The 72,089-nt window shown below is 40.0% G+C and overlaps 3 protein-coding genes across 3 annotated transcripts in view; 1 reads left to right on the plus strand and 2 right to left on the minus strand.

The window, feature by feature from the left end:
• LOC142377704 (uncharacterized) overlaps positions 1 to 5,501 on the minus strand; it is a 15,431-nt gene extending 9,930 nt beyond the window's left edge. The window contains exons 1-7 of the mRNA XM_075462011.1: positions 5,389 to 5,501; positions 3,877 to 4,066; positions 3,699 to 3,790; positions 3,364 to 3,596; positions 2,205 to 2,441; positions 2,044 to 2,118; positions 1,742 to 1,958 (exon numbers count right to left, since the gene is read on the minus strand). Of these exons, the coding sequence (XP_075318126.1) occupies positions 1,742 to 1,958; positions 2,044 to 2,118; positions 2,205 to 2,441; positions 3,364 to 3,596; positions 3,699 to 3,790; positions 3,877 to 4,066; positions 5,389 to 5,404 (1,060 nt within the window). The 5' untranslated portion in view covers positions 5,405 to 5,501. The remainder of the gene's footprint in view (positions 1 to 1,741; positions 1,959 to 2,043; positions 2,119 to 2,204; positions 2,442 to 3,363; positions 3,597 to 3,698; positions 3,791 to 3,876; positions 4,067 to 5,388) is intronic.
• Positions 5,502 to 10,585: 5,084 nt separating this feature from the next.
• On the plus strand, positions 10,586 to 17,349 carry eevs (2-epi-5-epi-valiolone synthase). Its single transcript, XM_075462012.1, has 5 exons — positions 10,586 to 11,278; positions 13,528 to 14,161; positions 14,325 to 14,564; positions 14,703 to 14,955; positions 16,485 to 17,349. The coding sequence occupies exons 1-5, from the start codon at positions 11,136 to 11,138 to the stop codon at positions 16,580 to 16,582; spliced, it is 1,368 nt and encodes a 455-aa protein (XP_075318127.1). The 5' UTR covers positions 10,586 to 11,135; the 3' UTR covers positions 16,583 to 17,349.
• Positions 17,350 to 33,531: 16,182 nt separating this feature from the next.
• mitfa (melanocyte inducing transcription factor a) lies at positions 33,532 to 40,619 on the minus strand. The gene is made up of 9 exons (XM_075462013.1): positions 40,587 to 40,619; positions 39,407 to 39,619; positions 39,220 to 39,315; positions 39,005 to 39,113; positions 38,518 to 38,601; positions 38,190 to 38,246; positions 37,945 to 38,020; positions 37,061 to 37,208; positions 33,532 to 34,562 (listed from the first exon to the last, which is right to left on the minus strand). Exons 1-9 carry the CDS (start codon positions 40,617 to 40,619, stop codon positions 34,161 to 34,163), a joined length of 1,218 nt encoding a protein of 405 aa, XP_075318128.1. The 3' UTR covers positions 33,532 to 34,160.
• Between the last annotated feature and the right edge of the window lie 31,470 nt (positions 40,620 to 72,089).

Genomic DNA, 72,089 nt, shown 5'->3' on the forward strand with positions numbered 1-72,089 from the left:
ATAAGAATGGCTTTTTGACAGCCACACTTGCATTAAGACCGGTCAGGTCTTTGCTGCATTCCCCCCCCATTTCTTAACTACATCCCTTTCAGATACCATTCACCTGCTATAGATGGTGTCCTGCATGTGACATCTTCTGTCCTCCAGGTTTATCACATTTTTAAAGTCACACTGCACACTATGCTAAGATAAGCCAAGATTTCAGCCAATAGGACCTTGATGGTACAAAAAAACATTTCATATCTGTCAAACTATGTTGTCAGCATGTTTTGTATAAGCAAATAGAGAAAAGGGAACAAATCATGTGTCTTTGTGATAAGCTTCTAGTAACAAAGTGCCTGAAGATACATTTTAGAATTGGGTCTTTTATGTGTAAACACACAACACTGGTTCATCTCTGAAGTTAGATACCTTATTTGTGTTTGAATCATTCATAGATTAGTGCTCAGTGGCATAACAAAATACTTAAATCTCTGAAAATGGTCAAGTACTGGACTAAAAGAAAAAAAAAGGCGTTCACCTTACCCCCTCCTTTATATAAGGATTGGCATATCCTAAATACAGAAAATAAGAGTGCGGAGGATTGCAACTTGATATTAATATGCAACAAGTCCAGAAAGCCCTTACACAGTACGGTTTGAGAAGTATAACTCGACAGACTCAGGAAGGCACAGAGGAGCACATGGCGGCTACTACAGACCCACTGCAGATAGATACTGCAGCTGAGCTAACGAGCATTAAAGCGCTGCTACAGAACATCGCTTCCAGTATCAATGGGCTAAAATCGTGCATGGATGCAGTTCAAACAGCGTTGGAGGAACTGGGAGCTCGGGTGGCTGAAGCCGAGACTTGAATTTCAGCCCTGGAAGATGAAGACAAAGCTCGGGTGTCGCGGTGGACACGGCTACCAAAACCATTGCTCAACATCAGGAAAAAAGTAACCTATAGTTGGAATAGCAGAGGGCGTCGAAGGACAAGACATGCAAAAGTTTGTACGGACATTTCTGGAAGAAGCATGGGATATCGAAATGGGTCCGGACTTCGAAATCGAGTGCGCCCATCGAGCAGGTCAGCGGGGCAACAGAGACCGACATGTCCTGGTGCGTTTCCTGAGGTTTGGAGCCAGAGAAGCAGTGCTGCGGGCGGCCCGGGAGAAGGAACATGTGGAATGGAGAGGCAAGCGGGTATCTTTTTATCAGAATCTCTCACAGGAAATCTTCCAGAGGTGCAAAAAGTTTGATGGAGTGAAGAAGCAGCTGCAGGAGAAGGGGCTTCGGTACTCCATGTTATACCCAGCCGTGCTGAGAGTTGTGGCTGAAAATATCCGACACACCTTCGCTTCTACAGAGGAGGTGAGAAGCTTTATTTCTGAGAGAGCCTCATGAAGATCGCGACACTGAGGACATTATTGATTACTGGAGATGTCGGATGAGCTGTCTTTAGGCTCCATTTAGGTGAACTATCACATGAGTCATCCTCTGTTCTCCAGGTACATATTGGGATGTAATATCAGATAAGATACAGTTATATCTATATTGTTCGGGTATGTTTGTTCCTTTTCTCTTAGAAAACAAAAAAAGAAAGAAATTTTGCTCAAGACCACTTTAAAAGAACACTAGAAAGTCTGGTTGCTTGGAAGCAAAATATAAAGAAATGAGGGGTGGCATAAGACTTTTGCACAGCACTAAATGTGTTTTAATAAGTGTTTGGTCAACTGTAAATTAATAACATGATTCTTTACCCTTTAGATAGAGCTCCTTTGCAACTGCCTCAGCTTTAGCTGGATCCAGGTCCACCACGGCCACCTTTGCACCAGCTTCCCCCAGAGCGTGAGCAAACGCTCGGCCAATCCCTTGCCCGCCGCCCGTTACGTAGGCCACCTTTCCATCAAGCCGCATCCGATCCAGGATGGAACGGCCCTTGACCCCACGGAAAACTTCATCGTCTGTTATTTCAAACTAAAGGGAAAAGATTACCACACAGGCATGGTCACACAGTCAGCGAGTGCATGCAGTCGCTGTCACGGAGTAAGGTCAACAGTACCTGAGCGAGCGAGCTCTCAGAGGTCACTGACACCCGCCGAATAAGACTGATGCCGTCACGAAGAGGGACAATTACCTTTCACACAGAAGGGGCAGCATTAACATAAAAGAGATATAGGAATCAAACTATTCATTTTAAAGTGGAAAAATTGTAAAACATACCTGCTCCACTCGTGGATCATCTGAGACAAATTGATTGAACTCTCGAAGCGCCAGTCCGTTGCTATCTGTGGTGTCTTTAAGATAAACCCTTCCTTTGAACAGTGAGTTATCTATACATATGACCCCTCTCAATCTCAGCAAATTATTGTCCATGATAAACTTGTAGTAGTTTATGTAATTATTCTTGTCAGCATCAATGAAGACCATATCAAACTGCTCGCCTGCAGCAGCCAATTCCTGAAAGGGGCAAAAGATCATTAAAAAATTGGCATGTGTACCCAAAAAAGTCAGCGTTAATCTTTAACTAGTCTGGTTATACAAAGTAACTAACAGAGCAAATAGTGGGCGCAAAGCTAAAGGATCTGTCAATATTATTCTGTGCCGGGTCACTTGACCCTTCCAGAACATGTGACAAATTTTCTCTAAGAAGAAAAAACAAACAAAATATATGGACTCGTTTATGGGAAATTTTCAAAATCAGAAGGCTCTATTTTAAATCATTTTAGGTAAGAGGTTTTTTGTGTATGAATCGCTGTTTAGATAAACAGCCTTTGGAAGTCTAAAATTCTCTTTCTAAAGCCTCATTAGTGAGGTCTTCCATAGCCACCATGGCACATGGCTCCAGTTATGTATAGGAGCCACAATTAAATAGGTCTATATGGGAAAAACTGACAAGACACAAAATCAGAAAAAAATCAAAATAAATCACTATTCTAATCTATTCAAGTTGCATTGTCAGTTTTGAGTTAATTTTTTTTTTTTTTGCATCTTTTTCTATTTCCACCTCACCAAATAAGGGTTAAATGACCCTAAAACATGTGCACGCATGGTCTGAAGAGTATGTGTGGTGAACACTTTCTCACTCCACATTTATGCATCTGGCACCAGATTTTTTTACTTTTTTTAAAATTTTATTTTACTACCAAATGATCCTCGCGTTCCATTTTTTTTATTTTTTTTATTTTTTTAAACTTGCTTTATTGCTCTCTATTTCTTGTAGTTTTCTGGATTGAAAGATTTCCCAAATTCTCATAAACTGAACACTGAAGTTTCCATGTGAACTTGCAGAAAAGATTCCACCGCATGACAGAGGATGTCACTGTGAGATGTATGGAATGAAGCCCTGCATAAATCCCCTCTGACACTGATCGTCTCTCACCTTCAGGGTTTCCATAGCAGATCCAGTCTTGACATTTATCTTCTTGCCATGTGGAGACTTGTCAAAAACGGGCTGCGCAAACTCTTTGAGATATGGCTCTAACTCACAGGCCACTATGCAGCCATCCTCAGGGAGCCCCTCCGCCATGGACAGAGCTCCGTAGCCGGTGAACATCCCAATCTCTAAGACCCTCTTGGCTTGGCTCATGTGGATCAGCATCTTAAGGGTTTGACCTGCCACAAACAACCAAAGAACCAGTCCATCACAAAACAGTTGAAGCAATGAAGACATTGTGATATTTCAGTGAGGAGAAGCTGCATGGATAAGTGTGGCACCCTCAACGTGTCCTGTGATGCACTCCTTGGGAAGCCGGAACATTGTCTTGCCCTCCTGGTACACTCGATCCCAGTCATGAGACACCGTTTTACTATCATAAAGTATGCAGGAAGTCATTAACAGAATTTTATTTCACACAGTGTGCATTTCAAGCAATGGTATAATTATATGGCATACTTATAAAGCTCTGCCAGAGGTTGGCTTTCTTGTGTGGTCATTTTCTCCAAATAGTCATCCAGTCCACTGGCAATGTCCAAAGCCTTCTGCAAGTGGCTTTTCAGGTCCTCTGGAACAGAACCACATGCTGCAGCTATGTCCTTGGCTTTTACTAACAGGTCCACAAGGACTTCCACAGGGGTGTCGGGAACTGGGGGAATAACAGATGGAGTTTGCCTTAGTGATCAACTACCACTCATTCCTGCATTTGACAATATGATTAAGGGCTCTATAATATACATATGCATACAGGCCCACCGATAGGGGGGGGGCAAATGGGTATTTTGTCCCGGACCCAGAAATGGGGGGGGTGGCCCAAAAAAAAAAAGGAATATGCGAATTAGTCCGCAAATATGTCCAAATGTTTCAGGCACGCACGCCAATCAGGCTGAATTGATTTGAGAATCATCCCTGGTCAGCTGAATGACAGCCAGTGTAACGCGGCTCTGGTTTAACCTTATTTTGTTGAAAATAAGCCAGTATAGACATGGCAACGTGTGAAATTGCCATTTAGATAGAGTTGAATGTAACGAATGGGTTATAAACGTGACGTTTTGGGGTAGCCTGTATGTTCGTTAAGACTGATTTAACTTGACACTCGCCAGATGAATGGGCTCCGCCTTGTTCCCCGAACATTCTCAGAAAGTTCAGCGGACATACACGCGGGTCTGGCGATAAATAAAAGTACCCTTAACATGATTCCCTTGGTCAAGTGAAAAATGGTTGATGAAATGTGCAGTTTATGAGCTCCAAATTAATAAAATAGCGTGAGTTTTATTGTGGTAGGATTTTGAAAGCCACTCAGTCCATATCCATATCCAGGCAAAGTGGTAAATAATCCTTTTGGTTTATCCGCAATAAATGAGAGACTGGGAAAGTAGAGGTGGGTGTGGGTGGCATTCAGAGAATTTTGTCCCGGGCCCAGCCAAACCTGTCAGCGGCCCTGTGTGCATATATCAAATATATATATATATTTATATATATATATATATATATGTGGTTGTTCATTTTGCTTATTGTTTTCCCAGCAGTTTTAGTGGTCTATAATAATATTAGATTATTGCTTAACACTTTATTATCACGTCAGATTTAGAAATGCAATACAACCTTTGAAATGATGAGCCTGACTATATGAATACAGTATATCATTTTTTTTTTGGCAAGGAAAACAGCATTTAACTTTACTTAATGCAAATGCTGCACGCGGTTTAAACCACCTGTCGCTTAACACACAGAGGGGGTGAGTAAAAGTCTAACTTCTGGTGTACACAAAGGACGGCACCTAAATAACTCAAAAGCGACTTCAACTCGTCCGCGTCGTGGTGTTTCGGACACGAACGGCAGGTCCCACAAACACACACTGAATGCACTCTGGACAGCCACAGTAAGGAAGACATATCTAGCCCCCATTCTGTTGCTATTTCCGCAGACCCCCTCACAAGGTTAAAAAAAAAAATGTAGTATCAATCTTACCTTTATCGGGTAACATGCTTGGCGTTTAATGGGCGTGACGGTTTCTATAACTGGCAACCACGGTCGGTATACGTGCCACGGTGGTAGAAGAGTTACGGTTATACAAGCGAACTGGCTGCGGAGGAGGAGGGGGAGGAGGAGGAGGAGGAGGAGGAGGAGGGGGGGCCTGTTTGCTTGCGAAACACGTGAAAACGACCATTATTCAACGTTCACGTGACACGTCACCGCTTCTTGCGTGCCATAACAAATTTTCACACCCCAAATGATAGACAGGAGTTATTATTTAGCGGAGTTTCGAAACCACTTTTGTGTGTGTGTATGTGTGTGTGTGTGTATGCGTGTGTGTGTGTGTGTATTGGTGGGGGGGTGAGGGCTGAAATTTCACGTGCTGCATGCGGTGCCAAATGTTTGCAGCGAGGCGTAACTTCAACGCGGCATTTTATTTGATTGCTCAGGACTTTATCTTCAACGATGACAAAAAAGAAAAAATGCTAATTTACATATTTAAATTACAAACAATATGTATTCTTCAAAGGATGGAGCTGATTATAGGAAACTAATAAAAACGTTTGAGCTGCAAGACGCCCCTTTGTATCTGTGGCTAACCCTCAGCTGTCGGTGTGATGTAAGCAAAGGTGACCTTGTTCAGCATCAGTCAGGTGAATGTTGCGAAACATTGAGGTGAATTATTCCCTAAGAATTTTATAAAACGGCTAAATATCCAACATTTCATTTTATTAACCACGCAACTGACTTGGTGTGTATTGACATAAACTTAGGAAGCTACACTTTGTCCTGAGTATGTTTAAGTCCCGCAATTGCAACTGTTGACTTAAAGACTAGTTGTTAAGTGAAGAAACTGGTTCCCTTGAACAATTTATTTTTAACTTGACTTTTAGCCTCAAGTGTGAACAATCTTTCTAATGGTGCACTATTTCACTTCACACCTGATTTTTAAGATCTGGCTTAGGTTTGTCAGATACTGATCAACTCTTTGGCTGGAGGCAGTTAACTGATGTGATCTCCCCGTCTGCCAAAAAGAGAGAAGCCCTTGAGCCCTGACATTTCACTTGTGATTAATTGACTTCAGTTGAGGTAACTCAGTGCAGTGAAAAAGATCTAAACTTTCTCCAACCTTGTATGCATCATATCATCTCCTGCTATCCATTTTTGGTGCGATTGAGTCGTTATGCATGCAAACTTGGTTCATTTAAAAAAAATATGAAGATTCGACTGACCGACTCTGTTTTAACAGAGAGTGGGCGCAACTAGGGGTGACACTGCTCTCTCTGGAGTGGTAGGAGCACACTTGGGTAACTCTAATTACCCCCAAGTTAAATGCCAATGTTTTTGTGTAACTCACAACAACGTGTTCATACAGTAACATGAATAAGTGCGCCGGGGAAAAGGTGAGGCTGATTAAAGACATTTCACACTTTACACACAGGGTTATTAACATTTGCCCGCAGAGACGATCAGGGGCTTGTTAGAAAGATCTTAAGCTGTAGTTTAACCAGCAAAAAAACAGCAAGAAACTAACTTTAACCACCGACTATGATGCTGTGAAGACGGGATAGAAATTGGGGGCACACATACTCAATGCACGTCACGGGGAATAATATTAGGACAATTACAGGAATAAAGTTACTCACCAAGAAGCCAACCATCGCGCACAGTGCCACCTTGTAGTCTGTTTCCAACAATGCTGTTACTCAGAACGTATGAATCGTGCGTTGAACCACGGCACCTCGCCACAATGTTGGTTAATTGCATTTACGCATCACATATGATCTGTACATCGATCGAATGAAAATGTTTCCTGTTGACATTTACAAATTCATCATGTGATTGCACTTTTATAGCAATGTGTGTGCAATCGATAGCTCCGATTACATTAATAAAACCGGCTCTCGCTTCAAATTGAGCTTTAATGTTGGCCTGTTTAACTTCATTGTATTGGATATACGTGGTTGAGATTTTAACATTCACATAGATAATATGACGGATGGTAATGGCAAAGAATTTTCTTCTGTGCTGGACATGTTTGGTTTGTGGCAACATGTAACAGAACCAACCCACCTTCGAGGTCACATTCTGGACCTGGTCATTTCTAAAGGTGTTGATATTTCTTCTGTTGTGGTTATTGATTTGGCCTTGTCTGACCATTTTTGTATTTTATTTGATTTACATATTACTCAGAATGTTCAAACCACCAGCTTCTCAGTTAAGAAGAGGTGCATCAATGAGAAAACAAGTGCTCAGTTTAGGGAGGCCATAGCTATGTTACCAACAATGAGTGCAGAGTTGGTTGAAGGACAGCTGGATCATTTTAACTTGAAATTTTTTTATGTAATGGAAGCTGTTGCACCGATAAGAATCAAGAGCACCTTGATCAAACAGAAAACCCCATGGAGAAACAGCACTACGGTCAAAAACCTGAAAAGAGAATGCAGGAAAGCTGAACGTAAATGGAGGAAAACAAAGCTTCAGATTCACTATGACTTGTACAAACACAGCCTGCGTAGTTATAACAATGAGCTGTGCAAGGCCAGACAGCTGCATTTATCTGAAATGATTAATAAGAATGTCAACAATTCTCAAACTCTGTTTGCTTTGGTTGAAAAACTCACAAACCCTCCTAAACAGTCAAACCCAGACCTCTCCACAGAGAAATGCAACGAATTTGCCAACCTTTTTTGCCAAAAAATCAAAACGATTAGACAAAACATTCACGCAACACAGACAAACAAGAAAACTAATCTGTGTCTAAAACCTAGAAATAACTCTGACGTTATGTCACAATTTAATATTGTTAATTTAAAAATCCTAGAGGAAACAGTTGGGCATCTGAAATCAACAACTTGTTCTCTGGACATAATACCATCCGACTTTTTAAAAACTGTTTTTACCTCAGTAGAAAGTGATCTCCTACGAATAGTTAACAGCTCACTGGCATCAGGCATTTTTCCCAAGTCACTAAAGACTGCTGCCATTAAGCCACTCCTAAAGAAGAGAACTCTAGACGCCTCTATGATGAACAACTACAGACCTGTTTCTAATCTCTCTTTTATATCCAAGATTATTGAGAAAGTTTTATTTAACCAGCTCAACGACTTTCTGAATGAAAGTGGAAGTCTTGATAAGTTTCAATCAGGCTTCAGACGTCATCACAGCACTGAAACAGCTCTGGTCAAAGTGTTAAACAACATCAGGTTGAATATTGATTCTGGTAATGTTTAACTCCTGGTTCTGTTGGACCTCAGCGCTGCGTTTGATACTGTAGATCACAGAATCCTGTTGCACAGGCTGGAAAACTGGGTTGGACTTTCTGGAGCGGTCCTTAACTGGTTCAGGTCCTACTTAGAAGGCTGGAATTATTTTGTTACAATTGGCAGCTATGAATCCGAGCGAAAACTGAGATCATTCTGTTTGGTAGCGAAGAGAAGAGGGTCAGCGTTGGTAAATATCTTGAGACTCGGGACCTTACAATCACTGACCAAGTTCGTAACCTCGGAGTGTTGATAGACAGATCTGACTTTCAGCAGCCACATCAAAGCTGTCACCAAGGCAGCTTTTTACCATCTCAGAAACATTAACAGAATTAAAGGTTTCCTCTCCCAAAAAGACCAGGAGAAACTCATCCATGCATTCATCTCCAGCAGACTCGATTACTGTAATGCTCTTTTAACTGGACTTCCCAAAAAGAGCATTAAACATCTGCAGCTCATCCAGAACGCTGCTGCTAGAGTTTTAACCCGGACTAAGAGATCTGAACACATCACACCAGTTTTGAAATCTTTACACTGGCTTCCAGTCAGTCACAGAATAGATTTTAAAAGCCTGCTGATGGTTTACAAATCCCAGAACGGTTTGGGCCCAAAATACATCTGTGATATGTTCAGAGAATATAAACCTAGCAGAGCTCTTAGATCCAAGGACTCAGGTCAGCTGGTCCAGTCCAGAGTCCAGACTAAACATGGAGAAGCAGCATTTAGCTGTTATGCTGCAAACAAGTGGAACAAACTACCAGTGGAGATTAAACTTTCACCAAATGTAGACATTTTTAAATCCAGGTTAAATACATTTCTGTTCTCATGTGTCTATGCATGAAATATCTTTTAACTTATCTAGACTGTTGCTTGTTTTTAAATTCATTTAAATTATTTTATTTGTTTCTCTTTATATTCTTTTATGTATTTTTAATGCTTCTTACACTCCCTGCTGCAATGCTTTTATTTTATGTAAAGCACTTTGAACTGTTTGTACATGAAATGTGCTATATAAATAAATTTGATTTGATTTGATTTGATTTGATTTGATTTTGATACCTGGGCTCTTTAGTTCTCATTTGAGCTGAATAACTGTCGACTACTGCTGCTTTAGCTACTAAACATTTAACGTCTTATTTCTGCAACAACCTGAATTCAACTGATTTGTAACTTTTGTGGTGACTCTGTGGCTTTAAATTGTGGAATAATAGTACGTGTAATATGCAAGAGAGATGATAACACAAATGTCAGGAATAGAATCAATATTTTTCAGAAAAGACTCAGTTGGAGTTATTGACAACTGAAAATGTCTCAGTCTGGGCTGGAATTTGCCCTGAAGTTAGTCAAGATTCTGCAGGGGACAAATAGATTGCAGGTTTTGACAAGCTTCTTAAGCCAAACAAACTACTGTTAAAGACTAAAAGCAACAGTTTTAGACAGACATACTTTTCAGTTTGAAACAACCAGTTAAAATTTTTATACGAAAGCTATACACCAACAATGAAAATCCTCATAGTGATAACTGCTGTTGGCTTGATATCGCATCATTTTTGGCAAATTAATCCAAAGTGATGAGTGGCCCCTACAAATAGAAGGACCACCAGTCTATTCAGCTACAATGAACATTACTGTGATATACATTAAAAAGAATATTCAGAGAATTGAAACAAAAGTATTTTGATGGTATTTAATAAATTCAGTGGGAATGAACTCAAATGATAATATTCAAATGTGAAATATATGCATTTGTTATTCTAATAGGATTAACTCAGTGAACACAACAAACTTACAATTTGCATAACTGCAGGTCTGGTATTAGCTTTCATGGTGATTGTTATGCAGTAAGTTATGGGAACGCTCTAACCTCTGAACCCAGTCAAACCAGTTTTGGAAAGTTACTAAGTCAGATGGTGAAACCAGGATATGGAACTAAAAGCAGACAGCAATGACAATTCTGAAGGAAAACCTGAAGAAAACAGAGGATCTGACAAAGAGTGAATGAAACCAGGAGTTAAAACACAGAGGAGGGCGATTGGTGAGTGAAGACAGCTTAGGGAAATAACACAGGTGAAGGGAGTGGAGTGTTGAGTTATTGGAAAATTACACAAGTATATATATTAATATATATCATTTTTTATCAATGGATTTTCTCTGAATTCCAGCACAAATACATTCAGCTACCCAAAAAATTTAATAATGACTCCATATAATAGTAACTTGATAGTAACTAGTAACAACTGTCCTCATTGGTGCAAAAAAAGCAGTCACATTCAGTCAGCAAAACAGGTGTTACCTTACAATTACACAAAACACATGCAGAAGCATGTGATGGGAAATTAAAGGGAAATGCTCCTCCCTTGCCTCAGTTGCATCCTCTAAATACTGCTCTGTATATAAAGCAACTTCAGATAGGACTGTCAAGGGGAAAAAAAAACCTTCAGAATCTCATATCTGTAGCTTCCAGAACACACAGCAAGAATGGGGAAAGTTCACCAGGTTGAATGCGATTGCAACGAAACAAAGACAGAGTTCAGTTTAGTGCGGGTCAAAGGAACATGGAAGAGCAAACTGGGGAAGAAGATTAACAAGGACACAGTTGACTGTGTCTCACCAGCAAAAATGTAAGTATCACAAGGTCTTTTTTTGTCAGCTTCTCACAGTAATGTTAGAGTTTTTTAATATGGAAAGAAAACATTGAAATTTTGTTTATTCATGCCAAACAAGTTTGGTCCTGCTTCTGACTCCTCTCGGTGAATGAAAAAGAAAGGTAGCTGCTGTCTGACACATGCTCATCGACAAATTATGGTCAAATGAAATATGCAGCATTCAGAATTAAGACCTTACACTTAACTGACAGATGGTAAAATGAATTGTTTAATAAAACTAAACTCATGGAAAAATTTGATGAATTAATTATTAGAAAGAGTAGGGGCAAAAAAAAAAAATTGTTGGTTTTTGCCAGTTTGATTGCATGGATGGACATATAGGTCAAATGTAAGTCAACTAAGGGGTCACTGGCAATGAAAAAAGCAGTGAGAATCATCCTGTGGCTATTGTAGGTGGAAGTATGGGTGAGAATTTTTCTGTGAACCTTTGGGGGAGGGCACATCAAGAGGGAGCCTGTAATTCCTCCCCCCTCGGAAATCTTGGTAGTTACACGATTCATGTGACTTTTAAAATGCCACCTTGGACTTTTGCGGTTTGTTGCGCAAATGTATCTATGTAGAGGAAAACGTGAAAGTCAGGCACTAGGTGACAATTCAAAACAAAAAAAATCTCACAGGCATTCTGAAATTCTTCTAGACATGATTTGAAACGAGGTTCAACTTTTATCATTTGATATCATCCCTCTCTTTGGTGAAGTCACCTTTTGTTACAATATTCATTCCATTAATTTAAGCGATTAACTACTTAATTTTGGTCATAAACCCTTTGCACTTCAGAAGATTGTTAGACAGATGAAACATTTCTACTCATACTCAGAGTTCTATATCAATAAAATCACGCTGTTCTGTGACTTTGGGATGTTTTAATTTAGGAATGATGGAGCCCCCATTTCAGCAAAGTTTACAGATTACCCACAACAAGAACATTAAACATTATGGCTTCAGCCAAGTAAAGCACTGATTAAAGGGAAAAATACAAAGATTACTTGACAAACTGGTAAAGAAAAAATTGAAATGTAAACTTGAGAAGAATAAGCAAGTCGTTCAAAGGTTAGGTAACTTAGTTATGAAACTGAGGCTGTGCGTGGTCGAGCGTTATCAGCCAAAGAACACGTTTACATAAGGAGTTGCTCTGCCAGATCTTATTTTTTTCTGTCGATGTGTGTGTGTGCATGGATATATGCCAGAGATGATTCGACAATAGTGAAATAGTTTAACAAACTCATAATTCATGTATTATGGGGTTTAATAAGATACACTGGCTGAAACAAAAAGAAGATCCTGTCAGATGCATTGTGAAAGAAAAAGTTCTCCACTGCTTCAACATTCATACTGTGGGGAAAAAAATGTCTGCATGTGTAAACTATGAAAAAGAAGTCACCCCATATTATATTTTCAAAGGGGTTTTAGTCTATAAAAGCTGCAGGCACAAAAACGAGCAGGTTGGCATCAAAATCAACAATGAGTTTGTGCCAGAACTCTCTGACTGTGCAGCAGGTGAACTCACTTTGTAAAATCAGCTGCAGCATACCTTGGATTTTTTTTTTTCTTTGCCTTTCTTAGAATTAAGGAACACCCTTCCAGGTGTAAAAAAAAGAAAAAGAAAAAGAAAGACTTACACTAACTAATGGCTAGAGGCATGATTTGTACAGCATTTTTCTCTACTGTCATTTTCTAACCTTTAGGTCGACATACTGTTTTTCACCCATTTCACCTTTCAGAAATGGTCTCTTGCCAACAAATGAACCAGGATTCCAGGGATCTCTTATTTGGGCAAAGAATTTTCCACTGAACTTGCTGGTAAACACCTAAATTACATAAAGGCTGAATGTAGCCGATTGATAACTTGTTCAGAACCTCTGTGGCTAAGACTCACAGGTTACATCCACGAATGACAACAGAAACATGAATCAACATGCAATTGAATAAGAAGCCAAGAATACAGACAGCATTTTAAAATAAACACTCAGCCGGATTATTGACAAATGAAGGTTTGTCAACTGGGTTTAGAATTTTGCCTGAAGTTATTCATGTTTAAGGTTACCTTTGATGTTGTTTGCAGTGAACAAAGAGATTGTACAGGAATTTTTAAGCTTCTTAAGCATCATAACTGTTGTTAATCTCATGCATTCTTTATTTAAGCTCTTATTAGAAAGTATCCTTCAGATTACAATTTAAAAAAAAAATTGTTTTTTGTGCTGCAGCTATGAAAGCGTCACAGAGCAGGGCACCACTTGGACTGTGGTCAGCCCCATCACCTTCACTTACAAGGTAACCGAAACTCATGGTTTGCTGGACCCAGGCAACAGCACTCTCCTGCTGGGTCACATCACCGACCAGCAGCAGCTAGAGGACATAAAAAAGTCAAACAAGCCAATCAGAAGATTTATAGTAATTGACCAGGAAGTCTGCAAGATCTATGGTCCCAAGCTAACCGAATACTTAGAGGCTAACAATGTGCTGTACAAGATTTTGGCGCTTCCAACCACTGAGGAGAATAAATCTATGGAAACGGCCCTGAAGATCCTTGATGAGGTTAACGACTTTGCCCTTGATCGCCGCACCGAGCCCATCATCGCCATTGGCGGAGGAGTGTGCCTCGACATTGTGGGCCTGGCTGCTTCACTCTACAGGAGGCGCACCCCCTACATTAGGGTCCCGACCACACTTCTTTCTTACATTGATGCCAGCGTAGGGGCGAAGACCGGCGTTAACTTTGCCAACTGCAAGAACAAGCTGGGTGCCTACATCCCACCTGCCGCTGCCTTGCTTGACCTGTCATTCATACAAAGTGTTCCGCGAAGACACATCTCCAATGGGCTGGCAGAGATGTTAAAGGTAGGATTAAGTCCCTTCATGTTCAAGTCTGATTGTATGCTTAAAAATAGAGATAAAGGAGTGGCAAATTCTGGTATTGCATTCATTAAGATTTCCCTAATAGAGGTAGTAACTTGCGCTAACCAACTCTTATACATGGTTCTTTTTTTTGGCTTGTTTGTAGATGGCTTTGATGAAGCACAGGGGCCTCTTTGAGCTCCTGGAGGAGCATGGCTGTATGCTGTTGGATACTAAATTCCAGGCTGACAACACTTTATACGAGCACAACAGCTTAAAGGCTGCATCACAGGTCACCCGTATAGCAATTACAGCCATGCTGGAGGAGCTTGCCCCAAACCTTTGGGAGGATGACCTAAATAGACTTGTGGATTTTGGCCACCTTATAAGCCCAGCATTAGAAATGGTAAGTGCTCCTCTGTGACAGGGATAACTCCTATTTTAATTCCTTTTTTTTAACTCTTGTGGTTAAAAGAAATGTTAACATGTTCATTCATTTTTGGCTATAACCACACATAACCTCACTTTTCTCTCTCCCAAACAGAAAGTTCTCCCATCTCTGCTGCACGGCGAGGCAGTAAACATCGATATGTCTTACATGGTTTATGTGTCCCATGAGAGTGGTCTATTGACAGAAGAAAAGAAGAAAAGGATCATCAACTGCATGGTGGGCCTGGAGCTACCTGTCTGGCACGAGGAGTTTACAATGGAGCTGATACAAAAATCCCTGCAGGACAGGCTGAAACATTCTGGCGGTCTGGTCAGAATGCCTCTACCTGTTGGTCTTGGGCAAGCAGGTAAGAATAAAAACTGCAACTAACAAATCAAGAAAAAACTTTTATATATAGGATGCCTAATGCACAGAGGTGGCAAAACTACTCATATTCTGTACTTAAAGGATAAGACCGTTTTTTTGACATTGGGCCCTTGATTTCACATTATAACATGATGTTCTACTCACCCCTGCTTGTTGTTGGTCATTTGGAGCTGTTCCGAAGATATTCGAGAGGCGTCTGGCTGCTCTCTTGAGATATTCGGCCATGAAACGGTTTCCTATGGGCAAGTTTATACAGGCACAAACTATGCTGTTTATAATTTATTAATTACTGTACACTAGCACTGATAACGTGGAGGTGCGTCGCTTACTTAAAAAAATCCGGGTTACTAATTTAGAATTTTAGCCGAATGAATAAATAGGCAGCAGGTCTGTGGGCTGTCTGTGGCAGTAGCACGACGATGACGTCAGTAACACCCACTTTACGACAAAAATTCAAAATTACAGTAACCCGGATTTTTTTAAGTAAGCGACGCACCTCCACGTTATCAGTGCTAGTGTAGAGTAATTAATAAATTATAAACAGCATAGTTTGTGCCTGTATAAACTTGCCCATAGGAAACCGTTTCATGGCCGAATATCTCAAGAGAGCAGCCAGACGCCTCTCGAATATCTTCGGAACAGCTCCAAATGACCAACAACAAGCAGGGGTGAGTAGAACATCATGTTATAATGTGAAATCAAGGGCCCAATGTCAAAAAAACGGTCTTATCCTTTAAGTAGAAGTACAGATACATGTGTAAAAAAATACCATGGTAAAAGTAGAAGTACTGATTCAACTCCTTTACTCAAGTAAAAGTAAGAAAATAAAGGCTCTGAACTGTACTTTCAAAGTAAAAGTAAAAATGATTTTTTTTTTTTTTGCCGTTAATGAACCACAATACATCCTTTGATAATTTTGCTGAACGAAAAAAAGTTCAGACAAAATAATCAAGATTGAACTGACTGAGCATCTGGATAACAGCTTTGGTACTCTGAATACTATAAGTTGTTTTCTTTTCCACTGTAGCACAACCAAAGTGTAATCAGTAATAGTTATGACCAGTAACCCATATTGGATGTTTACACTCTTAATAACAAAAGACCAATGTTATTTTGTCATTTGTTGGGTCGCCAGCAGCTCGTGGTTTTTCAGTTGACACAGGACACAGCGCATCCGCCATGAGTCCTTTTTGGAGCCGACATCACTCACTCGACTTCTTCTCGCAGTTACCTGTCCCCCTCTTCTTCTCCGTCTTTCCCTCTGCAGTTCGTCACGTCTTTTACGAATGCTTTTACGTTGTATCGTCATCTGTGGAGTACAAGTAGAAAGTACATATTTTTGTGTATAAATGTAGGGAGTAAAAGTAAAAAGTCATCAGAAAAATAAGTACTCAAGTAAAGTACATATACCTGAAAAATTTACTTAAGTACATTAACAAAGTATTTGTACTTCGTTACTTGTCACCTCTGCTAATGCATGTTTTCTTTGCTCTTCTGTTTTCTCTGCAGAAATTTTTAACAGCATTTCAAATGACGTCCTACAAAGAGCACACATCAAGTGGTGTGAAGAGCTGAGCGTTTCCTCTGACAGCACCTGCGACGCTTAATATCCACATTCTTCATCTGCTTTAGTGTGATTTTAAAAGATATATGTTTTGTGTTTAGGGAACTTTATCTAGTATCAAATGGTCTGGTGTTGCATGATAGCACGGTTGGGGAAAACTGCAGTAGTTACTGGCTGAATGGGAAAATACGTGTTCAGTATTTTTACAAGTACAGCCGCTAAGGCCATAAGTAGGGCAGCTGTATTTACGTTGTTAGTATTTCTACAGAACAGCTTTAGCTCCCATCAAAAGCCTGTATCTGTGTGAAATCTGTCAGCTTGAGTTCTTACAATGATCTCTCTGTAAATGGTGTTTGAAGTGGTGCTAATGCTGGTTGTCTTTATTTAACAGGGTTGGAAAACGGATGGAATAAGAAAACTACAAAAAATTTAATAGTTCAACAGTGGTTGAACTTGTTTTTAATTACCATGTAAGTGCAGCAGCAGTGGGCTAGTAGTGTTACAAGTGGTTTGCTTGTTGTATGCATGTTGCTTCTGACTGTCAAGTATACTAAGTATAGTCCATTAAAGATGTTTATTACATATCACAAAGTGTGTGTTTTTAATAAAAAAGGTACTCACAAATGTTGTTATTGACTTATACCTCTCAGTATATTCATTGGGATGACTTTATTGACAAATTATTTAACACCATAAGCTAAAATATTTTAAACACATATGTTTAATTAAGATTCAAAGACAAACCCGATGCATAAACACTATCTGGACAACAGTTAACAGTTCCTTGTTTGTCATTGGAGGAAGTTTATGGCTTGGCTACAGGAGTACCAATAAATTGTATTGCTGGTTACTGCTGTGACTATTTTCTTGATTTATGAAGTAGTTATTAACATCCAGATAAAGATACTTGAAGAGTGTTAACAACCGTTGCCTGCCATGAACACATTATAAGATTATGGGACCTTGAGCACAAATATATACACAAATATGGGCTCCATTGATGTTGGCTTTTTAAAGATGTGGTGCACGCGCTAAACTCGAGTTGACTAAACTCACTCAAATCAGTGTTTCTGGAACCGAAAACGCAGTTTTCTATCTCAGAGTAGATCGACTCAGAGTTCAGGATAAGACTCAGAGTTTGTTCAACCTGCTTTGTGAAACGGACCCCAGGTGTATTTTAATGTCAGGAATCAGGCTCTACAGATAGTTCCAGAATGAAAAAAATGTCATAGAGCTACAATGTCTTGTACAGAACTAAAGAAAAAAAATCCAGATTTTGTGGATGCTTCAAGTAATGGAATGGTTTCATCTTTTTTTCTGTGCATTATAGTTATCTGTGCCACCCCACATCATCAACAGCTTAGATTGTATAAAAAAATGCAGAAATTTGTCTTTGATACATAATGGGACACCCTGCTATTTTGCTAGTCAAGTAAATCAGGCTCCCCATGAATGGCAATACTGCACTTAGCATTTATGAGTGGTTAGCATCCTACCTGCAGAAGACAACAATTGGAGAGCTCTCAGTTTGGAGAATCCGAAGATTTCCTGACGGTTGAGCTAAAGCTAAAAGCTACTAGGAAGTGAAAAAAAGCACATTTCTTACGACCTAAAACCACTCAAACCCCCAAAATAGGAGTGCAAGAGTGACACTGAAGATTTTTACCTCATGTCACTTCTGAATCACACATTTGTTTACTTTGTCTCTACACCAGCAACAGAGTCAGCAGTCTGTTCCAAAACACTCATGGCAGCAACAACAAGTGGTAACATGGATGCAGATCTAGTTTGTTTAAAGGCATGGTTGGTAATCCTGTTCAGAAACACATTTTGTAATACTGGGTGAAATGGTCCGTCTGTCCTGAGAGAAATCTATACAAGATGTATTTAGAAAAAGGGACGAAAATAATCAGACCTCTGTGGCAGCTGCAGGACTGAGAAAAAGCTGACCAATCCGAGATCAGCGGGACGCTGATCTCGGATTGGAGCGCCTACAAAAACCAATCAGATGCCTCTGCTTTCTGCCTACGCCCCCCTCTGTCGGCTCCCTGCTCCGTGTGCGCATGCGGTTCTACCGGCTTTGGATGACGCACTGACGGAATGGGGAGGGGGGGGTGGAGCTTAGAGGAGGGGACACTTTCGAATCTTGCTAGCTCTCTTGCTAGCTCTCTAGGATTACCTACCATAGCTTTAACTGTCTGATGCAGAAGGGACGCTGTGCCATAATCATCAACGTATCAAGCTACCAAATAGCTTTAGATTGCCCATCACAAATCCTGATTCTTCAAACTTAGAGCACTGACCACTGTCCATTCCAGGTAAGACACGAATTATTCACAGGTACTACACAAATTCTTACTCATTCACGCAAACACTCGCACGCACAAATATATATATATATATTAGTGGTGGGCCGTTATCGGCGTTAACGTGCTGCGATAATTTGAGAGTCTTATCGGGCGATATAAAAAATATCGCCGTTAATCTATTCTCAAAGTTGGGTTGGGAACTGGGTCAAAATAGGTAGCCTAAGCAAACTGTGATGACTTTTACCTTGATATTTTAGCTCGGGTGTGGGCTGATGTACTTTGTCTGCCGTTAGGTGTGATTAAAACAGAAGAACGCTACTTTGCAGAAGCCTGTGCTAGGCAGTTTATGGAGGTCGCTTATCTGTGGGGGATAGTTGACAAAATCTGCCCTGTTGGAACAGACAGCGCTCCCTAAAGGTGGTAGCATGGTTGCCGCGTCTGTCACGGCGGTGGTGGACCGTGACGTCAAAATGACGTTTCAGGCATGGCGCTTCCCTTGAAAAGACGGCGCAGCGCGTTGTCGTGCACCAGTCGATTTTTGTAACTTGGCGGCGCCAAGCACAACGAACCGGATGGACCGATGTGAGACCAGGCTCAGTGAGGAGGTGCGTTTGTACAGGCAGCTGTACGAAACTGCAGTGAAACAGCACAGGGAGCGCGTAAACTCCCAAAACTAGTGCACAGAGATGGGCAGAACTTTGGGGAAAGAGGGAGAGTTCTGTAAGAATGTGTGGAAGAAGCTACGGGGCAGATACGTGAAGGCAAAGAAGAGGGCAGAGACTCTGTTGATGCTGGGGGCTTCAAACCTTCACCTCTATTGACTGAATTAAAAAATTAAAATGATCCGAAAACTGCAGCAGTATCATTAATTACAGTATTCTTGCTTTTGACAGCGGCATTGTTTTCTTCTCCACTTTCGTGGTTGTAGAGTAGCGGTAACCTTCACGTAGCAGCGCCACCTCTGTGACGGAGAAAATTGCAACTACTGGCGCGCAACGACTTGCGCCACTATAAAGGGTCCTATGGCGGGCACGAACTCGTGACGTCATCAACACCGCTCGCGCGAGCAGACGCGGCAACCATGCTAGAGCCTTAATATGGTGGCCGCAGGGAGGATACTGCGCGTGTGGCGCAACAGAGACGCACTGCACACAACGCTATCTCAACAGCAGCACCATCTGGCCCTCCCAACAAGTGCTGAATATGAGAAGTTGGCGAAGCTAGAGAAACTGCTGGAGCCATGCATGTGAATAAACTGGTCTGCCCTAATGTTGCGACCTCCGCTACCTGGTAGCAGAGGTCGCTGACTATGGCGTGATCTTTGTGCCACCAGGTTGAGCGCGCAGTGACACTGATTTGAGGGCACAGATCTATCTGAAGGAACAATCATTTTAAGCGTGTGCGTATGAATCTCACACACGCTCGCTCGGACACGCGCTCAACTCTGACAAACTGCTCGTTCGAACGGCACTCTGCTCGCGCTCGGCTCTATCTCTCTGCTCGCTCGCGGCTCTGTCTCTGCGCTCGCAACTCTGTTAGTTGTATGTAAATGAGCCACACCACCAGCCAATCACAGACTGGTAGTTTTCACAGACTGGTATTTGTGTGATAAATAATAAAAAAATAAAGAGGAAGAATTGTAATAATCATGTTAAAACTGGTGTAGTTGGGTGCTAGCTAGTTAGCCTACTGATTATTGTTGTAGGGTGTCACAAATATTTTAGAGAAAGAAACCTAACATCAACTTTTTTATTTGTTTCTCTTTATATTCTTTTATGTATTTTAATGCTTCTTCCACTCCCTGCTGCAATGCTTTTATTTTATGTAAAGCACTTTGAATTGTTCTCTACATGAAATGTGCTACAAATAAATTTGATTTGATTTTGATTTGATCAAAATCTAAAACGGTAGAAAAATAAAACTACACCAGCTTAGGAAATTAAATGTTTGAAATATTGAAGTGGTTGTTTTTACCTAGTAAGTTATGAACTATAGCAGCTGACCCACAGTGGGTTTTTTAAACTTTTAAACTTTAAACTGATCAATTGTGTTATTGGTTTAATCTGTAATGATTACTGGTTTGACAAAAAAATATAACATCTAGTTTAATTCCTTTAGGGTGATGGTAGAAGTTCAATTGAGTCTGCAGACTCTGCACTGATTGGCTGGTGGTGTGGCTCATTTACATACAACTAACAGAGTTGCGAGCGCAGAGACAGAGCCGCGAGCGAGCAGAGAGATAGAGCCGAGCGCGAGCAGAGTGAGCCGTTCGAGCGAGCAGTTTGTCAGAGTTGAGCGCGTGTCCGAGCACCTATGAGCGAGCGTGTGTGAGATTCATACGCACACGCTTAAAATGATTGTTCCTTCAGATAGATCTGTGCCCTCAAATCAGTGTCACTGCGCGCTCAACCTGGTGGCACAAAGATCACGCCATAGCTGACTCGCTGGAGAAGCTTCGCTTGAGAATTTGCTTTGGTAGCTTTGGGAGCTCGTGACGTCACATTTAGAATGTTCAATTCTTAAAGGCCCCGCGGCTGTGCAGCACCCCCGCGGAAAAAAACATGAGGAAAGAGAGGGCAGGAACACGAATAAACATGTTGTTATTTACAATTTTTTATACAAGATATACATCACTTTTACAAATTATGTAAAACTACATTAGGTACACCTGAGAAGAGCAGGAATAGCAGAGGCAGCTGTGAAAATAAACTAAATTCGAAATAAAATCCGAAATAAATCCGAAATAAAACTTAATTGCAGTGAGAAAGGTATGCTTGGGGTTACTACACTATTGTATTGAAGCACTCGACACGACAATTGCAACAGTCTCAGGATTAAACGACTATTGTTTGGATAGGAACCAAAGTTTACACCGTGAACGCCGCGGATTGTCGGACCCCTGAATGAGCCATTTTAATCTAGATTAATCTAGATTAATTTCAAGATTTCAGTGAGATTAATCTAGATTAAAAAAATTAATCTATGCCCACCACTAATATATATATATATATATATATACAGTATATCAAATCAAATCAAATTTATTTATATAGCACATTACATTACAAACAATTCAAAGTGCTCTACATAAAATAAAAGCATTGCAGCAGGGAGTGGAAGAAGCATTAAAATACATAAAATAAAATAATTTAAATGAATTTAAAAACAAGCAACAGTCTAGATAAGTTAAAAGATATCGTGCAGATTTCATGCATAGACACATGAGAAAAGAAATGTTTTTAACCTGGATTTAAAAATGTCTACATTTGGTGAAAGTTTAATCTCCACTGGCAATTTGTTCCATATACACATATACTGTATATACATAGACATATATATACATATATACATTTATATATATATATATATATAAATGTATATATATATATATATATAAAATCGTGGCCATGTGGCCTCAAACAGTATATATAAGTACATATGTTTGTATAGAGCAAAAGAGAGAGAGAGAGCAGGGGTGTTTTTGTTTGACTTCACTATCAACTTAAATACTCAGAAAAACACAATCATTGCACTTTGTTCGGGGCCCCCTAGTTTTAAAGATTTTAAGATGTTATTCGGAGAACTATTCAATATTACACTCTCAGTTCAGAGAGGAAACATACATCCAACATTATTAAAGGAGCTGAACCTTCGACCTATGTTCTATCTCTGTACTCTGTACCTACATGGCATGATGCACATCCTGGAATATTTGAAGGAGAGATAAGAAAATCATCAATATTTTTTTGTGGTCATTTAGTGTTCATTATCTTTGAAGCTGTTTTCTGTCCATTTGGGCTCATTTGTGTCTTTGCTTTGGTTGCTTTGTGCTTCATTGTGTTTGTTTTCATTTTTATTGTCGTGCTTTTGTACACCTTTGTTTCTCTTTACAGTGGTTTAAAATTATTTTTGGCTGTTCTGTTTGCTTCTGAAATCTTTGCAGTCATTTGACTGGCTTTTTCTCATGGTTCAGGGAGCCTCAGGCTACGGCTACACGAAAACGAAACGAGGTTTTTTTTGAAAACGGGTACGAAAATTCTTGCGACCACACGGCAATGCTGCTGTAAAGACTCAGGTCCAGACGAAAACGGATGAAAACGGATGAAACGATGCAGTACACACGCCACTGTGTCACGCCACGCTGTGAGACAATAGAGAAGTCTCACAGCGTCAACGTTTGACTGACGCAAAAACGTTTTCGCTGTAACAATGGAAACGAAACGACCTCGTTTTCAAATCTTCCCACTCTGGAACCCGTTCTCAAAAACTATCGTTTTGGGGTAGTGGGAATGCCGGCTCCGTGTGGCTGCGACAGCGAAACGATAAGAAAAAGTATCGTTTACAGTGAAAAACGTTTTCGTGTAGCCGCAGCCTCAGAGTGGCTCCCTGAACCATGTGGCCTTTAACAGGACTGTTCAGAAACCCATTCATGCCATTTCCTAACTGATAGTCATTAGCATTGAGTTACGCTAAAGCGTGTTCATTGCTGGTGCATTTCATTGTGTTGGATTCTGGTTCTTGCTATTTAATAAAGTAGAAGAATGTGTAAACCTTAAAATTATGAATCTGACTTGTTTTGAAGTACACTTACATTTACTATTGACACATTCCTAGGTCCAAAACTGCCTTGCCGTGCCTGCGGGCTTAGCCACAGTTCACACCTGTGTTTGTCACTCCAGTATGAGAATTGCTTTGCTTTAGAACAGGATAACAGACAAATGCACACTTATGGTGTCACCTGTGACTGCCACTAAGTAACAACTGATTAGCTCACTTATTCTGTCTGTGTCTTTTGCTTTGCAAGTGTTGGTGGAAAGAATACTGTCATTTCCACGGCATCTTAATTTCTATGCAAAAATGTAGAGGTTATGCTGGTAAACTTGATGCTTAAGTTGCAGCATATCTGCATGGGATGGTTTGCTAAACTGGCTTCACAGTTTGCATGGGTAATCAAAGATTTATAAGGTGTATTTTGTTCCCTTTACAAATTCTAAACTTCACATGTTTTTGCCACACATTAGGCAAGGCAAGGCATCTTTATTTATATAGCGCATTTCATACCACAGGCAACTCAATGTGCTTTACATAAAGACAAGGCATTTAAAAGAACAGCATAAAGCAGCATAATAACAAGCAATTTAAAGAGAATGAAAATTAAAACACAGTTAAAAGCAATCAAAAAAGAGGGTAAAAAGAAAAATGTAAACTCAACCATAAGCACACCGAAAGAGAAATGTTTTTAACCTGGATTTAAAAGTGCTTACAGTTGTGGCTGATTTCAGTTCTGCTGGTAGTTTGTTCCAGTTGTGTGCAGCATAACAGCTAAAAGCTGCTTCACCGTGTCTAGTTTGAACTCTGGGCTCCACTATCTGACCTGAGTCAGCAGACCTCAGAGCTCTGCTGGGTTTATACTTTATTAGCATATACTCTACTAAACCATTCCGTGATTTGTAGACGAGTAGCAGAACTTTAAAATCTATTCTGTATCTGACCGGGAGCCAATGTAAAGACTTGAGAACTGGGGTGTGTCATGTTCAGGCACTAAATTGGACCCACGATGCAGACAAACTGACTCGAGAGGTTGGTGAACGGGAAAAAGTTAAATTTATTTTGTCCACACGAAAGCAGGGGGGAGCAGGAACAAAGGGACTGCCAGCAGGAGTTAAAAAGGGTATTCCAAGTTCCAGGACTGATATGATATTTTCCAGAGGGTTGGTGGCGAAGATGGTGCTTGAATCCACAAAGCAGAACAGAGCTGAGCAGGGCAGAACAGAACAGAGCTTAGTGTCTTCAGGTGAGGCGAAGATGGTTCCTGAAGCTGCAGAAGAGAACTGAGCAAAAAACAAAGTTTAGTGTTTTACAGGTACTGGGGCTAGACGTTCAATATGCACAAGGACGCTGACGATCTGGCAACAAGTGGATGAGTGAGCCAGTCTTTTATTATGAGTCCTTGATGGTTGATGGACTACAGGTGTGAGTGGCTCCAACTCCTCCCAGCTCCCCTACAGACAAACAAGACACATCCACAAGAGGGAGACACACTGGGATCCTGACAGGGTGATGTGATCTGATCTCTTTGTTCTGGTTAAAACTCGGGCTGCAGCGTTCTGAATGAGCTGCAGCTGTTTGAGACTCTTTTGGAGGAGTCCAGTCAGAAGACCGTTACAGTAGTCAAGTCTGCTGGAGATGAAAGCATGAATCAGCTTCTCCTGATCTGTTTGGGACATGAAACCCTTAATTCTGGATATGTTCTTAAGTTGATAAAAGGCTGATTTGGTGACTGATTTGATATGATTGTTGAAGGTCAGGTCTGAGTCTATCAGCACGCCGAGGTTCCGGACTTGGTCTTGACTCAAGGTGTTAACTGACAGCAAACCTCTTCTCTTTGTTGCCAAACACAGTGACCTCAGTTTTTTCTTGATTTAACTGAAGGAAATTTTGGTTCATCCACTTTTTGACTTGCTCTAAGCAGTCGCACAATGACTCTATAGGACTGCAGTCATCTGGAGACAGTGCAAGATATATGTGTGTGTCATCTTCTAGCTGTGGTAGTTGACTTTAGAGTTCTTCAGAATTTGTCCCAGAGGCAGCATGTATAGGGTGAACAGAAGGGGTCCAAGAACTGACCCCTGAGGAACTCCACATGTCATAGCCACTCGATCAGATTGATTATAATAAAAAGATAATCACAAAAAAAAAATCTTTTAAGAAAGCTAACTTTATTCCAGAAAAGCTAGACATTTTTTTGTCTGTTTCTGAGTGTGTTTGGTCATTACTGACATAGTATATAAAATATACGGTCTTAGTTCTCGTTAAGTCCTTGACATTTTTGGTGGCTTTCCCTGGTGTCTTTGTGGCCTTTTCAGCATGAGAACAAATGCATATGCAAGGCTTAAGCCTGATTTATGGTCGGTGACGCAAGACGCAACGCAAGACGCAAAGCAAGCCCTTGCGCGGTTGCAAGTGCTTGCGTGTGTCACCTCAATTTTCTAACTTCACGCAAGACGCAAGACGCGAGCGCAAGCCACTATCTACATCACATCCGGCAGCGTGTTCATCTTCCAGTTTCATCCCCTGATAAAAGACCGCTGACGCCAAGGTAGAAAGCGAAGAAGAAGAAGAAGAAGAAGAAGAAGCATGAATCCACTCGAAGAGAGACTTGCCGAAGAGGTCCTGGCCGTGAATTTCCTTTCATTGTAGTAGGCTTGTCATTGAAAAATCCCGCTGCTTCACCTACTGTCCTGGCGGTGAATCGCCACGCAGCACACGCAACCGCCGACAAAGCAAAATGAAGCATAAACGTCTCGAGCCATTAACGCAAGCGCAAGACGCAAGGGCAGTTAAATGAGGTATAAATCAGCCTTAAGACAACTTATTTTTAAAACAGTAGTTACATCCAGCGAGTGTAGGAGGAGCCCACAAGTAAAGAATTGCACCATTTCAGAGTGCTACTTTAGTTGTTGTTTAGTGCTGGTGACTGCTTTCTGACAATGTTGAGAACTGCTCAACAGCTCATGTTGACAAAGTAATACTTTAAAGCTTACTTTGTAAATAAAAGTTGTAATTTTTTTTTACTTTAATCGGGCATTTGAACAGTGGGATGTTTTGTATTATTTAGGCTTTTCTAAAAGGTTTTCTGTCATTAAAACCATCCACCACAGTTCAATATCAGAGCTATTTTCAGTTAATTAGTGCCACACTTTCATTTGTGTGTCCCACAGAAAAAGTCTCAGTGTGCTGTAATTACCTCGAGTTACTTTGCCTTTAAGGAGATTGCTGCCATCATTCTTTTCAAACAATCATCACAAACTTCATGCGGCTGTTTTTTTCCCCCTCTTTTTGTGATTTGACTCTATTTCACCAGTTTTTAAAGTCTGAGTAAAGCTTAAGTGAATATGAAGTCTGACTTCATCACGTCAAAGACATGTGTTAGCCAACAACATGATGACTAAAACACTTGCCAAGTCAATAGAATTAGTTTTTTTAATCAAGACAAAATGAGCAGTGAGAGGGGTGTGTCTGCTGAAGATGCCGACAGCCAGAACTCAGATCAGCAGAAAACCAAGAGGAGTTTGTTTTAACCGCAGCAAACTGCTTTAATGTGGAATCACAAACACATACTTCAAACATTAAAAGGTTTGGTCACATTCCAACAGTAAACATCATAATTAACTTAACTCAATTATGGAACCCACATTCCAATGATGTGCATTCCCTGGCACAATGCACCAGGTGTCAGCTATTGGCATACAAGTCAGCACCTGGCTTTACAACAACAAAGTCGGCCCTGCCACTCGCAGTTCATCACAATATTCATCGGAAGATTCAGTCTGCAGCCTTCCCACTTCCTGACTCTCGTCCCACCAGCTGTCACCTTACATTTCACACACCAATTAAAACATATTAACCAGCAGTTGCAAACGATCAGTATTATAGTAAACCTCAGCACAACATAAGATAACCTCTACAGTGGATGAAAGAATGCAACTTCAAAAAACCTGTAACAGCAAAATGCTCAGCACATCAGATGCTTAAAAGAAACTGTATCAAACAGTTTTGTCACATGAACACCATCACAGCAGGGGGATTTTTGACGGAGATGCACTTTCTTAGCTAGAAATGCGAGGAAGGGGTGTCTAGAGCACGCAGTAGACAGCATGCAATGCAGAAATTGCCCTGTGAAAATCATTGTTTTCTTTACAACATGCTGAGTGAGTGTGTGTGTGTGTGTGTGTGTGTGTGTGTGTGTGTGTGTGTGTGTGTGTGTGTGCGTGTGTGTGTGTGTGTGTGTCTGAAAATGGCTGAAGGCCAGCAGCTAGATGGAACAAAATATGGTGGGAGGGCGTGACAAGAGATAAAAAAAATACTTTGTGTCATCAGCTGTATGTTGGCTTATTCAGAAACAAAGGTTAAGTCAAATGCCTGAGGGACTGGAAAAATCTGAGATTTCTTACCATCTCACTCAGGCTGTGGCATTGGCTGACTTGATGTACAGTCTTGATGTTTAACTGACTTAGGAACAGACTAGTGAACATACTTGACATTAGCAAACCGGAAACATCATTTGAGGTGCCTTCTTTGATACAATGCAAAAAATATGCAAATTAACTCCAAGTGCTGGACAAAAACTTTTATATTCATACAAACACTTCAGGGAGCATTCATCCTTTTGTGCAGACTGCATGTTTGTCATGACTAGAGGCATCAGCCCATCCACATGTGTTGTATCCATTTGCTTTGCTTCTGTAGTTTCACTTCAAAGAGAGGGAATACCAAAACACATATACTGGAGGCACGTTTGATGAACAATAGAATAACTAAACTTGCACTGAAGAAATATAACAAAAGTCCAACAGAATAACAAAAGTATAGGCTCGTGTATACTTTGCAGCAGTGTGTCGCAGTGAGCTTGTCGCAGACACGACGCAGTTATTTTTGATTTATGCCTTAGAGCGCTGTCTGCGCTATGTTAATCCCATGCCACAACGCAAGAGGGACAATCACGAACAAGCTAGGATTGTGGGTGTTACGGTTACGGAGGTCATTCAACAACAATGGTAACTGGACGAATGCGCACTTTGATTGAGATGCAGCTGATCGATCTAGAAATAGAAGAAATATTGCTACTACTGGAGCTGGCAGAGAGGCGAAAGAATCGTCACGGTTAGCGTCAGCCGGTTAGCAAACCGGAAATACGCATAGTGTAGAGCGGATGTAGAGTTGACCAATCAGAGGCCTCCTTTCTCTCCTCCCTGCGGCGATGTCTGCGGCACTGTCTGCGGTGAGTTACAATTTTGAGGAGGTGCACCAGAGTGTCTGCGTAGTGTCTGCGTAGGGGGGGGGCATGTCTGCGTTAACTGCGACACACACGCAGACGACCTGGTTTTCGAGTATAAATCAGGCTTATGTTGTATAATAAAGGTGGGTAGATGGGTAGTGATACAGCCACAGACCAAAATCAGCTTGACACATTGACACATAGCAAAGTACAAAAACTAGCTGACAACTCAAATGGAAGGTCACCAGGTGCAGTTGATAGAAAGTTTGTTGAATAAACACAAGGTTGGCCGTTCGATCTCCAGTCCCAACACGTGCTCAATTAACCTTGAACAAATAACGAAAGAAATCGATGCAAAGGTCAAAATGCATACAATGATTGATAAGAAAAACCAGTGACAGACTAAATACAAGCTAGCCACAACAGTGATACCCAACTTCTTTCATTTAGCAAACAAAAGAGTGACATTGAACTGTCTCCACGAATGATCTATGCAGTGAAACGTGAGGGTTTTGGGGGCTTTATTGCCATCAATGCCTAAAAGAGCAAGCGCCCCATCCCAAACGAATGGTGCATGGAAAATGATCATGTGATCATGTGATGTGTTTTTAAAAAAAAATAATTTACACATAAATAGAGCTTGGTGGAAACACAAGAAACACAACAATCTCAAAAAGAAGGTTACTAAACTTGGGAGAGGTGGACAGCCTGGTGTATTAATATAAAGGATGGCTGTGCATGATGGGAACAGCAATAGTTTAGTGGATAAATGTCGATATATAGACATCACATTATTTGAACATGTACATGGGCCTTTTACAGTAATTGTTCCCAGAGCACGTCCTGTGGTTGTAATATTTGATGTTTAAAAGTTCAAATTGTGCTCTGTTTCCAGCCATTTAGATCGATTTTCTTACCTTAAGGTTGAGTGGTTTTTTAATCACGTCATCCTGATGCATCCTGTACCTCTGCAGTTCTCAACTCAACTCAACTCAAAGCCCTTTAAAAACAGCCGTGGCTGAAACAAAGTGCTGTACATGAATAACAACACTAATAAGACATAAGAACAATATAAAAAACAACACTAAACAACAACAACATTAAAACAATAAAGCAAAAACAGAAACAGAGTCTCATGCTGGGTTAAAAGCCAGGCAATAAAAATGGGTTTTAAGAATGAGTTTTAAAAATGGACAGTGATGGAGATTGTCTAATGTACAATGGAAGGTCGTTCCACAGTTTAGGACCGGGAGTGGAAAAGGCTCTGTCTCCTCTGAGCTTCCGTTTGGCCCTCGGTACCTCCAGGAGCAGCTGATCAGCTGACCTGAGGAGTATAAGGATGGAGCAGCTCAGAAAGGTAAGGCGGGGCAAGCCCATTTAAAGATTAAAAAAAAAAAAAAAAAGAATCTTAAAATGGACTCTGAAATGCACAGGCAGCCAGTGGAGGGAGGCTAAAATGGGAGTAATGTGCTCCCTCTTAAGTGTTTCAGTTAAGAGGTGAGCGGCAGCATTTTGGACTAACTGGAGACGTGCGAGGGAGGACTGGCTGACTCCAAGATAGAGTGCATTACAGTAATCCAGCCGAGCTGTAATGAAGGCGTGGATTACTGTTTCAAAGTGCATATGTGCAAGGAAGGCTTCACCTTTGCCAGCTGCCTAAGATAAAAAAAAGCTGGACATCAGTATTGCACCAATTTGCCAGTCTAATTTAAAATCACTGTCCATCTTAAAACCTAAGTTTGTGACTGTTGGCTTCCTGTATTGCACCAAGGGGTCCAAGTCAACAAGAGGGGGTTTGCAAGAGCCACTGGGACCAAACACCATCACTTCTGTTTTATTTTCATTGAATTTTAAAAAGTTTAAGGACATCCTTTAATGTCTTCAAGACATAACAGAAGTGGTTTCAGAGAGAAAGCATCCTTCTTCCTTAATGCCACATAGATCTGGCTGTCATCAGCGTAACAATGAAAAGAGATGGCATGCTTTCTCAGGATGGAACCCAGGCGCAGCAAGTACAATGAGAAAAGCAGGGGCCCTAAAATTTAAACCTGTGGAACCCCATATGACAGCGCAGCAGAGTGGGACTAAGAACCACCAAGGCTTAGTCAAGTCTGCCAGGTAGGACTTGAACCAGTCCAGGGTGGTACCAGAGATGCCCACTAGGGTGCTGCAACCGAGGCACTAAAATGTTGTGGTCCACGGTGTCTGTATTGTGTCTGTATGTTCTGTATTAATTCCGAAAAAGGATCAGTGTGATGTTTGCTTGTCATTCAAGCATGGGAATATCATTAGGGCTGAATATGATGCACATGTGAACAAAAAAGATGAAGCAAGGCAAGAGAAATCCCATGACAAGGAGTCTGCAAACAAAGAGAAATCTGTATGGACAATGGACTTGTAAGCTGTGCTGCTGTGTCCAAAAACCCAAGCCAGCTGCCTGTATTATAAAACAAAACTGCAGGTCCACAACTTTACCCTTCTTCGATTTGCATTCAAAGGAGGGGTACTGCTACATCTGGGATGACCTTCAGTCCATGAAACAAGTGATACCCGTTGAGTGTCATCACTTCTTTGACAATTTCCCACATAGTTAGGCAAATCAGGAATAGAATAGAACTGCGATAGGTAAAAAAAAAAAGACCCAGCAAAGAAGTGAGGAAAGTGACCAATTTGATTTACCTGACATTTGTTCAATTTAAGTCAGGGTAATTTAAGTTTTGAGTTTGTAATATGGAATGAAAGGGCAGTTTAAGCCAGATTTAAAGTTGCCTAAAGGCTGAGTTATACCTCTTTTAACTGCCCTTGCGTCTTGCGTCTTGCGCTTGCGTTAATGGCTCGAGACGTTTATGCTTCATTTTGCTTTGTCAGCGGTTGCGTGTGCTGCGTGGCGATTCACCGCCAGGACAGTAGGTGGAGCAGCGGGTTTTTTCAATGACAAGCCTACTACGATGAAAGGAAATTCACCGCCAGGACCTCTTCGGCAAGTCTCTCTTCGAGGGGATTCATGCTTCTTCTTCTTCTTCTTCTTCATCTTCTACCTTGGCGTTTGAAAGCAGTGGTCTTTTATTAGGGGATGAAACCGGAAGATGAACATGCCGCCGGATGTGATGTAGATAGTGGCTTGCGCTCGCGTCTTGCGTGAAGTTTAGAAAATTGAGGTGACACACGCAAGCACGCAAGGGGGGGCTTGCAACCGCACGTTGCGTCTTGCGTTGCGTCTTGCGTTGCATCTTGCGTCACCGACCATAAATCAGGCTTAAGTCACAGTTGAATGTTCAGAAATTGGCCTACGTCACTTTATTCTTCTATGTTGCATAATTGACACACAACGTTCTATGTATGTCAACAGTCATCCACTGTCAAGGCCTTTTTGATGGAAATGATTAATAAAATATTATATGCTCTCCGTTTGGTAAAGTTTTTTGTGTTTTCCCAAAAACTTAGGCCTTATTACTTATTACTTAGGCCATGGTGACGAACCTTGTCAATGAAAAAGTGTAGGAAGCTATTGCACATTTCACATATTTCTGTGCACCCAGGCTGAGGGTGGGGGTTAAGAACAGTTTCAATGGTTTTAAATAGCACACAGGGGTTGTGACGATTGAAGTCGATAAGGTTAGACAGGTATTCTCTTCTGGCCTCTTTAACAGTGATCTGGTAGCAGCGCCAACATTCTTTTAGGATTTGGTAGGAAACCTGCAGCTTGTCCTTCTTCCACCTGCATTCAGCTTTTCGGCACTCCTGTCTAGCTGCGCAAGTTCTCGCATTAAGCCAGGACTCAGGTTTAGCTTTGGGCTGCACAGTTTTAATGGCGCCACATAGTCCATTATAGTTCGGCAGGAGGAGTGAAACCAAGCACTGAGCTCCTCCATGTTTGCAGATATTGAGCCAGAGGGTACACACACCCACAAAGCAAAATTGGCCCGGCCCAGATGATGCACTTACACCTGACCCAGATCCTAACCCCACCCTGCTTCAATGACTAAGGGCACTGAAATGAGATATGTATGGTTTGGTGCATTAACCACAAAATATACCAGGTGTAAAAAGCCACAATCGACAATTTTTCGTGTGTGCATATAACCAACCCAATCTCTGGGCAAAAACAGGAGTCACACAAATTCATTCCATTGTGTCCAATTTGTGACAATTTTTTTTTTTCAAAATGTCACAGCATCTTGTGAAATAGTCACATCTTGTCTCAAAGTGACACTTAGAAGTGATTTTATTAATGTTTCACATGTTGGCTGGAAAACTGCAGTGCCATTTTAGCTGGCTGCCGGAAGATCTTTCAGTTTATCCAAAATGCCGACTTGTGTACTGACTGGTACTGCCAAGAAATATCACATCTCTCAAGTTTTAGCCTCTCTACAGTAGCTCCCTGTGAAGTTTAGAAAATAATTTAAAATCCTTCGCATTACAATGCTCTTAATGGCCAAGCTCCTTCTTATGTCAAATATTTTATTATTTCATATCACCCCACCAGATTACTTAATTTTAAGCACTCTGGACTACTGGTTGTTTCCAGATTCAATTGGACTAGAATGGGAGGCAGAGCCTTCCGTTTTCAGGCTCCCCTACTGTGGAACTACCTGCTTGGGAATGGGGAACTGACAACCTATCTTCTTTTAAACTGAAGCTAAAAACTTACCTCTTTGACAAAGTTGCCTGTTTGGTTCAGGTTGTGTATTAAAATGTCAGGGTTATGGTTAGGTCTTAAAAACAAGGCGGTCGGGAAAACATTGTGATTTGAATAAAACAAACGCTGTTATAACGTTTCACATCAAGATATCCTTTTCTAGGTTACTGACACCCTCAACTAAACATGCAAAAGGGGCTAGATGCATGAATTCCACAGCCTATTGGCATATACTACTTTGACAGTTGGGGTGGATAGCACCAGCATTCACATTTATTTTACATTCTTTATTAACAAACTATTATCATGTATCATATTAGAACTAGTTTTTTTTCCATTTGGACCCAAATACAAGTATATGTGGGGCTTATATCACCTCCGGACTTAAAACAAAAGGAACCTTCTGTGACTAAAAGAAAATTTTACATCGTAAATATCAATAGTATAATAATGACCCTTTCAATACGCTCAATATTTGATCAGCCATTATTACAGAGTGCTATGAGAATTTATATTTTTTGCATTCACCTGCAATCTCTACCTGAACAAAAAGTTGTACAATTTTTTTACACTTTGTTACCAATGCATTGTTACATTCAGAATGGTATTCATTTTGTGATGGACTGTTGAATTCATACTACAAAAAATAAACAGGTTAAACATTGAAAAGTTTTAATTTGAGCAGTCTTTATGTGAATTACATGTCTGTCTTTCAGAATCGTCCATTTATAAAAAGAGAAGCATAGACACAGGAGCTGAAGTGTCTTGGCTCACATTAGAACTGAAATTTGTGTGTAAATGGCCAAAATTAATGAAAATAAAAAGCAATCAAGATAAAAAAAAAAATATTAATACTTTTGAGTTCTTTCATCCACTAAGGTGATGTCAGATTTGGCTAACAGCCATGTTCTTTTTCCTCCATACTTGAGCTGGAGCTGTGACGGCTGCTGCCGTTGGAGACATCCGGGGACATTGAGGACAGCAGGGGATCACTTGGGGAAATTGGCCCGAGGGTATTGTCCCTTACCAACTCCTTCATTTTACAGGTCCTGGAGTTTCCAAAGGGGGCAGGGTCCCCGGCATCTGCAGGAATCTGGTCAAAGGTGATGGTGCCATTGTTAAGGTCCAGTGTGGTTGGAGGAGACATGTCAGGAGCTGAGCAGTGTGGGTAGAGATCAGACGGGCATTCGCCGAGGATGGGCTCCTGTTTAATGGCTCGGGCCATCAGCTCTGATGCGCAGACAGATGTGGATGGCACCACTGTAAGACCATGAGCCCGGGCTTGAATCTCCAACTCCTAGATGAACACATTATGCAGATAATGCACTGAAATGTATGGCAACGCTGGTGGGGAAAAACAGCATTTACAAAGGACTTCGCAGCTTAGAGTATAAAACTGCAATTCGGTTAAAACCTACTTTCCAGCCTTTTTTAGACAGGCAGATTAACGCACCGATTCGGTCTCCAGGGAACGAACTTGGAACTTACTTTTGTCAGCTTTTTCTTCATTATGACATGTGCCCAAACCACTTGGCAAACAGGTTTCTGTTTTTATTGCTGCAGATCAGTCATACTCTGACAATGTTACCTAAGCCAAGTACCAAGACTGGAAACACAGGCAAACATGCTGTCTTGGTCTAGAGATAACATATGCCTATAAATACCTAAAGCTGTTGTTGTATATCTCCTTAATCAGTGCTCGGTCTAAGGCACAGGGAAGATTAAGTTAGCAAAATGTTTCTCCTTGCTGGAGCGTCAGGGATTCAGGCTGGTCACAGCAGCAATCACAGACAGTTAAATCAGGGCACGAGCTTCAGCTGTATAAACTCAGTCTTTTAATGTTACAACTTTGTACATAATTTTGTGTTTTTACTTGTGGTATAGAACAAAACCTCGGTAAAACAATTGAAAATGAACATTTTTCTCTTCTGATTTTTTGTTTTTGTTATGATTACCAATGAAGCACACAAAAAAACATGTAATAGGTATTTTTCAACATCTCCACACAGTTGACGCACAATTTTGGGTGATGGTATTGTCTCATGAGGCTGGTGATTTGTGTAAGGGAGCGTCCATGTAAGATCATGGTAACTGCGATCCATGAACATTAAAACGTTTAAGCCCTAACCAGGTACATTTTACTAACCCTAACCTCATTCCTTTAATTTCTAACTTTAACTATTGTGAATGACAGCAAAGTAATAAGGAATCGCGAGTGACTGTGAAGTAGAAAAGTGAAAGGACCAACCAGACAGTTGTGTCAGATGTTTCGCGATCATGTGTTCTCTTGCACGAGACAGTGAACTAAAGCAAGTGTGAAACTTGTGTGGCAGGTGGAGGTCATTGTTGTGCAACAACACGTGGCAGGTGAACGTCATGACATAGCTGGTAGACGTTTTAAGTATACGTCACCACGTAAGCTGCGTCTTTGTTCTGACAAAGGAAAAAGCAGGGTGCTTGCGCAAGTCTTGAAAGTCTTAATAAGTATGGAATTTTGATGCACTGTTTTCCAGACCTTGAAAAGTCTTGAATTTTGTGTGAAAGTCTTAATAAAGTATGGAAAATAAATGTATGGTAGAATTTTACAGTATGCTTAAAGGCATTGTGAAATGAGAAATAGTAAAATTATAGTTGCATAGCCTACCTTCCTAACTGGTCACCTACTGTATTAGCCTAATGGGATGATATCCAATCAACGCATGCTTAGCCTAGTCCGGCACATTTTCGTAACGTCACTGCTGAGGTCTATTGACATGTACTTGTGATTTTCATGTTTTGAAACGTTTTCATCAGTAAAAGCATAATTTACTGTGAATAATGCATTTGTTCATTGAATACTAGCCTATAAAAATGAACATTTCTAATAAACACAGTTGGTACAATCTCAACCAATGAAGTAGGCAGTAGGCACACAAGTTACAAGTACATAAAGTCAAAGTGATGGTTCGGAGTAGATTCACCCTGGGGTCATTTGAACCGTGACATCCAGCCAAGTAGCCCACCCGAAGTTTTTCCGATATTGGCTGAACATCAACCGAGTTACTGAGCAAGGCTGCTCAATTTCTCCATTGATAAAATAAATTCACAACTCTACAACATAAAAATTCATAAAAATTCATGTAGAATATAGCATATACTTTGTTGTCTACAGTAGTAGATCAACCCTCATCTTACATTGAAGCTCCCAGATCAAGGAAGTGACGTTGACGCAGCTTTAGCAGCAGAAAAGCTATCAGGCTTGTGTTGATAATAATAAACTCCTGGACTATGTACAAACTTCCAAATGCATCGTTTTGTGAGTACAGACCATATTTGTACTATTGTAGAAGTTTGGTGTCATGGCATGTGATTTTAGTGTGGTAATTTTGGAGATACTGCCAGGGTCCGTTAGCGCTTATACTAAGCTATTCGGGATAACTCAGTAACTCAGCTGATGTTCAGCCAATATCGGAAAAACTTCGGGTGGGCTACTTGGCTGGATGTCACGGTTCAAATGACCCTAGGGTGAATCTACTCCGAACCATCACTTTAAGGTCTTGGGGGAAAAAAGTATCAGTTTTAAAAAAGAAAAAGACCCCTGAAAAGACTGAGACAAACATAGTCATGGTACAATTTTTTTGCCTTTTTTGTAAAACTGCAACGTTTTGTAGTGTTGACCAAAGTAGCTACTATACGTTTTGTGTGAGATTGCATTGTCAGAGCTGATTGAAGTGAGCTCAAATGGCTGAGACTGATAACACTTCACCTTAAGGCCAGTTTAGAATCATCAATTAAGCTCTTTGTCCCATGACCCACCTGTATACGAAGCATCAGATGGCGGTTTGCATGCTCCAGCTTCCTCTGTCTGCATTCAAGCTCCTTGGCTCTCTGTTGCTCTTGCTGTAGTTTCCTGATGTAGTCCACTGAGGCTTTCAGAATGGTGCCCTTATTCCAGCGCATGTCTCTGGGGTATACAGGAGACAAAGGTCTACAGTCAGAGGAAGCTGACCAGCTGACCAGAACAACACAGGATTCTTTACGGTTCATCTGAGGGAATAAGTCATGCACTTTAAGGATCCACATGAAGAGGAGAATGTTAAAAACAGAGTTTATGACTGATTAACTCAGGAATCAGACTGACAGAAAGCAGGACACATTCAGTGATGAGCAAAAGAAAAAAATAATTGGAATGTTGTGCTTTTACTAAACTTTACTTAAAGATCTATGAAAAGCTAACGATATATCACTGATTTCTATCATTCTATAAATACATAGAGGTGGAATTTATTGTTTGTTTTATTGAGCAAAAATGTTTTCAGAAACTACTGTGAATAATAGTTATTTATTTTACTTTTAAATAAATAGAGATTTAAAAGCAAGGAAATTGTTCTTAATTTAAGTCAATTTGAAAACAGGGAAATTAATCAGTTGTGACCCTCAGCTGTTGGACTCCACCAATTTCAACAATAAAATACTACTATTATCAGAATTTTTTTGTATTAATGATGTAATTTCATAATATAAAACAGTAAAGATCTGTTGTTTTTTCTCAGCAGTGATTATCTGCTTTTTGCATTTTTCTTACTGAACTTCCATAACACCCTGTATGAAGGGGGTTTACTTCCTAAGAAAGTTGTACAGCATTGTAATCAGTACTTTTACCTCTGAAAACTCTCTACAAATACACACAAAGAACTTACGGATCATTTGACTTCGGTATCAAAGTTCCCAGCTCTTTAATGCGATCATTGATGTTAAACCTCCGTCTGCGTTCGACTAAAATTGGCAGAGTACACAAGAAAACAGAAGCTTGTATCACAAATAATGAACACGAAGTATAATTTCATAATTGAGTACTTTTTTTCCCAACATCATGACAGTAGAACATCCATTTACAATTTGTAGTAACACCACTATCTCTGTTGAACTCTGACTTCTGACTTACTTAAGTTGTGGTTGTCCTTCTTCTGTCTCTCTTTAGCGAGAGCACGAACTTCAGCCTCTGCGAAGCAAGAAGGGATTGGTATCAATCAAACAAATGGTAAACCAAGCATCCATAACAAACAGCGACTTTGCAATCATCTTTCAAATCTTTTAATCACAACCAATGAAAAATCATCTGGAAAAAAAAAAGCTAAAATTAGCTTCATAGTTTTTGTAATTGCAGATTTTCTTTTCTTTTTTTTATTGTGTGCGATTTAGTCATACACAAAATACTTAACACACAGTTTCTGAAAATCTGATGGACAACGTCTTCATTTGGCTTTGCTTACCTACTGGAAAGCCCTCTTGCCTTTGATAGCTTTCATACTGGCCACAGGATCCAGGCTTGTCCAGTACTTGCTTCATGCCAGGAGCTGGAGTAATTATTTGGCAAATCATTGACTTGATAGTATCTTGTGCACTTCCAAATTGCACACAATATCGACATTTGTCAACGGTAATCCTTTCACTTTCTATATTCTGATACAACTGCGATTTTCTCCTAAAATCCATTTGCAGCAGAACTGACCGAGCACTCTATCGGTGGCAGACACACACATATACACACACTTGTTAGTGAGTGTTTTAAAGCATGTTTCACTAAAAGATAAAGAGGGAGCACAGGAAGTATCAAAAAGTTTCCCAAACTAACTTTCAAATGATTTCACTATCTGAATTTACAACACTGTGCACTGGCCAAAACATACACAAATTAATCAAGATTTATAACATCAAGCAAAAGCTAATGAATTGGGTAGGTGGGTGTCAGCAGTTTACCTGTGAATTCCCTTTTAATGTTGGGTTGACACGAGCTGCTGATTGAAAGGCCTGGGAGTGGGAGCCCTTGATTGCTGTACACATCCAGTAAATTACCAGACACGGGGAGCTAGAGTATCATAGATGTGTCATTATCATGCACGCTTCAAAAGAACAACTGTGTTGTGAATTTGAACTGAACCAAAGGACAGAGAGATAACATTTGGATAAATTACCGGGTTGTTCATTTGGAGCCCTTGGTCCATCAGTCCGAGAACATCTTCATTGTAACTTGACTCCAAGCTAATAATATCATCAATGACATCATCCATCTGCACAATACATAGAAAACATTTTACTTTTTGTTTAGGCTCTGTCAGGGTGTCTGATTGTCATAAATGATATAGCAATAAACAGGTGTACCTCTTTCTCACAGTTAGAGCTGAGAGTGAGCAAAGCCATGGGACTGTTGGGCGCACTGCCAGCAGGCCCGGGTGGCATGCTGTGCTCCGTGGGCTGGCTGGGACACTGGCTGCCAGCTTTACCACCCAGAGTGGTGGAAAGATACTGCCTCACTTGCTGCCTCTGAGCCTGCTGGATGTGGTGCTTGGTCGGATTTTCTAGGTGGGACTGCACCTACGTACATGAATGAGACAAACAAAAGATCCAAGTCAAAAATAGGATTTTCTTTTAGAAAATCTCCAACAAATTTTTTTTTTAGATAATCTCCAATAAAATATAAACATGCTGTGTAGTTATTTTTATCATCACCTCATGTGATAATAATTCAAAACAGCAAAGGCTGTAAATTTATTCTAAATTAATTTTCATGTCTGATGAATAGAACTGACTTGAAATTACCCAAAAAACATCTTTTTTTTAACCTTGCATAACTGATAGTTTAACAAAACGTGTTTGAACAAAAGTTTTTTTCCCTTGAATCACATCTAAACAATCACCACATTGCAAACATTTCTCTTTCATGAGTCGAGTCACATGATCGAATGACCCCAAAGAAATTTATGGCAGCTTCCTAACAACTCATAAAGTAACATAAAGGCTTTTCTTTATACTTTTGCTGACATTTGGTTTGAATAGCCCCAATAGTTTAATTGTGGTTTGTTATACATGAAGGTTTGATAGAGTACTGGCATTGTATTTATTGCGCATTAAAATTGGTATTTTGTTCAGAGAGATTTTGGACCGCTGGAGCTCAGAAATTACAGCTAATGTCTGCTAGACAGAAGCTTGTTGGTTCGATTCCTGTCCTCTCAGCTTTGCATATCAAGGTGTCCTTTGGGCAAGACAACGAACCCCATACTTCCTACGATGCACTCATCCGTGTGCGAGTGTACATGAATGGGGAAAAGAAAAGTACTACATAGGCTGAAAAAAACACTGTATAGACTAAGAGGGGCTGCACAAATGATAGATAGACGAAAATGGGTGAAATGCGTGAAACAATTAGACTTGTCAAAAAGACTGGAGAGATTATACATAAATGCAGTCCATTCACCTGTCAATTTACTTTTTGGTTTTCAAATAATATATTGTTATCCATTGAAAACTTAGTTTTAAAGTAAAGAAAGGAAAACCATCTCACCTGATAGTGACTGTATTCAAGCATCTCCAGCATTTTGTGTTGTTAGTTGAGAATGAAATTATAAGAAAATAACACTCATACGGTATATAATCCCTTTATCTTGCTCGTCTACACAGTGGACAGCAAGCTAGCTCATGCAAATGTGAGTGCAGTCAAAAGCCCTGCTTAATTTATCCAGAGCTAAAGGCTCATTAGTTATGCACGTTAAGAAATGGAGGAGGACATCAAGACTCATCCTACCATTGCTGTGTTGTTCCAGATTAAACTATGAATTTATGTCTTTATAGAGACCATTTGACGTCACGACCACCAGCTTACAAAGGAGTCTTTCTCTTGATTGGCCAGCAGTCTGCAAACTGAAGTATGCTTAAGGCCAACTCACATTTAATCTTTAGTTCTGCTCATTTAGTATAAAAAATCATTTGTTCTGTGCACCAGAAACACAACTGAGACCAGTGTTTCTCTACAAACTAACCATATGAGAGTCAAAATGTATGCTCTGTTTATTAACCCCATCAAATTTTTCAGACTTTTAGTGGTTAATTACATTTAGCCATCGACAGCAAAGGTGAACAGTTTGATATGGGATAAAATTTAGAGTAGGCGTGTAAATGTATTAAATGTAATTTGGACTATTCTAGGCCAGTACTCTTTGCACAATGTAAAGCCTTTGTTAAAATAAGTTTCTCTACCAAAGTTTTTTTAGAATCTTTTTTTTGTGATTCAGTTGATTGTGGTGAATAAATGGTGCACTGCAAGACGCCCGGAGGGTGTGGTGATTGACTTGGAAAAAAATGTTGTGGCCACGGAAGCGTAGTGGAAGAGTAGCACTGTTGGAAGCATGCTGGGATCACAGCCTTTCACATCATATGGTTTCCTTTAAAAGTAAGTCTAAAATGTGCTGTGACAGACAAACAAAGAATATGGACTCTCATACTATTTTGGACAATCAGTTCAATGCCCAATGTATTTGTTTTTTTTTCTCATCTCTGCAGCAGTATTTGAGTATCACTTCCTGAAAACTTTACTTACTTATCTTACCGAAAGTAAGATTTGATCACTATGCGCAAACTCAAAATACTGAAAGGCAAACAAAGACAGGGAGTAGGATGAGCCAGAAACCCAAGAGAATTTTTTTTTAAAAAGCAAGGCAGTCAGTTAATGAAAGTCAGTGAATTGAAGATATGTATACTGATCCATTCACAAAGAGCAGGGTGATAATTGATGAACCGAGTGGGTGGGTGTTGAAAAAAGTAATTAGGGAGGGGCAACATGGACCTCTGCTGAGTGGATGGAGTGAAACATGGAGCAAACAGAATGAATATACCATAGAAAAGACCTATAACTGTGACAATTTTATTGCAACAGTTCCTCTGATCAGAACAACCAAACAGGTTGTTTGTTTACACATTTAATTACAACCCTTATGGGCGTCCTCTGAACTAACACCCTTACTTACAAGTGGCAGAAGGGCAATGCAACTCTTATCAGCATTTCCGCATCAGAGCAAAAGTCATTCTGAAGTGTTTCCTTTTACAAGCTAACAAGCTTGTAGGGGCTTAATACACCAGGCTAGCAATCACACACCACAAATATCTGGAGTGACTTAGAATTACTGTCTTCTTTGTCGTTGTGTTGCATTACATACAGATAAGTGTGTAATGCCTTCATCACCCTGTTAGACTTCGTTGACACCCTTCTGGGCCATTCAAATATGTTTTTATCTGTGTAGCCAACCGTGGGACGCCAGTTCAGCAACCACATATGGCACCTTTTTTTTCACTTGTTGGTTACATCCAGTAAGTAATACAACAATATTTAACTAAAACACATTTGCCACTTCCTGGTTGAGTTTAAACCTTATAACATTACTTTATTGGGGTTGGAAAACAATCCTGATTCTTTGATTTTGATGCCACCATCACTTTTATGAAGGTAATTTTGATGGCAAGAATATGTTGCCATGACACTGTGTCATTACCTGGTTAACTTGAGGCAATAACATCACTTCCTAAGGGTTAGAAAAATTAAAACTACTTGTTTAAGCTTAAAAAAAACACCAAAGTTTGGAATAATGGCCATATTCCATGACATGGTGTGGTAAGCCTTACTTTTTTCCATTTTTTCTTGCTTGATTTTCTTGGTTGACAGTTGTAACTGAGACTAACTGATATTTTTGTCTTTTGATGCTACTCCAGCTAAAGCTCTCAGAAAGCCAAGCAAATACTATGTAGTTGTATGGAAACATTGCAAACAGATGATTGATCTGAAAGGATGGGCACCTGGCAGCATAAAGACATCTCTGTGGTCACACTCAAAAAACAACCGACTTCCTTACTCTACAAAGTTGTTTGAAAGTTCGGTACACAATTTACAACGTAAATTATTGATCTCTTATTTGTTCTTGTTTTGTTGTCACAACTTCACACACAATGTAAACGTAAAATGTTGATCCCGCCCATGTCAAGCCAATACTGAGTGTTGTGGAAAATGAAGGATGGAAGAACTGTGTGGAGCTGAACTGTACTCTGCAGTACCATGCATTGTAAAAATGCTATAACATAGATTATTTATACTGTACAATCATTATCTTAACGGACACCATTGTGGCACTTATTATGTAGTTGTACTCATTACCATCAAAGGTTTATATATTTAGGTCGGAATATTCCCCGAAAATAATTGTAGGTTGTTATTGCCTACATGAGCAAAAGACCCATGGGTCGTTTATTGGAGAAGGACAGTCTTGATTATTGAGTCTACTATAAAGTTTCCAATTATTAGGCACAAATTAGCCTTTATGTGTTTTCAACTATTCATATTCATGAGTACCAGTCACAAGTTTGTACAAACCTATCTATTAATTTTGAACTATAAACTCAAATTACAATTCAAAAGAAGATTTGATTTTGGGGACAATGTACAAAGAAAGAAATTTCTGTTTGTTTAAAATGGCTCTTTGAGGCATTTTATACAGAATGCAATAATATGTTTTTTTTTTCATCATCACTTTAAATGTAGCTTTTTCCAGGAAACGTTTTAATGAGTATTCCATTTGGGGATACCATCAATACCATGCCAAATTCTTTTCAAGATCCAACTCCAACTGTAATACAACTATACATAAACTAGTGATCAGGATTCTTACACGTGATAAAGTGTTATCAATCGTGCAGCTATTAAGGTTAACGTGTGCTGCCGCATCTCGTGCAACGCTCACGCCTTTAGCTGAATTAATAGAAATTCACTAAATGCAGAGGTGAACACAAACACAGGGGAAGTGCCCCCTGGCTGGACGGAGGTTGATACGATAAAACTGAAAAGGACATTCTTTGTAAACTCATAGTAGAGCATTTCTTTGTCTCTCTTTCGCAGGCTGGCCTTTTCCTTCAGCCAAACCTTTGAGTTGAAAGGGAACTATTAACAAGGGATGTATTGCATTAATCCCTACAGCGAGCCCAGTGCTCACTTTATTCATAGACTCTTTGTGAGACAGGGGTTTATTACCTTCTCAAGAAAAGCACATGGGTCTGTGTTTTAGACTCATGCCTTTAGGACCAATAACATTTCAAGAGATAGTCGTCACTCTTTGACCCTTGAAAAGAAACAGATCCATTCATGTCTCTAAACCAGCTCCACTCTGCTCTCCAGTGTTTCCCACTTCCTTGGCAACCAGCCACTCTTCAGGGCATTTTGTCAGAGGAGGATGGTTAACATTTACTGTGGGTCCAAATATAAAAAGAAGGCTGCAGTACAGTTTCTGACAAAATGTTTTAAAATCAAGGCAAGTAAAAAGAAACGTGGATGGATGGGTAGACAAGTAAGACATGACTATGAGAAGATTTCCAAAGAAGTTGGGGCACTGACTATAATGTCAATATAAGGAGAATGCAATGATTTGAAAATAATGTAAACATACATTTGCTAAAAGAGATTATACAAAGATATGATATGTTTGAAATGTGGAAACACACAAGCCTTCTTCATCCCTACTTTTAGTGATTATCTGTAAAACTAGGGAATGGACACCAGTTAATGTTCAAACCATACCACACAAATCTGTTTTCAATAGTCCCAGAGAAATTTGTAAAAATTAAATTTGAAATGCTTTATTTTTTGGATAGTGTGAGATGAGCAGGTGTTTGAATAGAAATATGGGGCAGTGTGGTAAATGAAGGTGGTGGTGAGGCCAAGTTCTTGTTTCTTTACCCTCTGTGAACAATACAGCTGTAGACACACAAAATCTTTTTGGGAAGAAACAGGTGTCAGACAAAAAAATTATACAAATTGTTTTGAGACATTTGCAGCTGCAATGCACACCTCCTGTTGTGATGGACCGTGCTTAACTATGAACCACTATGCACATGTCTACACAGAGCCACTGAAAATTAATCTGGTGTGCAAAATTACCAAAAAGTTGGTATCACCTACATGTTGGTAATGAACTTTAAACACTCTGTGCTCAGTCTTTTCACTCATGAATATCTACAGGTACCATTATGAAACTGTACAGTTAAAATTGGTGCACAGGGCTGGAAAAAACTGCAGCAATATCTGTTATTTATTATATCTTTATTGTATCTGTATATTACAAATAAGACTGTGCTCTAATATTATGAAGCTTTTTGATTTGTGTTTTAGCAATGCGAAACTTCTGATAGTCCCCCCCCCCCAAAAATTAGACTTCTGGTGCTCACGGGCCTTTAAGGATTCTCCGAGGAAACAGATTTATAGAATGTGACATGTGAGTCCATAAAACTACTAGCACAAAAGAACTTATTACTAATAAAAACAAAAAATATTTTTGGTTCTCTGCTCCTCTGATGTCGAAAGACACATGGGCTTTTTTTTTCAAATGCACTGATATGAGTAATTCAATTCTCTTTTCATTCTTGGAACATGGACATGAAATAAATGTTTTACCTAACGCATTTAAAAACACTTAAAGGAATGATAATACAACATTACAGCACTAAACACAAGGGCTGAAAAAGTCATAAAGTAACTCAAATAACACTATTACAAGAACATCCCATTCTTAATCCATAGGGTTTAATATGACGTCGGCCCACCCTTTGCAGCTATAACAGCTTCAACTCTTCTGGGCAAGCTTTCCACAAGGTTTAGGAGTGTGTTGGACGAGAAAGCCTGGCTTGCAGTCTCCGCTCTAATTCATCCCAAAGGTGTTCTATCGGGTTGAGATCAGGACTCTGTGCAGGCCAGTCAAGTTCTTCCACACCAAACTGGCTCATCCATGTCTTCATGGACCTTGCTTTGTGCACTGGTGCGCAGTCATGTTGGAACAGGAAGGGGCCATCCCCAAACTGTTTCCACAAAGTTGGGAGCATGAAATTTTCCAAAATCTCTTGGTATGCTGAAGCATTCAGAGTTCCTTTCACTGGAACTAAGGAACTAAGCCCAGCTCCTGAAAAGCAACCCCACACCATAATCCCCTGTCCACCAAACTTTACACTTGGCACAATGCAGTCAGAGAAGTAGCGTTCCCCTGGCCACCAAACCCAGACTCGTCCCTCAGATTGCCAGATGGAAAATCGTGATTCGTCACTCAGAGAACGCGTCTCCACTGAGTCCAGTGGTGGCGCGCTTTACACCACTGCATCTGACACTTTGCATTGCACTCGGTGATGTCTGGTGTTAAAATTGGCTTTGTTCTTAGACATTATGAATGCATATTAAATAGTCCATGTTCCTAGTTTGTACTTTTCCACTCTGCTCATATGGTCACAATAAATGGTCCAAAACTCTAAGATAGCATAGCGAGACTAAACAATTAGTCTGGGAAAGCAGATGCACGCTTCAAGCAACATTCATACACACACACACATACATTGTTTGGCTTATCCAAAGAACATGACGAAGACAGTGTTTAACCTGCTCATGTCCAATTATACTCTGTCGAGTGTAAGTCCAACCTGTGAAATAAAGGGTCATATAAATATGAAATGTTTCCAGAAATCGGGGCTCTGTCTGACGGAGGCCCTGCGAGGGCTCTGTCACTCCAAGTCCAGCGCTGCTATACTTCACATGTGACCGCGAATAAATACTTTGTTTAACTTAAGATTTCTCCAGCTTGTTTTTGGGCTTCCAATGAAAGAATCGGGCTAACACTGGCTTGGATGTAGCTGCTCGGCCATAGAAACCCATTCCATGAAGCTCTCTACGCACTGCTCTTGAGCTAATCTGAGGGCCACAAAGTTTGGAGGTCTGAAGCGAAGTTGCTGACCTCTGCGCACTATGCACCTCAGCATCTGCTGACTGCTTACTGGCGACAGACTAAACATCTCTTCAAGACGCAGTTCCCCGGAAACATGTCCTGCGACAGATTTGTTGGCATCTGGAGGTAAGGACAATGATAATACTTATTGATTGTGATGCTGTAGGCCTGATAAGAAATTATGAAAGTTTTTGATGAGAAACGTAAGAGATGTATTAGTACTATGCATAATGCTTTTATTCAGTAAGCATCATATACAATTAAGTGAATGTAATTTACTTTTTTATGCATAGTATTTTTATTCATTCATCATCACCTACAAGTATAAATAGTAGCTTACAGTCCAATGAAATTCACAATATATACAGAATATTATGTCACAACACATGACAATTATGACAATATTTTATATTATGCTTTCATCCAAGGAAACTTACCTGTGTCTATGTCTGCATTTTTAGGTATCTACACCTCCAGAACAACAAGGCAGCAGATGTCAACAGGGATGACAAGTTACGGAAAATGCGCTGGTTTATGAATTACCTCATTGACCGATTCCAGGCACTCTATGAGGTAGATGGCAACGTGTCTGTGGACGAGAGCATGATAAAATTCAAAGGGCGTCTCTCGTTCAGGCAGTACCTTCCCATAAAGCCGACAAAATGGGGTGTCAAAGTATGGGTAATGGCAGAGAGCTCCACAGGATATGTGGCCAACTTCCAGGTCTTTGCTGGTCGTGAAGGGTCGATGGAGAAGGGCCTTGCACACCGTGTGGTCATGGACTTAGCCAGACCATACTACGGCTCCTACCTGTCCATCTACACGGACAATTTTTACACAGGGGTAAATCTCTTGGAGGAGATGACCCACCATGGCCTGTATTCTTGCGGCACTGTTTGTGCCAACCGGAAGGGACTCCCAAAGAATGAGAGCCTTACGAAAAAAGCCTCTATGGGAAAGCACGAGTTCAGAGTTGCTCAGAAGGGCGAACTCACGTTCTGCATCTGGCAGGACACAAAAACCATCAAGGTGCTGTCCAACCATCATGATCCGACTGAGACGGGGACAGTGAATAGAAGAGGAGACGGGAGCCAACAGAGTCCAGGTGGTAGTGCCAGCTTCCGTCGCAGACTACCAGAAATACATGAAAGGTTTGTTTGACTTTTGTTGGTCTTTTGAGTGCAAATGTGTGAGTGTCATGTGTGTCAACTGACTGTCGTGTGTTTTCCAGGCGTCGATCTACTTGATCAGATGGTTGGATATTATGGATTCCAGCATTGATCTAAGAAGTGGTGGAGGAGGGTGTTTTTATTTTTCTTGTCTGTGTCCTGCCACAATGCCTACATTACTGCGAGGTCTGTTGGAGGAACAGCCTTCAGAACCAAGTACAGAGGCTACAAAAACTGTCTGGAGGACCTGGCAGAGTAGCTCATCACACCACTCACAGCAAGGGCTGTTCATGTGATTCCTCCTCCTCCTCCTCCTCCTCCTACTCCTCCTCCATCTCCATCTTCTTGTTCTGCTTCTCCATCTCTATCTTCAGGAAGCAGAGCAGACACACCTCCTCCACAGCATGACTTTGGAAAAGTCTATGACAAGCGTAAACAGTGCCGGGAGTGTCAGCTTGTCCCTGACAATGAAAAAGTAGGAGGGCCAACTGTGTATGGCTGTAAACAATGCAACGTACCACTTCACATTGAGTGCTTCGGCAAGCACTATCGCCGTTACATGTGAGGCAGACTGTTACAGTCATTACATGCTGTTCTTGATATCGCTGACAAGTGCTGCATTTGATACGGTCGATCACAGTATTTTATTAAAGAGACTTGAACATGTTATTGGGATTAAAGGAACTGCATTAGGCTGGTTTAAGTCATATTTATCTGATAGATTTCAGTTTGTTCTTGTAAATGAAGAATCTTCCTCACACACCAGAGTAAGTCATGGAGTTCCTCAGGGTTCTGTGCTTGGACCAATTCTTTTCACTTTATACATACTTCCATTAGTTAACATTATTAGACAGCATGGCATAAATTTCCATTGCTATGCTGATGATTCTCAGCTGTACTTATCTATAAAACCAGATGAACTCAATAGGTTGGTCAGACTACAAGCATGTCTTAAAGGGGATCTCCGGGGCATTTGAAGTGCATTTCCATTGCTAGAGGTTGTCAAATACTGATAGTAGGACACAGAGAGGTGCAAATCTGCGCTCCCTGTGTGTAGATCGCGCTGTTCGCACAGCGTGTCATGCAAGGCTAATACGTGGTGGCTAAGGGGCAACTGCTAACCCTTCCACGTAAAACAACAACTTGCACACAGCAGAAACGTCACACCACTTTATAAACCATCCGACAATAAAGTCACAAGCCTTACCATCAAAACCATATGCATGGTTCTCACATTACTGGCATGGGGACGTTACAAAACAACTTTATAAACAGCATGTAACTCACCGGCTGGTTGTAGGCTCGCGCATGTGAAAGCCCAAAAGAGTCGATGGACGATAATCCCATATACAAAACAATTATATTCTCTAGAAAAACTGCGTTCAAGTATTTAAAACATTACAACAATATTACTGGGCACTTTTAAGACCAGGCTTAAAACGTTCCTTTTTGATAAAGCTTCTAGTTAGGGATGGCTCAGGTGATCCTGAAACATCCCATAGTTAAGCTGCTATAGGTTTAGACTGCTGGGGGGCCTCATCTGTCACACCTTTCCTCACTTTACTCTCTTTTTCCCCCGTTTCATTTCTCAAATGATATTATGTACATGTGACATTATTGTGGTCATTAACTCGTGTTTCCCTGTTCCAACAGATATCCTTTGAATGGTGTTACAGTGGGTTTTTTTTTCCATCTTTTCTGTCTTCTCAAACCCCAGCTGGTGGAGGCGGATGGCCACCCTTCCTGAGTCTGGTTCTGCCAGAGGTCTCTTCCTGTTAAAAGGGAGTCGTTCCTTTCCACAGTCGCCTCAGGCACGCTCAGGACGGGAGATTGGACTGAAGACAAGTTTCAGTGCAATCTGTTGGTTTCCTTAGCTAGGAAATTGTTTTTGAATTGGCTTTATATGAATGAATTGGATTATTTTGAAAATAATTATGATTACAATGAATTGAATTCCAATTGGCTTGAATTGGACTATTCTATTTAAGTGCCTTGAGATGACATTTGTTGTATTTGGCGCTATATAAATAAAACTGAATTGAATTGAATTGAAGAGGAATAACATCGCACAAAGACTACTGGTGTCCTTTTATCGTGCCTCCATTGAGAGCATACTACTGCATGCGTATGGTACACCAGCTGCACAGTGGCTCAGAGGAAAGCGCTCCAGGGGGTCATCAACACCGCCCAAAAGATCGTCGGCTCCCCTTTCCCCACACTGGAAGAACTAACACAGTTTCTGTTGTCTCAAAAAAGCCCGGAATATTATAAAGGACAACCAACATCGTGGTCTGTCACTCTCTGTTTGAACTGTTGCCTTCAGGCAGTCCAATTAACACAAGGACAAATAGTCTCAAATATAGTTTTTTATCCAACTGCAATAACCACCCTCAGTGCTGCAAAAAAATAATAATAATGTGCAATATGGAATCTGAATGTGACAGAAAGTATGCATGTCTGTAGATTGTTTTTTTAATGCAATGACTGTGTGTTCATACTGTTTGTGTTTATGTGTGCTGCCAACGCTGTTTTATGTTTCTAGTTATTCTTCGTTTATTTTTCATTTCATATTCTTATGCAGACGCAATGAATGATGGAGAGCACTTTTAATTTCGTTGTACCTGTGACAATGACAATAAAGACCTATTCTAACTGCACTACCTCCTGTGCTACAGACATGAGGGTTGATGAAAGCACTGTGACTTCACCCATTGGTTTGAGAAATAGTGTTTGAAGGCATAAGTTCATTATTTGGTGTCAGCATCTATAAAGATTATTAACATTCATTCGGTATGTTACCTCTAAAGCGTCACTTTTGCACGTGCAACTTTTACCGAGGTGGTGACGGATTGTTAGTCGTTCAGCACCTAACTATATGTTTTCCTAACCTTAACCAAGTACTTTTATTGGCAAATGAAATAGTAGGCTACAACAGTTGATAGATGGAGGTCAAAATGTAGACTAGTAAAGACAACTGACTGAAAAATAGCAGTGCCAAGCTTTGGCTCAAATTCAAGTTTCATGATTGTGTGTCCATCTTCCTCTCCTCCAACCTGCTTAGAAAGTCTGTGTTAAAGGAAAACTCCGGGGCATTTGAAGCACATTTCCATTGCTAGAGGTTGTCAAATACTGATAGTAGGACACAGAGAGGTGCAAATCTGCGCTCCCTGTGTGGAGATCGCGCTGTTCGCACAGCCTGTCATGCGAGGCTAATACATGGTGGCTAGGGGCAAGCGCTAACCCTTCCACGTAAAACAACAACTTGCACACTGCAGAAACGTCACACCACTTTATAAACCATCCGACAATAAAGTCACAAGCCTTACCATCAAAACCATATGCATGGTTCTCACATTACTGGCATGGGGACGTTACAAAACAACTTTATAAACAGCATGTAACTCACCGGTTAGTTGTACAATCGCGCATGTGAAAGCCCAAAAGAGTCGATGGACGATACTCCCATATACAAAACAATTATCTTCTCTAGAAAAACTGCGTTCAAGTATTTAAAACATTACAACAATATTACTGGGCATGTATTGTTGTAATGTTTTAAATACTTGAACGCAGTTGAGAACCCAGCACTATAAAATATGGTTTTCCAGTAAATGTTGCACTATTGGTGCAGCCAGTCTGTGTATTACTGCTGATGAAAGCAAACTGGCAGAATGAAAAGCCTTTTCTGGACAAATGTAATTTATTGTTTTTCTTCCAAACTCTAAATGCTGACAAACAACACTTCTAAAAAAAGGGAATGTGATGACATGTTAAGGCCAAACATTGTTTTTCTGCCAGTAAAGAGGGGTAGAAAATGAAGTCAAAGTCAAAGTCAAATTTATTTGTATAGAACATTTCATGTACAAAACAATTCAAAGTGCTTTACATAAAATAAAAGAATTATAGCGGGGAGTGTAAGAAGCATTGAAAATACATAAAAGAATATAAAAAGAAACAAATAAAATAATTAAAATGAATTTAAAAACAAGCAACAGTCCAGATAAATGAAAAGACACCGCACAGATTTCATGCATAGACACATGAGAAAAGAAATGTTTTTAACCTGGATTTAAAAATGTCTCCATTTGGTGAAAGTTTAATCTCCACTGGCAGTTCGTTCCACTTGTTTGTTAGTGGAGATGAAGATCAAAGGCCTCTTCTTTTTTCTTTTTGATGAGCTGTAGCAATCACACAGCAGCAGCTCAGTGGCACTGTCATCTTTTATGGGAGAATTTTAAAATTCTTTTGTGCAGAGCAAACAGCTGCTGCACACGGATTTTGAGTGCAATGAAATTGTTTGGGATACAACCGGCATCGCTGAGGAGTCCAGCACTTCCACTGTTGCCCACTGTTTACTTTCAAGAAAAGTTCAAATACTGTTTGCTCTGGAGAATCACAAGATCTTTTCTTTTTTGATATATAAAGCTTTTCTTTCTTTCACATTTGTAAAACTCAGCCAAAATCACTCTCTTTAGAGTTTTTGTGAACTATTGACATCTACAGAACACAATCTGTACACTTTAGTGACTAGTGCAGAAAGAATTGCCATTATGAAAATGATGAATAATATGAACTGTGATTTCTCAGTTGACATATACCTCACCAATTGACTGCTTTGAGGCGAGATAACTTTGTGTGTGTATAATAATTTAAACACATTGAACACTGTAAAATGTACAGAGAAACTTCCTCCACTGCCTCACTGCTCTAACAATCTCATGAAATCCATATAAAACACCCACGTGACTAAATTGCCAACATTTGAGTGAATGTTAATTTTCCAGAACATTAAACTCCCTCGCTCCCAAAAAAATGCAGCAAAACAAAGTACCAAAGTGAATAAAATAATTATTTGGATTTAAAAAACTACAGTGCATGCTAAGTTTCACCACTGCCTTGAAGAGACATATTTTGCTCTCTTGCCTAATGCCCTTAGTAACACTTCTGAACGGCGGCCTGTCTGCAGCTACAGCTGAGACAGGCTACTTTATCAAAAGGAGGAGCTTGGGACAAAGAAGTGTCTTCTCTGCTACCGACCCTGAGGGTAACTTTATCATGATCGTGACATCCTCTTCCAAGAATAAGACACATTGTCCAGCCACTGTGGGATAAGGAACATGCACTTGCTTAAATAACAGATAATAGCGCTTAATTTAGCAGCAACATAAACAACACAGAGCCCCACTATCACAGATGGTGCAGACTATGCCACCCTCTAAAAATGCAACAACAGAGTAAAATGGGGCACTGTTTTTCTATCAGTGAGGGCAATGGTCACATACGTCAGCACTATCAGTGCATTTCTGAAGAAAGTAAAAGCCATATTTTACACAGCAGGGAAAATGAAAACTGAAAATTTCTCCATGTGGATTTTGAAACTTGCAGAAACGTGTCCCTTTCTTTATCTTGAAGCATCTACTGGCTACTGGAAATTGAGAACAGAGCTCTAGGTGTACTCGGATGGGTTTTTATTAACAAAAGGCTCTCTCTTAGCTTGGCTACAGCTCAGTTTGAGCCAACCCCGAAAATCAAGGAGTACAAAGATGTAGCATTATTTAGCTCAATGTGCCTGGAGTTTGAAGCAAAGGTCAGTGCAAACCACCAACGACTGCACGTGGAATTGAATCTGATGATTTTTAAAGTCTGGGATTTTTTAAGACCGTCAAATAATTTTTTGGTGTCTTTGTTGAGTAAATTCATCGAGCCAATTTTCAGGGAACATTTTGCGATGCTCAGTATTGGCCAAAGCTTTGCCTCTTAATATAGAAAAAAGACAAACATTAGAATATAGAAAATCTAATAAATAGAAATTTGAGTCACATTACCAGAATACCAAAATAACAAGATTACACTTGCAATGAAAAAGGTATCAGCTAACACGCCTCTCAAAGGGTCTGTGAAAAGCATGATTAAAAATGATAGTTTATATATTTATTATGTGTATTACCTGATATAACTAAAAATGTTGTGTTAGTCCTACTGAAGGACATAATTGAAGCACTACTTGTTGCATCTGACGGGTGATGTTGTGGAGAATCAAAAGTTTGTAATAATACTAAATGATATAGTCATAGGGTACAGACAAATCCTAGTATTTCATCCAAACATTGAAAAAACAAATCGTGGGATTGTGAAACTCAGAAGATGGGCCGGCAAGCAAGATCTGGAAAAGCATTTAAATAGCGATTAATAGACCTTTTTCACAGCAGAAATGCTGGTTCATAGAGAAGACACAGCTGTAATTAATACTATTATTTACGACTGTCCTACATTTAGGTGAACTAATCACAGGATGTATGCTCCCTGTCATAGCTCACTGGTACACATGTTGAAACTTTTCCATTATTAATGCATTTTGTTTGTGCTACTTTTACAATTTTATGACACACGTTTAGCCTGAGTTAGTTTTTTTTTTACCATCCAGTGCTATTACTGGTGACAACCAAGTCTCCCATCTGACTCCCTTCACACATTTACACAATTTAGACATTAGTTTTCAACATGCAACATATCTCTTAAGCATCACAGTGGATGTCCTGGGTATTCCAGTCAACAGTGGCAGGACACATCACCATGACAATGTGGAAAATGTCAGCAAAGCTTTCCCCAATAAAATGTGTTAGTCTATTTTAACACCTAACCAAGATGATATCTGAACCTTTGCCAAGAACTTTTTAATGCTTAAAGTCAACTCAGTACTTTTGTCACCTAATGTTTACCAGTGCCTAACCATAATCACATAGGCTACTCTTACTGCCTAACCGTAACCAATCACTTTGATGTGTTAAAAAAGAGTAGCAAAGAAAAAACAAAATAATAGATTCATGAGAAGAAGGAACTGAAAAACAGCAGTTCCGAGGTTGGTTACATGAGTATTACCTTTCTTCTTTCCAATCGCTACAAGTGTTTCATGCTAGGTGGTGATCAGCAAGCACAGCACAATGACATTTCTTTACAACTGGTGCAGCTGAATGGTCAGTCACTGGTGTAAGAGTATACCTGACAATATGCAGCTGTAGAGTAGGTGCCCTGCTTGTCAAAAAATTACAATAAAGGGTAACCAGTACCTTGAAAACAGTCAGTGTATGTGTAAGTTTGGAGTGAGAATGTGTTACTCAAGCTAAATCATAAATTATGTTTAATAGAATGACAGATACAATCTAAGGAGGTCAATATTTACATATCACGAAACTTGGTGGAAAGCAAATTGCAGCTCACAGGCACAAAAAAAGAAAGTCTCCCCACTGTGGTGTAGTCTGGAAGCTCAAAAAAGCTAAACCATTCTTCAGAAAAACTGCCAAAATTTGTGAGACACACAGCATGATATTTGTGGAATGTTTCACTTGTTAATGATTGAAAAAGACTATCTTGAAAACTTTCTGAGTTAGCAAACACTTAAGTGGAAATGGTGGGTGAGACACAGATTTTATCAACATTGACCTAGCATTAGCAGTTGAATTTAGCATTAGCATCCATAGTGTTTTCCAACACGTCCCCCTTACTTCAACCTTATATGCAGTTTTTTCAAGTAAAAGTGTACTTGTTCTTATTCATTCACTCTTTTCTTTTAATTCAACTCACCGTTTACACATAAGAATTAGCAAACATAGTAACCTGTGTATGTTCGGGGAGTAAAACTACCTTGTTAAGGTTAGGAAAAGATTTTGATTTGAGCTAAAAATGAATTCTCTAACAATGCTAGTGTTATATTATAACTCACAGTTTTTGTTAAGAACTGAGGTGACAAATCAATACAAAATTTCATATGCACTTTTTCACATAACCACTAGAACTTGTTTATTTCCGAAATATGCAACCTCTATAAATGTCCTCATTACTGCTTGAACACATTCCCCCATTTTTTTGTGGGACACTCTTACGGTGCGTTCAGACCGGAATTTTTCGCGCGACGTGATTACATACAGTCAATACAAAGACGCGAATAGACGCGAATTCGAGCCGGCGGCGCGAATGAGGCGAATACCGCCGCGCGAATGACAAGACGCGAATTCGTGCGAGTTCAGAAAATCCAACTTTGGCGAAATATTCGCGTCACGACAGCCTATCAGCGTTGAGATTCTGTACGACAGTAACGTCATGCGTCCCGGGATCTTTTTAATTGATTTATCTGCCACTCACCGAGCGCTCCATTTCAGCTGCGGAGCACCTGTAGTTGGTGTCCTGCCGAAATATCACGGCACCGATCCTCCCGAGCAGGTCATCAAACTGGGTCCTGGTGAGCCTGAAATACCGCTGGAAGTGGCCGTCATCCAGACGCAACTCCTGGAAAAGGCGGTGAAATTCTCCGAGCTGAGTGCACCTCCGGATGATGTCACTGACCCAGACACGACGGCGTGTGCGTTTCCAACGAATCTCGGACTGCCACAGCAGGTACGCGATGGTACTTATATCAGCCATGGTTGATGAGAGAATGAAATGGATAGCTCCTTGAGCGAAAATTCGCTCGTTGTTTACTTGTGCGAGTAAATTCAACTACACTGAACGCACCGTTAGGCTCTCATATACTTTTATACATACTTAAAAATGCTTATGTTTTGACATATTAAATTATATTTTGTGTAGAATATACATTTACAATAAACTCTATATAAAAGACAGATGTAACAATTGGACTGTAAAATGCCCCTTGAAGCCTCAAGTTCAGCATTAGGCTTTTGCCATTTGGTGCCTTTGGAGCACGAACTGGCCGTATTTGGAGAAAAAGGTGGAGCTTGAGAGTGAGTATTGAAAGCAGAAATAACTTTTGAGTTCAAAAAGTCATTGAATTATTAAATGATTCTACGAAGGACCTTCAACACATTCAAGAGGAGAAATACTATACTGAGTTTTTTAATGGGAGTCAATTGGAGTTTGAGATGTTTGGAATCAGTACTTGAAGTGGTAATGCATTTTAAGACACCTAAAACATTGACTTCAAGTCTTAAAGCGATACAATGTAACTTCTCAAAAAGCCCACTCTGGAGCTCCCCCTACAGGCTTGGAGGTAATGTACGGTTACACTGTCGTAAATACAACACCCTTTCACTTTCACTTTTCACGTTTGTTGACGAACCGGCGAGGAGTCAGAAGGTGCAAGCTATGTCGACCGAGAAGGTAAGAGTAATCAAATGTACCTGGGAGCGTGAGAGGGGTCTATTTGTTTTTGCGGTAGGTGTGCTAGAAAGCAAGTCAAAGTACTTCCGCTCAGCTCCCGGGCCGCCACCGGGCCGGTCCAGCAAAGTTACATAGCGCAGTTTTTCCAACTCAGACCCCCGAAGGGCATAGGAGACAGGCCAATCGTAATATTAAAACTCATTCTAGCCACACAATTTTTTTCAAGCTGTTATTTTAAGGTAGAAATGTTACATAGTATTACTTTAAAGCAGATTACTGCATCCATCTTTTTATACAATTGCAACAGTAACAGTTTCTTTGCAGTGGAGTCTTAAAGCTATAATGTGTAATATTTCACGGACAATGAATGTCTCCATGTCGCTCCGCCATTTTAAAACTACGGGATTTGTAGAAGGACATGTCATCAGCTTCGCATTTTCCGTTTCCAATGTGTAAACGGAAAATGCGAAGCTGATGACATGTCCTTCTACAAATCCCGTAGTTTTAAAATGGCGGAGCAACATGGAGACATTCATTGGAGTGTAACACTCTTATGTACATTCGAATGCTGAATATAAAGAATATAAGAACACTGCACTTTTGTGATGGAGGTAATTAATAACGATTGAGGTAATACTTGTGAATGATAAGACTCAAATTTGTTAATAGACGACGTGAAATATTACACATTATGGCTTTAAAGCTGCCGTCGGCAGGTTTTCAAAATTCCGAATCTAAAGTCGGAAAATTCGAACTGATACAACTTTCAGGTCCCTCCCCCTCTGTGGACGAGGTTGTGCACGTGAGTTCACACCAGTGTGCGCACACATAAGCTGGGGGCAGACTCACGCTCAGCATGGAAGACGTGGTTGGTGACTGTTCTGCTCAGATAATAGATCAATAATAAACCTAACGTGATTGGTTAAAAACAGCCGGGAGCGCTTGATTTTTGCGAGCACGATTACAGGCTTCAGAGGGAGCTACAGAATTTGGGATTTTTCCTAAACAGCCTATTTAATATTCTACCTCCAGAATCCCATGACAGTTCAAGCTAATATGACTAAAAAAAAGTTGCCACTTTTAAACCTGATTTTTACAGGGAGCTATTAGAGCTTACTCAGATGATGCATTTATTCCTTGTAAGAAACGTCGGGCAAATTATTTAAGCATTTGTAAACACTTTCAGAATTCATTTTATATTCTGAACTCATTTTAAAATATAGTGTTACTTTTGAGTCATGCTTGTAGTAAATTTCACAATGTCATAAGAGACAAAATACCATATAAGATGGAAGAGACTGGTACATTTCATAATTTTGTTGATTTTTGGCCTGCTTACTGACAGGGAAAGCTGATAAAGCATCTGCAGTTGCTGTGTTACCTTAACACACTCAGAACCCAATTGCTGCAATGTGTGCCAAAATTACACATATACCTTCCTAAACATTTTGCATTCAGAAGGACACTTCTGCAAAATATTATGGAGTTGGAATTTTGGTTTTGCTCTAACAAAGTCCAGATCCAACATAATCATGTGCCTATCTTGAATGTTAACTTGTGTATTGAGTGTAAAACAGCAGCAGCTGCTTTTGTCTTCAGAATTGGTTTTACTTTTGATTCTCACAGGGGTCAGAGGTAATATGTCTAATGAAGGGTCACTCTCCCATTTTAGACAACCTCGTCTGAGCTTGGTGTTTTCACTTTCATGGTCCAGCAGCTCTGCCTGGTACTTCTAAGATAATCTTCCCTCGACTGCATGGCTTTGACAAAGGGAGTGGGTGGGGGTTTCTTTGATAATCCACTGACAGGTTTGTTTTCAATCGGTAAAAAAGTGTTTGCCCAGAAAACTGACATCAATGTCTGGATTATCTATGGTTTAAATGATGCAGTATTAGAAAAATGATTTCCTTAAACACTTAAGACTTTTTAAAAAATCTATACATATACGTAAACCTCGTTTAGAACAGAAAACACAAGCTTTTTCACAAGAGTTATCATTTGCAATTACAAAAACAACAATAACCATAAAGTGACGCAGCGACATAAAACCACGTGGAACCAGAGAGCCACGTGCCAAACACCACTGTGACAGGATTTCATTTTCATGCTCAAATAAGCTGAAGTGGTGTAGAGCTGAGGAACTATGCTGCATGGCTATCAATAAAAAAAGTTAGATGTGAAAAGAACCTTTGCTAAAAATAAACAAAAGTCAACAGTTCAGGTAAATCACCCAAAAGCAGAAACACCACTCTTATCTTGCAGAGCGTATCAGAACTAATGACATCACATGCATATCTGTGATAATTAGCGTAAATGATGAAGATATTTTTCTTTAACTCATTTGTGCAGAAAATCAATAAACCCAGCGCATTCAACTACATATAAAGTGTCTGACAGCTGGAATTTTCTGTGACTATTTGCTTTCACAAACTCAAAACTGATTATATGTCAAGACACATTGATCTTCATGATCCAATATTGTTTTTTTTTTATGTAAAAAACATCCGCATATTCTCATGCTATTAAGTTCCATGTGGTCATACAAGGACTCAAATGAAAATATGTCAGTGTAGTGGAGCAAATAGGATTAAATGGGTTGCATGCCAAATGTCTGGAAACAGGAATTCTCTCAAGAGATAATCCCCCTATGGATTTAACATAGTCCCCTCTCAAAGAACTCTATTTGTCTCAAAGGAGCTGAAGCACTAATTTCTAAAACAAAAGTCCACAGTCATGATGAATTTGTAATCTAAATAAGTTAGAACTTAGTCAGATGAGGAATCAAGAGAGCATCCATCACCATGTTGTTCCACAGATTCTTGCCACTGCTGGATTTACTCATATGAACATACAACAGAATAAATGGTCTTACCTTCAGGACTTCGATGGACGTCTGGTTCACAGCGAGTCGGCCAGGTGGATGTGTGACGCGGACAGTGGATGTTGTGGTGCGGAGGGTCACTGCTCCTCCTCTCACGGTCCTACCTGGGCTCTTGACCCTGACGATGGGCTCTCTGAGCTGGACCTGTGGAGTTGTGGCCAGTAAAGGCTGAAAACTCTGATGGTGCTTGGAGAGGCCATGCAGGTCCGGGGGAGCGCTGAAGACCCCAGCCCACCCAAGGGCAAAGAGCGGAGGGAGGAGTTAAACATGCCAGGCTAAATAACTTGCTGGTGTGCTTATGCACAGGCTGTGGCATTTTTCTGAGCCATCCTGAGTTTGAGAGCAATATGAGGTATTGTAGTAGAGTACAATGTAATGATTGAGTGAGAGGGAAGCCAGGGATTCTTTTACTAAGAATATGTTATTGTTCTGCCAATGAGGGTGAAAAATGCATTTATGTTTCAGTGAGGCTAGGCAACATGAGACAGAGAAATGTATCCCCACAGCCATATCTAGTGATTTAAATAAAATATTTTCAAATAATAACCAAATGATTGTTGTAAAATGTTCGCCTTTAAAACTGCAACAGCAAATAGTGGCGCTACTTTATTATCCGTGGGAGCCTATATTTGGATGCTAGAAGTCATTACCGTTTCAAAAACTCTGAACCAAAACAACCTCATCTCATTTAGTGAGCCAGTCATATTTACAGTGGATTTCTATATCATTGTCTTACATTAGAGTAAAACTGCCCAGTCGACTCGTCACGCTGCTTTCGCTGTACCTCATAAGTCAGAACCCTTTTGCTCTAGCTTTTTGCTTTCCTTTAAATAGCAATCTGTCATCAGAAGTTGTGTAGTCAACTTGAAGTGAAAATTAGCTATTAATGCTTCACCATAACTTTGCCTTGTGTTTTATTTCCCAAGTATGAAATCTGACTTGTGGGATTCTTTCTTTCTTTTTTTCTCTAGTTGGAAGTTTGAAATTTGTCCAATTTGTCTCTGAATGCAACATCAGCAGTTCTGCTGTTTATAGTAATCAAGAAATCTGCTTATAATGTTCATTTTATGCAAAAATAATTTTGAAACTACGTGTAGCTATTTTATTTTTTACTCCCTTGATTCCTTTCTGGACGTCTGCTTCTGCCTCGCTAGCTAACGTAACGAGTTGACACCGGGCAGCAAGCGCGCGAATCATGGCTGGAAAAAGGAAGTAATTTTCTCTGAATGAAAAACGTAGTCTCCTCGAGGCGTATGACAAATTAGCAAAAACGAGCCAACGAGATGCTGCGGCGAAGCTTGGCATTCCTCAGGCTACCTTGTGTAGTCTAATTAAGCAACGAGAGACAGTCATGAATGCTAACGACGGAGAAAGAAAACGACAGCGGACTGCGCAGTACTGTAATTAAACTTCCATGATAATAAAATCCAGTAAATGCTGAAGCTATCCGTTTCATTTCATTTTTCTCATTGAAAAACAATACAAATGGCATTTAGATGATATTCTGCATAAAAAACTAAGCGAAATACCTGGACTGGAATACAAATTCGTTTTTAGTAATCAACCGCTTATAGTGTTCAAATTGGCTCTGGACCAACGTGATCACTATAAGCGGTTTCCACTGTAATATAATTGTCAATTAGGCCTTTTTAATCAGTTTGTTGTGTGGAAGTTGCGTTGGCCGTCTGCACTAGTGTGAGCTTTCAGGCTGTTTTCTGTATCCTCAGTCATGCAGTTTTAACACGCTTCAAGGGTTATTAAGTACTATTGATCTCAAGACAAAACTCTGAGGGGGAGAGGGCTGGAGAAGAATCAAGGTGGTCAATCCACGCCCTAAAACTGGCTTATCTGAAAAGAGAAGTAATTTTAGGGTGGAAAAAGGGAGCTGTTGTACTGTCTGTCTGTGGCCAACGCATGTCAGATATTTCAAGAAGACCTGAGGAATATGTACCATTGTAGAAAAAAAAAGCATAATCTCTCTTTATCTCTCTTTTAAAAAACACCTAAAAGACATGTCTGTCTCTAGCAGTTGTTGTAAGTTTCCACTGAGTTCCTAATGGCCCTGTCACACTGTTGCGTATGAGAGAAGCGTATGAGTTGCGTATGAAAATTAATAATACAATTTTAATATGCACGAAAAGTCCTTGAAAATAAAGAATTGTGCGTATACTTACCGTATTGAACCTATGAGTAGCTTATGGTCAGCGTATTGACAGCGTATGGCCAGCGTATGTCAGCGTATGAACAACGTATAACCAGCGTACTCTGCGTATGAGTAGCATATGAACTGCGCATGCCCAGCGTATGTTTCAACTCGCCTATATCAGCAGCCTCTCCACATTGCTCCATTATTGCAAAAGACGACGCGCTATCAACATCTCTCGAGACATTCATCTCGATCATGCCTCCCAAGAAGCAATCGTAGTTTACCCGGGCCCCGGGCCGAAGAAAAGGCAAAAAAACACAAGAATCATTCTCACCCAAACCTGCTGAAATGCCCGATGCACCTGCGGCTGATGAGTTACATGCTTCTGAGCGATCAAGATCCCCAACTCCTCCTCCTGACCGCTCCCGTGAATCGTCGGTTGCCTCAGATATGTCAGTTGCCGCCTCCATCTCCGCCTGTCTGGCGGAGTTGGAGGCTGCAGACGGGCGGAGGCTATAAATACGCTAGCTGTACGGTACACCTTCATGCCAACATATGGCAACTTATTTCCAGCGTTCTCGACCTATCAGTAACGTACCTATATCGTACCTCTAGCGTATTCAGCGTATGCCAAGCGTATGCTTAGCGTATTAACCATACGCACAAAAGTTTTGAGCATGTTTAAAAATGTATTTCTGCCTCAGCGTATGTTAGCGTATACCAGCGTATGAGTGATAATTTTCATACGCTGGCATACGCTAGTGCCATACGCAACAGTGTGACAGGGCCATTAGCTAGTTGTGTACATTGTCCTCTAAATGATACCATGCAGATCCTAAGGGTGCAATTTAAAACATGAGGTTAGCCCAATATGGGCAGTTGATAATCTAAAACTGAAAGGAAGTGGAGAACAGATGATACTGTATGCCTGTATTTGCTGTTAAACTGATCAAATTTTCTGCCAAAATTTCAATGCATTCCCAATTAACAACTAGGCCAGAACACAGAAAAAAAAAAAAACACAAAAATACTGCAAACTTGAGTAGCAGTTTTTCATAGGGTAATTACCTCATGTATCCATTTTCACTTTATAAAGGCTAATTTGATCCATTTGTCACATTGCATGGTCTAAGGCACAAAAAGACCTAAATTTGAATAGAAAGCCAAATCTTGAGCTGAAATGGGGAATTAAATCAGTTGTTAACTCTACTAATTAGCCTTCCATCAACAGCAAAAAGGTTTGGTAATATCATTAAGTCAAAATTGGTTTACCCGCCAGCTTAAAGAACGATGTGGATTATGCACCACCAGACTCCAAATAAGAGATATGCTGTGCAGTCTGATGCGGTATCTTGTGTTTTAGAAAACATTTAATCACTAATGGATTTATTCATGTAATACCCCGAACAAATAACTCTGTCCTCTTTGAGTTCAATCTGCTGCATATTCAAGCAGAAAGCAGCTGCACATCCCAAAATGAAATGGATCTGGCAGTGCACAATCTGTCAGGATGAGGCATTCCCCTAGAAAAGATCCTTTTGATAAAACCACTACAAATCCTCTCAGCCTGTACAGCTGTGTTATAATCGCACTAATTAGGCTGGCATGTCAAATCAAGCCCAAGTCTGCAGCTATCACTTCAACAACACAGGTGGCAGTGCTTCAGGACCAGGGGGAAAATCTTTCTTGTTGTTGTTCTCGTTTTATTTTGTTGGGTTTTTTCAACACTATCACTAATAGTTCACAGAAATCTGCATGCAGTTCCTCAAAATTGTTAAGTTTATTTCAGGTCTTGTTTATGACAAGTTCCACATAAGCTACTCAGATTCATTGCATTCTCAGACTGGGACAAAAGTGCAATTCATTCAGTTTTATGAATGGTTTTGTAATATTGAGTGTTTATCCAGCCATTCGGACTATGACTGTTGCATATTTCTTCAGCAACACAAAGCACGGATTCTTTTCTATTGAAGACTGTCCATGAAACCTTTCACATTAAATGCAAGTTTACAGGCTCTTTCAGTTGGTTTTGAAACCAAAATGTCATGATGTGTTATGGGAGGACCCAGGTGCAGACACGGACGGGAGGCAAAAATAAAGTTAAAGGATTTATTTACAAAAATATAAACTAAAGGCGCAGCAAAGGCTGGAATACGGAAAAACTAAACTGAACAAGAAACTAAGAAAATAACAAAACAGACTAAAATAATTAACAGGGAAAAACCAGGGACCAAGGAAAGGAGCGAGACCATGGAGGCAAGGAATGCAGACTAGGATTACAGACCAGGAGACAAGACAAGACCAAAGTGTAGACAGGTATAAGACGAGACAAGATCGAGGTATTGACGAGGATCCGGCGAGGAGTGGTTGAACTAGACAGACATATATACTGGGGAGGTGATTACTGGAGTAGGAACAGGTGGTTGATTGATAGCGGGTTGCAGGTGAGTGAAATGAGAGCAGAGGGCAGGAGACAGACTGAGGAGAGAGAGAGAGAGATGGCACAGGGGGCGAGAGAGAGCACACTAACAAGGGAATACACAAGGAGAAATAAAACAGAACTGAATACTGATAAACAGAACTAAGGTGAAACAAAGACTGAATCTAAATACAGAAAACACTAAGAGTAACGAATAAAAACACCAACAACCAAGTCAAAAAACATAACCAAAAACCCAGATCCTGACACAAAGGCCAATAAAGAATTTTGGAACTCAATGAATCCTGTTTTTAAAACCATGGAGAAACTTTTTCAAAACTTAAAGGGTGTGGCCGTGGCGACGCCTCAAATTTATGACTCACCATAAAAAATTAAGTTGCTTATAACTCCCACATACATTATCCACTGTCCAAAACTTCATACGGTGAATGCTGGACCCAGTCTGAACGCGCACATATAAAATAGTGACATCCACCTTTAGCATAACCTGCTGGTGGTTGTAAACGTCTTTTTTTCCCCACACCTCGCATTTGATAAAACTCCTCCAACATATTTAATGCAAAAACCTTCAAACTTGGCCAGGTTATTCTTAAGATGGGAGGAAACAATCATGGAGAAACTTTTCCAAACTCTGAACGGTGTGGGCGTGGCCAGGTGATAAAAATCATGTGATGGCGTTTGTGATATGAAAGCCTTATCATCATCTCAAGGTCATGAAACTTGGCACACACGTCCACCCTGACGACCTTGTACATATGTAAAGGGTATCGTGTGTGGGTGGAGAAAAATGGCTCAGTGGCGCCCCCTAGAAATTTTCAAAAACCCCTTCGCATTGGGGTTATTATATACTCGTACGTACGCAGAGGGTATCGTGCGTGTGGGCAGAGCTGTGCGACTAAGGCTTCCAGCGCATGCCCAACGTGCGCATGCCCAACGTGCGCACATCCAACGTGTGCACATCTCGGTCCCGCATACAGCTGCTTGCAGCGTTCTAGTTTTTTTTTTTATCTTGTTGAGACTGGTTTTGTTTAGTCACCATATGAGGACACTGATATTTGGGAGAACAATAGGAGAACATTCCAAATCTTCAGGTAAAATTTTCCCTCTTTCCCTGACTTTATAGAAACAAAATATACAGCAAAGAAAACATGAAACAATAGTAATAGTAACAACAAACTCATCTACAGACAACTTCACACGTGGCATAAATCAGCACAAAATTAGACAACCTCATTAAGCTGACACGGTTCCTCTTTGGTGATTCATACAGACCAAACAGAGGAGGCCTTCACAGAATTTTACTATCGTTACTCTTCACTTACAAACAGGACGAAAATGAGCATCAGTCCAACCTCAATCAGGGAGTGTGCAAAGTGCTCTGCAATCATTTGTTGACAGCCATTTGAAAATGTTCAAATATAAGTTATCATTTTTAAAAGAATTGTGCATTTAGTTCTTTTAAAACTGGGGTTGTGCGTGCCAGCACAATGGGATAATTACAATGGGAGAAAATCACATTTTTAATGAAAACGTCAACAGCTTTGTTGCACGTTCAGCTGACTTTCCAATATTGGTCATGGCTGTGCATCCGTGACGAAGGCTGTCAACTCGAACTAAAGATTTAAGATGCATGACTTTTCCTATTACTCAGAGTATGTCGAGATAATGTGTTAAAGGTCCTGTGGTCGCGTGCAGGGCTTAGTTAGGTAGCAGTTAAAACTGCAGATTGCAACCAGTTGAATACCCTCATTCTCGCACTCCCCATCCAAACATCGACTGTAAGAAAAACTATAGTGGCATCAAAGGTTTTTCTGGCTTACTTACACTGGTACATCATTAAGAATTATTGGGGAGGATGAAAAACATCACTGGATAAAAATAGTGAATAAGCTAATTTTCATCTCAAACCTAAAAGATATCATTGTGGTCAGAGCAAACGCTATATTTCAGATTTTTACTACTTACTTACTTTACTACTTACTTTTGCATCAGTGACTTACTTTGTATGATGCAACACAGACATTCTTTGGTTTTATATTGTAGAAATTTGCTCCTCTGGCTATCAGTTAGCTCACTTTGCCTGTCAGAAATCAGCAGGCACTCAGGAAATGTGCATATTTGAAAATGAGTCAGAAGTATTCAGTTTAAGGTTCACAAACTTCTCTAGTGTTACCACGCAAACGTTCACACATGCTTCAGCAGACTACTGTTGATTGGTCATACAAAATACAGATTTATTGCATCTACTAACATTTCTTTTCTAAACAAAGCTGCTGACACTGAGTTTTAATGGATTAATAAATTGTGTCTTGAATCGTGTCTTGTATTCCTTTTTCTTATTTGTGAAGGTTTTGCCAGACTGTTTCCAAGCAAGGGGTCTTTTGATCCATTGAGAACCAAAGAAAACCAATTCTCTACAGTTGGCATTTAACAGCAGCCACTAAAAAAGATTACCCTGCATGTGCAGCTCAGACACACAGTGTATGTGTTTCCAATTGTGGGGATTTATAAATGTTGCAAGCTCAAGTATGACACTCTTATTGACTGACTGATAACCAACTATTAGTTCTTAAAGGATTGTAGGTAGAAAGAAAAGAGCATCAGTGAACTATTGAACCCAAAAGGCAAAAAAAAGAAAGAAAGAAATTTAAAAACCTGAAAAACAAATGATTGACAATTAGGAAACTTTTCTTACCTTTTTATTTTCATGTTAGTTAGTGATCCAAAGCGCCCCCACTTAACTACTACAGCAGTTTGAGGAATTAGGTACTTTTAAAAAACTCTAAATATATGAGAACTTCCTGATGTGACACAATGTCGTCTCACTTGAATGCTGACACAATAATGAGCCCCAGTAGTCTTAACTTTTTGACAGGATATCTGTAGTTTAATTATGCACACTGGTTTAGGGAAGGAGGATGAGCCATTATGTGGTTTTGCAACAGTAACTATCACGCACATTACGCACATTCACTGCTGGTATTGTGAATGGATCTAAGGTTGTATGACAGTTTCAGCGTGTAATATAAGAATTAAGCACTACCAGGGAGTGGAGTCCCAGTAAAATATCCACCAGCTATTTGGAAGAAAGCGTGAAAACTTCAAAGGAAAAGCAATAGAGAATCTTTTTAGTTCAGTTCTTTGTGGTTCAGCTGATTAATACGTTTAAGGATTATCTAAAAACAGCACTTTTGTGCTCTTGAAAAAAAAGGAAAAATCTGACTTAATGACGTTGGAAATTTACGTTAATAATGTTACTCTTGTTCTGACAGTCAAACAAGCAGTAAATTGTAAAAAAAGGGATAAAATTAAATTAGCTGAAACGGTGTAAACAGATGTCTTTATTTAAGACAAAAACATGACCTGCAACCATTAGCATAGCTTAGCACAAGCTTGGTCCTACAGACTATCTAAGCCTACTTTCCACTTTACGATGCTTTCTGTTTTGTGGAGAATAAGTCGATAAGGTACTGCGACATCTGATGTGCTGGCAGGTGGATTTCAGTAGAAGAGAGCTGCACTGGCCCCGTCTGCTTGTTCTCAGCAGAGATGTAGAGTTAGAACGTAAATTTAGAGGTAGATGTCTTGTACTTTACTAGAGACTGAGTAAAGACTGAGTAAAGTAAGAGACTTCACTGTAGCATTTCCTGAGGTAGTATTGGAATTTCTGCTCACACTTATTTGACACTTTAGATGCAGTTTAAGAATGCTATTTTTAATCAAGTATTACTTTTAAAAACAAAAAAACTTCAGGCAACATTTGATGAACGTTCTCTGCATTATAGCAGGTTTTTCCCAACCTTTTTAGTTTCTAAAAGGTTTTTTGTGGTTAGGGTCACGTTCATATGTCTGAAAGCTTAAACTCAGGTTCCTCTGGGCTTCTTGGGTGGTTTTGTTTCCACAGTCGTTCAAATGATCCACCAAACGGGAAACTTGGTTGTTTCTTCTTCTTTCCTCTCACTTAGCTCATGGTCCCCCAGATTTATCTGGTAATTCTGTTGATATAACTGTGCAAAATTGTTTGAAAGTGCTCATTTTCCAGCATCTATAACATGCTACAGTTTGCCTCTGATTATGGCTAAATGTCAGATTAGTCAAATGGACCAAACCATCACATTTATCTCAAATCTCTAGCTGTATTTTTCTGCCAGGATTTTTCATTTTGGACCTCTACTTGCCATGAATCATTTTTCAATTTCTGTAGTAGTACTTAAGTTATTTTTTTTTTAATCTGAATATTTAAGTGAGTTTCCTGTCGTGCTTTTTAATTCTTGTCGATTGTCGTGTATGGACAAATCTGAGGCCAGTGTAAATCCTATTTTAACCTCAGCAAGACAGAGTTATTTACTCCACTAATAACGTAGTTAGTTTATTGGATTCACTCACTTGCTCTTGTTGGATAGATATGAGATAATACCCCTAGTATTTGTCTAAATAGTTGAAACTAGTGAAAAACTGCTATGCTCAGGGGGAGTTGCACTGAAAAAGAAAAGCATAATAAACATGTAATATTCTACCTTATTTTATGAATACTGAGTCTTTTCCAGATGTTATTATGATATCGGTGTTATATGGGCCACTAAAACTATGAGATAGGCGCATTCTAACCAAATAGTTCTCAAAGTTCACTGGAGATTATGGAGATTGGGGAGTTCCTGAAGGACAACCTATATCTTCAAGGCCCTTTTCTGAGGTTAGATTAGAGGTTAGACACTGATAGGTATGCAGAAGTAACAGAACGGTCTGCCCTTTGATAGAAGAAAAATGAAAATGACACTTTAATTCCTCCGTAGCATATAGACTCAATAAACCCTGCACTTCACTGTGGATCCATTCCTCTATGTTTTGTTTAGGTTTTTTGGGGGCTATTTAAAGAAAAAGAAACTGTTGTTTATATGAATGACATTTTGAGGATGTCTACAAGGTTTATGTTATATGGGGTTGTGGTGTTGTGTTCGTACACTTAAAGGATAAGACCGGTTTTTTGACATTGGGCCCTTGATTTCACATTATAACATGATGTTCTACTCACCCCTGCTTGTTGTTGAACATTTGGAGCTGTTCCGAAGATATTCGAGAGGCGTCTGGCTGCTCTCTTGAGATATTCGGCCATGAAACGGTTTCCTATGGGCAAGCTCATACAGGCACAAACTATGCTGTTTATAATTTATTAATTACTGTACACTAGCACTCATAACGTGGAGGTGCGTCGCTTACTTAAAAAAATCCGGGTTATTGTAATTTTGAATTTTTGTCGTAAAGTGGGTGTTACTGACGTCATCGTCGTGCTACTGCCACAGACAGCCCACAGACCTGCTGCCTATTTATTCATTCGGCTAAAATTCAAAATTAGTAACCCAGATTTTTTTAAGTAAGCGACGCACCTCCACGTTATCAGTGCTAGTGTACAGTAATTAATAAATTATAAACAGCATAGTTTGTGCCTGTATAAGCTTGCCCATAGGAAACCGTTTCATGGCCGAATATCTCGAGAGAGCAGCCAGACACCTCGCGAATATCTTCGGAACAGCTCCAAATGACCAACAATAAGCAGGGGTGAGTAGAACATCATGTTATAATGTGAAATCAAGGGCCCAATGTCAAAAAAACGGTCTTATCCTTTAACAAGTCACCATATACCAGAACTAAGAGAAGATTCCTGTGCTGCGAATGCTCCCTAATGTAGTAAAGTTCAAATTGTTTAATTTTTTGTGTGTGTCGCTTTGATGTACCAAGCCTAACTGTTCCTATGCTGTAAACTGTCAGTGAGAATGTATGTAATTGTCTGCAGCACTTCCAACAGTGCACATGGCTTATCTCATATTATCTCGTTTTACATATCATATAGAATTGTATGATACGTGCTGAGATTTTACACAGCTTTAACAAAGCTCTGAACCATGAAAGAGTCTGTGACATTTAGTTCACAGGGTCAGTGTCCGCAATCACCAGGACTTTCAGTAGCTTTCATTGTCTCTTTGGTTTTATTTCATGTTTACAAAGACTAACGTGCCTCTTTATCAATTTGACATTGTAATTGTACTTTTGAATTTACACAAATGTTTTTATTTGCAAGAGTGTTTTGTTATTGTTGGAAGTTCCACTGCAGAAAAGTACAAATCTGGCCTTTAAGTTGAGCTGTACTGTATGTTTAAAGTATTGTGATGCTACTGTGTGTGTTGCTTTTTTTTTTTTTTTTAAATCTTTTTATTGAGAAAAAGAAACAAGAGTAGTGACAATGACTTATCGGTAAGGTTACATAAGATTTATCTTTTTTGTGTGTGTTGCTTAACACAGTTACAAATGCAGAAGTGGACAAATGCGCATGGAACATGTAAAAATATCACAAAAGACTAACCTTGGTCTTCCTTTAAAATCTTTGATCGTGCTAATGTAACACATCAAATGCAGCCCCTGAAAACAGGAAGCATGGTTTGTGATTCAGCCTTTTCCATCTTGAAACATGGCTCTAAAAGTGATTATTTCTTTTCCAGATGGTTTCATCATCTTCGCCCACGAGCTGACACTGTTGAATACCTTCACAAATGATTTCACAATGCGACAACTGACCTAAAACTACTATTAGTTTAGTTATAGCTCACCAAATAAATATTTTTTTTGTCATTCAGTAGTGACAAATGTGTTCTGGGATACTTTTTCCACACATGCAGTGCACATGTTGCCATTTAGCTTGTCAAATAATAGTTATGTCTGTCAGAGAAGAAAACATGGCTTGTCCAATGTATCCTGCTTCATGCTATACTCTCTGGATGAGCGTGCCCCATGCGAATGGATGAGGCATATCAATGAATTTTACTGGTTTGATGTGTGAGGATGCTACTTTTTACAAAGCCAGCTGTCGACACACAGAAGGACAATTCAGAGTGGCATCTTGTGTTTTCTCCCCATGAAAATGAGTTATTCACCCGATCTGCTGCAAAATAGCTCAAATAATGCTTCCTTCTCCCAACGCATAGATGTGTGGTCCAAACATGAAGAATATCACCAGCTGAGGCTTAAAAATATATATGATTGTATGTAGCCATACTTGTTTATTGTCACTCTGCTCCTCAGTTGACTGATTGTGAATGAAAAAAATGTATATTGTAAATCCCTATTCTGTTTGCAGTGTTGCCTCCTATGTTTTTCTAACAGGATGTGGCTTTAGTAGTTTCAGATAAGATAGAGAAGTTTTTTTTTTGCTTTATGTTGCAACAGCAGTCTACGGTACTGTTGTGACAGCAGGTAGTAACTGATTCTGGCTATCTTTTAATGAATTCAAAGGTTGCATTTAAAAGAAAGAAAATATGCGGAAATTGGAGTTCTCTGAAAGTTGTTATCTTTTGTTGTTGTTGGGGGGCTATCCCAGCCATCATTGGGCGAGAGGCAGGCTACACCATGGACAGGTTTCCAGTCCATCACAGGGCCTCACAGAGACAAACGAGACAGACGACCACACACACACTCACACTCACTCCAATGGACAATTTCAGAGACGCCAATTAACCTAACATGCAT

This window comes from Odontesthes bonariensis, chromosome 3, assembly GCF_027942865.1.
Source record: "Odontesthes bonariensis isolate fOdoBon6 chromosome 3, fOdoBon6.hap1, whole genome shotgun sequence".
Classification (NCBI taxonomy): Eukaryota; Metazoa; Chordata; class Actinopteri; order Atheriniformes; family Atherinopsidae; genus Odontesthes; species Odontesthes bonariensis.

Excerpts from the sequence above, each read along its gene's own strand:
- eevs (XM_075462012.1), top strand. The coding sequence starts at position 11,136 with ATGGGGAAAGTTCACCAGGTTGAATGCGATTGCAACGAAACAAAGACA. Across the intron at positions 11,279-13,527 it reads TGTGTCTCACCAGCAAAAAT|CTATGAAAGCGTCACAGAGC; the intron begins GTAAGTATCACA and ends TTTGTGCTGCAG. Across the intron at positions 14,565-14,702 it reads TAAGCCCAGCATTAGAAATG|AAAGTTCTCCCATCTCTGCT; the intron begins GTAAGTGCTCCT and ends TCTCCCAAACAG.
- mitfa (XM_075462013.1), bottom strand. The coding sequence starts at position 40,619 with ATGCTGGAGATGCTTGAATACAGTCACTATCAG. Across the intron at positions 39,620-40,586 it reads TTGAATACAGTCACTATCAG|GTGCAGTCCCACCTAGAAAA; the intron begins GTGAGATGGTTT and ends TCATGTACGTAG. Across the intron at positions 39,316-39,406 it reads GCTCTAACTGTGAGAAAGAG|ATGGATGATGTCATTGATGA; the intron begins GTACACCTGTTT and ends TGTATTGTGCAG.